This window comes from Balaenoptera physalus (genome assembly GCF_965194825.1).
Source record: "Balaenoptera physalus genome assembly, chromosome: 9".
NCBI lineage: Eukaryota > Metazoa > Chordata > Mammalia > Artiodactyla > Balaenopteridae > Balaenoptera > Balaenoptera physalus.
The window spans coordinates 92,007,820-92,079,908 of record NC_138888.1 but is presented as its reverse complement, the minus strand read 5'-3'; the positions used below and the strand labels follow the sequence as shown (position 1 = coordinate 92,079,908).

General features: G+C 37.0%; 1 long non-coding RNA gene across 1 annotated transcript; it reads right to left on the bottom strand.

Moving 5' to 3' along the window:
• Nucleotides 1-12,103: 12,103 nt before the first annotated feature.
• Nucleotides 12,104-53,436, bottom strand: LOC309666664. The gene is made up of 2 exons (XR_014267217.1): nt 43,300-53,436; nt 12,104-24,809 (listed from the first exon to the last, which is right to left on the bottom strand). It is a non-coding gene; the product is annotated as an uncharacterized lncRNA (long non-coding RNA).
• Between the last annotated feature and the right edge of the window lie 18,653 nt (nt 53,437-72,089).

Sequence of the window (72,089 nt, the reverse complement as noted above, 5' to 3'; positions counted from 1 at the left end):
TCCCTGGAGTGGCAGAGTGTGGTATGCTCAAATTAGGACACTATAAAGTGACAGGAGACTCCAGTAAAAATTGGATGAGACAACAGTATAAACTGGGCCTGTCCTGGAGAATCTGTGACATATGATCACCTTAATTTGTCTAATGGTGTATTCAAAACCTTTCACGATCTGCTCCTAACATCTCCTGAGGGCCACCGTCACTCAAGACAGACTACGTAAGTTGGAGGTCTCAAGGCAAGATAAAAATATGATGACCCTTGATCAAAGGTTAAGAATTTCAACTTGGCCACAGCAAAGCATTAAACCAAGCATGGGGCTCTTTGGAGCATAGGGCTATGTGTTAGTATGCAGGTCACATGTCAACGAAGTTTTCCTGTCCCCATCTGTAGAATTATCCATTTCTACTATTTAGAAATTCTCACTGCTTTGCAGGTATACAATACCCTTTCCTAACTACTTATCTCTTTACTCTCTATTACATCTTCTTAGAATGCCTTTCTATGTTTCTTCTGTTTCTAAACATAGCACAAGGCATAACTGAAATCATACCTCTTGAATCAAATCTTCCCTATGTTTCACTACCAATTCAGTGATTCTCTCCCATATGTTAATTACTTTACGTCTATTATAATACTTACCATTGTTAAGTATACTAGATTGCCTTTCATGATATCCTTTTCAACATATCTTTGAGCAATTTTATCCTAACTATTTTAAAGTCTCTGATAAATCCAAGATCTGGACCATCTTTGTGTCTACTTTTATTGACTTTTTCCTTTATTGAGCATGGGCCCCATTATCTTGTTTTTTAATGTCTCTCGATGTTTTATTATATGAAAGATATTTTGTATAAAAGAATAGTGGAGGCCTAAAATAATATTAAGTTCCAAAAAAAGTTATTTCCCCTTTTTTGCTTGGGTGCAAGAGTGGAAGACTGCATCAGTATGATATGCAGTTGAGCTAGGCTGACTTTGAGCACCGGCTTCATGTATTTTGAGGAAGGATCTAGACTTTCATCTCAGGATAGCTTAGGGTCTGAGCACTGGTGAGATTAGGGAGTTCTCTCTGTGCCTTAGAACTGAGCCACCATCTCTCTGTACCATGAATGATAACTCTCTGTTTCACAGCTCAGCTGCCACCTTTTTTGACTCACTGGGAAGAAGTCTTTTCTCTCTGCCATCATCCCTGGATTCCAACTCTGGAGATCTCTTTCCACCCTGACTCCCATTCTTCAGCCTTATTAGGCCAGCAATTTTACATTCCATGAAAGACGGGTCTCAAACCTTTCCTTCCTGTCCTGTCCCAGCCTATGTGGCTGAGAGACCTGTGTGTCTCAGCTCTCCTACCAATCGTCCTCTTCCCCTCCAGTGGGTGCTGTCTACTTAGAGGAGGCTCTGTGTACCTCAGGGCATATCTCTCTCAGCTCTCCTGACTTGTCCCCAGCTTTCTGGCATAGTACTCTCAAGCACTAGGTGAAGATTTGTGGGAAGTATTTGGTGGGTGGTTGCAGATTTGCTCTGTGGTTTAGGCTCCTTGGAAATCTAATCTCTCATGCCAGCCTATACACCATTTAAAAATTTATCAAAAGTTTAGCTGGTTTCTCCTTAACCCCTTCTATGGCTTGTACCTCCTCCTCCACTACTTCGCTTGAAAAGAGAACAGCTATGGAACTCTTCTTTCTTGTGAAGAGCTTGGCATTTTTCTGGAAATCAGTTTATTAAGGTTTCATTGCATCCTCAGCTTTCTGAAGGATTAAGAAAAGAACTATGTGTTTCTGAAGGTTATCCAGCTTCTTTTGGTTGTTAGGATGAAAACAATGACTTCCTGTGACTTTCTATATCATAACCAGAAGTAAAAGTCCCATGAATCTTTTTATATCCCCTTAGTAATACATTTAAGATTCTGAGATGTGAAATAATTGCCATTCAAAAAAAGAATTCTCTTATATATGAAATGCTTCCTTGTACAATCACTTTCTTAGATAGCAAATTGATTTTTTTTTTTTTTAGTTTAAAAGACTAATGGTGATAGAATATTAGATTAGGTGAAGTGAAATTTCAAATTTACTATTTCTTTGACCCATGGTTGACCTTCAAATGGATACCTACATCATTACTGTTTTCAGAGAATAGGATGACCTGTCCAATTTAAGATTTTTAAAGAAGAAAGTTCCAAATCTTTCCCTCCAAATCAGTACTTATTCTACTGCTTTTCTCACTGCACTGTCAGAAATTATAGGTATTTGACCTTATTACTTTCTGGCTTTTAGAAGTGGAACCTCAGGCTTAATAAGAGAACTAGGTGGAGAAAGAAACCGGTTTACATATTCTTTTCCCTTCTCCAAACATATCATGCTGTTTATTTCTGGAGAATGTAATCTCCCTCTGTATCTCTTACAGTCTTCTTAGAGTCATGGTACCCAGTCACTATGCAAAAAGACAAATTTACTCCAGTTAAGGTGTGAAATGGGTGGCAAATTGTTTCTTGAGCTTCATGGGCAGAGCATAAACATATACATTTAAGATTGTCCTGTGAGCTTCTTGATAACCCTCTGATCAAGCTTCCACGCTGTGTTCAGTGGATCCCTGTTACCTAATGAACAACGTCTCAACTAGTCAGCCTATCATTAAAGGATCTACATATTTTTATACTGCCTGCCTTTCTAGCCTTTTCATCTTCCACAAGCCCCTTATATTCTGGTCCTATCAATCCTTTTACTATTCGCTAAACATGAGGATGAACCTTGATGGGTGAAGAAACACCAGACTTAGAGTAGGAAAACAAAGTTGGGGAATTTATATAACCTTGACAAGTTTCTAAACCTGCTTAGACCTAATATTGCTATATCCTTGTTCATATTATGAAAAGGCTAGAATCGAGGTTATCAAAGTTCTCTTCAATTCTAACATTTTTTAGTTAAGTGGCTTTTTACTGTTCCAACTTTATTTTATTTATTTACATTTTGATATTGAAATAGTCCAAATAAGAGGTATTGGCATAATTAATTTTCCCATACTGTTACCTTAGGAAAGAATTGCCCAAGGTAAATAGTATCATGGGTAAATATGTCTTGAAATACTCAATGGTTCAACTTAGAAATCTAATTATTTAAATTTATTTTAATAAGAATGCAATACAAGATTTGTTTCTTATTGGTTTTGATGTTAATAAACTGCAACAAAACCATTTTTAAAACTTAAGTTCTCAACTTTAGTTATGCTTTTAAAGAAAAGACATGAAGAGAAACATTGACTTTGTTTATAATAACACTTGGTGCATGATTCCACCTGGATTAGAGGACTTTTCACCGTATTTCCATATTTAGGGAGTGCATACAAACTGTTTCCAGAAGTTTCTCATCCTCCAGTCTCGCTAAGAAAGTAGCTAGACCATTTGTCAACATAGGAGAGTGTTTTCTGCTGAGGTAATTTACTAACCAGATGCTGAAATGGTCATTTCATGCCAGGGTACATTCTGCAGCCAGAGACTACACTTCTATTTCAGATTTTATGACAAATCTTCCATGTTTTTTGAGCATCTCCAGACACTGAGAGTGGTGAGACACTGTTTTTAAACAGATAATATATCTGGATTGGTTCCCCTCAACGTAGGTCCAGGAGACACCTACCTACTTCACCCAGACACTAAATCTAACACAGGTTTCCTCTTTGGGCCCTTCTTTGCTTTCAGCATCACTCATGCCCACCAATAGCAAATGAATGTCTTCAGTTAATTTCTATAAGCCAATTTAGAAGAACTATTACTGGTAATTTAACTGGATATAGAGTGACTTCTTCTGAAGATGTTCAGAGCCAAGAATCTATGGGTTTTGCTTGAAAAGAAATTAAGCCCTTGATCCAAAATTTTGCTTGCATGGGATTCTTTTGGTGCTTTGTCTGTAGTAACAATTTCAGATCACTGAATATCTACTCCACTGAAGCAGTCACTGACTGATGACACCAAGGAGTCAAATAGTATTCCTTGAACATATGTTATTCATTAACATAACCACAGTCACTTAGAAGTATAGGCATTGACAAAATATTAAACGAAAATGATTTTAGCGTTTTCATTGGAAAGGGGTAAGTAAATGAAATAGGGAATTCCTATTTTTAAGGAGGGCCTACAATATACATACTCTGTATGTTCTCCAGTTAGATTTAATCTCATGATAGCCTTGTGAGAGGATCATTCACTTCTTAAGAACAATAGAAATGAGGTACAGAAATACCCAGCTCCTTCCCCAGGTCACTCAACCAGGTCTGACTCTAAAGCCCTGAGCTTTTTTTCAAGACAACTCGAGACTTCCACCTAAGTCATTTCTGTCCCTTAGGAAGTTCCCTTTTATTAAAACAATTAAAGACACCTCAGTTTTATCTGAGAGTTAGGAGAAGGGGTTAAGATGACTCAAAAGCATCAGGAGAGAAAAAAATTATTTTCTTCCAAGACTTCAAATGTCTCTCCTTGAAAATGGTTAACTTTAAACAATTTAAATCAAACACCTCAGTGTTTAAAAAAAAGTAAAAGGCAGTGGAAGAAAGAAAAACTTTTTTTAATTTAAATAAAACAACAAAGATACAAGAAAGTTACAAAAGTGAGGGATTTGTTCACCCATTTTCTGTGAGCCTCTATTTTTTTAAAAAATCTTTTCTTTTTAGTAAAGAAAGTTAAGGCAAGGTTAAAGATGCACATCTAAGCAAAGACGGTAGAGTATATGGATGGAATTTAAACTATCTTAGCTATCTAATTCATGGCATTGAGGTAAAAATGAATTGAGCTTTATTCTGTTTTGAGCTATGGATAAGTGTCCTAAATAAATTTTGGTGAATATATATTTATGTTTCTCTATTAAATTAGCTCTTATTTCTCTATCTTGGCATATAGAGAGATGGGTCCTAATAAAATTAAGAGCTTGACAGAGAAAATAAATAGTTTCATTCATTAACAATTAGGCAAACTCATGATTGACATATGGATTTGTTTATCTTATTAGAGTTATGGACAGAGTTGGACACGAGAAGAACAAGAAAAATCTTCTAGTTTTGTCTACCTGAAGGAATCAAAAATGCATCTCCTAAAAGTCAGAACCAAAAAGACCTAAAAACAATGAACAGAGAGGAGTGAATTAAACACAAATTAGAGAAATTCTTAAGCATCCCAGACTTATTTTTTGCCATAATGGAACGTAGCCGTGTAGGATATCAGTCCTTTCTACAATCTGGATGTACCCTAGTTTCAGGTTGTGCTATGAAACTGGAAACTCCCCAGAAGCTGTGGGCACATAGTTTCCCTGGGCAGTGAGGGAGGCATGAAGAGGGATCATTATTCTTTCAGGTGCCACTAATATTCACATCACTGGTGTCATTATTCACTGAGTGATGAGTAAGAAGAGTCACTTTTTCTCCAACTCATTCCACACAGTCTGGCATTGGGAACATTTCATTTTCAACAAGAAAGCAAAGGCCCAGGTGTTACTGAAAATGCAGACAGTGTAACTGTGGACATAAATCTAATTGTGCCTGTAAGTCTCTTCAATTACTCAATACCAAAAAGAAAAAAAAAAATAAGTGTCATTCTTTGAGCCACAGCTACTATAAACTGTAGATGAAACATACTATCCTCTAAGTTAGGTACAAATTACTGGGTATACTTTCTTTTACAGAAATGTTTTATATATATAATTTGTATGTGTGTGTCTGGTATACAACTCATTCTGTGTAAAGGATACAAAAATTGAAGTATTTGTGTAAAATTAATTCTATATCCTATATTTGCTCTACATGCATAGTAAATTGTAACTAACTGCTTAATTTCCTAGAGGCAAATGTAAATCACTATACATACAAGTGGGGCTATTTTATGTTAGTTAGGAAACCATGACCATAGATTCTTCACTGATCTTTTGGAAAGGAATAAGTGGTAGATGAAAAATCCTTTCTAATAGCATTTAATATCCAACCTTAAAACCTCATTGTAGCTCCTCTTAACTTGCCTAGTTTTAGATAATAAATTAATACATAGGACTTCAATTCACAGAGAGAAGCAAACCTTCCATAAGATTTAGTTTTATAAAGAAAAATGAAAATGGTAAATTTGTCAGTTTGGATGTCCATTTTTCTCCTTTATTCACACTTATATTTAACAGCTAAGGAAAAAAAGAGATGGCTTAAACATGATATGGCAGTAAGCTCATGAAAACAACGTTGAAAAGTATGAAGTAATCTATCATTTACCTCAGAAAAAAATCTAGACATTTTGCATTATCAAAAATAACTAAATATATGCCTTTCCTGATTTCTATTAAGTTTGCGTAAAATACTGTCCCAATTGTTTCAGTCGTGGTGAGAGTGAGGTGTTGTGTGATAGCCATTGAGACCTGACCACTTAGTCTAAGATACAACCATTTTTATTATTATTATTTTTTTTGTGTGAGATTCCAGATGTGTCTAAGCTGCTTTTTAAAAAATTTTTGTTGGAGTATAGTTGCTTTACAATATTGTGTTAGTTTCTACTGTACAGCAAAGTGAATCAGCTATACATACACATATATCCCCTCTTTTTTGGATTTCCTTCCTATTTAGGTCACCACAGAGCATTGAGTAGAGTTCCCTGTGCTATACAGTAGGTTCTCATTTCTATTTTATACATAGTATCAATAGTGTATGTATGTCAATCCCAATCTCCCAATTCACCCCACCACCCCGCCCCGGCATCCATAATACTTGTCCTCTATGTCTGTATCTCCACCTCTGCCTTGAAAATAAGATTGTCTATACCAATTTTTTCAGATTCCACATATATGCGTTAATATACGGTATTTGTTTTTCTCTTTCTGACTTACTTTGCTCTGTATGACAGTCTCTAGGTCCATCCATGTCTCTACAAATGACCCAATTTCATTCCTTTTTATGGCTGAATAATATTCCATTGTATATATGTACCACATCTTCTTTATCCATTCCTTTGCTGATGGACATTTAGGTTGTTTCCATGTCCTGGCTATTGTAAACAGTGCTGCAATGAAGAGATACAACCATTTTTAAACTGTGGCTCCTGATCTTGGTTCCTAATTCCCATTTCTCTGAGACTTTTATAAAAATGACCAATGATCAGGCTGCATCCCAACTAATTGAATAATAATTTCTGGTTCTGTATACCAGGCATCAGAATTTCCTATAATGCCCCAGTTTTCTACCTTAAAGCCAGAGCTGAAAAGTCACATTGTCTTTCAACATTGTAAGAGAACAGCAGCAACATGAATGGACCTAGAGATTGGCATACTGAGTGAAGTAAGTCAGACGGAGAAAGCCAAATGTCATATGATATCACTCATATGTTGAATCTGAAAAAAAGGTACAAGTGAACTTATTTACAAAACAGAAGGAGAGTCACAGATGTAGAAAACAAACTTATGGTTACCAGGAGGTAAGTGGGGAGAGGGATAAATTGGGAGATTGGGATTGACATATACATACTATTATATATAAAATAGACAACTAATAAGGACCTACTGTTTAGCACAGGGAACTCTACTCAATACTCTGTAATGGACTACTCAATACTCTCAATACTCTGTATGGGAGAAGAATCTAAAAAAGAGCGGATATATGTACATGTATAACTGATTCACTTTGCTGTACATCTGAAACTAATACAACATTGTAAATCAACTATACTCCAATAAAAATTTAAAAAAAAAAACAATGTAAGGGAACAAAGTTGTTAAAGGTTAAAATACAGAGGAACAACAACAAAAATCCCTCTGACTTGTACAGTGGATTGAGTTCCAATAGTCTTTCAGATAAATGAGGAACTTTTCCATCATTAGCCAATAATAACAGTTGACCATTTTTTCCCCTTAGATTGAGAAGCCATTTAAAGAACTATATTTAGATGGAGGAAATCCAGCAAATAAGATGTTGCATGTTTAAGTAGCTTCTCCTACACTGCATCCAAGGGTTGGCAAATATATTCATTTATTCATCAAAACTTTTGTGGGTTTAATAATTATGTGCCAGGAATCATTCCCAGATGGAATCATGGAATTGAGTCAAACATAATATCTCCATTCAAGTAATTTATAGCGTGAATTGGTGTGTTTATTCAACATATATAATTAAGTCTTGTTATATACCCAAAACTGTTCTAAGCTCTAGGAAACCTCAGAAAACTACGTAGAAAAAAAAAAAAAATTCCTACTCTGTGGAGCTTAGTTTCCAGGGGGAGCAATAAGAAGCAAAACAGAAAATATTAGTTGTGAAGAAAATGAAAGCAGTGAAGGAGGATAGGGAATAAGTGTAGGAAAAGAGTTACGTACAAGGTCAAATGGGATGGATCGTTGAGAATGGTCTCAGTGAGAATGTGACATTAACTAAACACCTGGAGGGGAGAAAGTGTAAGCCATGTGATTACAGTAAGTGCCATTCATACGAGAGAGTTCTTTTCAGAGAGCGCGTTTGTAAGTCCAATTTGTTCGTAAGTCCAACAAAGTTAGCCTAGGTACCCAACTAACACAGTCAGCTATATAGTACTGTACTGTAAGAGGTTTATAATACTTTTCACACAAATAATACATAAAATACAAACAAAAAAACAAAACATTTTAATCTTACAGTACAGTACCTTGAAAAGTACAGTGGTACCAGCTACATCACCGCTGGTTTTACACTTGTTTCCGAACACCCTGGGCTTGAAATAAAGATACTGTACTACTGTACTCTATACAGTACTGTACAGTAAAGTACATAAAAGCACAACTACTTGTAGAGGATGCACACACATGACAATGTACACCAGACATGTGAACTAACTTACATGATTGGACACGCGAACGCACGTTCACATCTTTGAAAGTTTGCAACTTGAAGGTTCATATGTGGGGGACTTACTGTATTTGGAGAAGAGAGTTTCAGGTAGAGAAAAAGATAACTGCAAATGCCCAGAGCCGGGAACTTGTCTGAGGAGTCCGATGAAGATCAAGGAGGCCAGTCGGTGAGGCTGGAGCAGAGGGAGAGGAAGATGAGTGTGAGGTCAGAGAAGAGAGAGGCCATAGGAGACAAGGCTTTGAGTCAGGACTGAATGAGCTGGGGAGCCCGGGAAGGGCTTTGAGGAGAGGATCGACAAGATCTGACATTCCACGCACGGTCACTGTGCTGAGAATTGAGTGAAGAGAGCAAACATGGAAGAAGGAGTCCAGGGAGGCTATAGTAAGATTCCAGGGGTGATATGCCCTCTGCAGAAGCGTTCTGGAAGTGTAAAGAAAGGGGTGTATGGCTCTACCAAAGAGTGAAGGGGTGCCTTCATATAGATTTTGTGTGTCCTGTGAACCTTCAAATAATGAGTAAGAATAGACCATCTGGAAAGGAGGAAAAAAACATTCCTCAAAAAGGGGAAATAAATAGAAGTATGAACCATTGCAGTGCATTTAGGTGCTTGCTGTGTATGAGGGTGCAGGAAGCACGGCGTGGGTAAGGAAATTGGGCTGGGAAGGGAGAGTGAAGAACCTGGTGTACCATGCTGAGCAGCTGGGCTTTATAATATAAGCAAGCAAGGAAGGTTGAATGTTTTTAGGTAATCTGGAAACAATGTGTAAGAAACACTAGAACGAGGAGCAGTTAGAGAGAGACACCAATGAGAAGGTTCTTGCCACAGGTACTGTCTAGTAGAGAACTCAAATAAGTATTTGCCACTACGGAAAAAGCTCTGACAATAGTGTGTACAGAATGCAAAGGGGTTGGGGGAAGAGGAAAAACATTAAGTTAAATAGAAGCATCAAGAATGGCTTCACTGGGCTTCCCTGGTGGTGCAGTGGTTGAGAATCTGCCTGCCAATGCAGGGGACACGGGTTCAAGCCCTGGTCTGGGAAGATCCCACATGCCGCGGAGCAACTAGGCCCGTGAGCCACAACTACTGAGCCTGCGCATCTGGAGCCTATGCTCCGCAACAAGAGAGGCCGCGATACTGAGAGGCCCGCGCACCGCGATGAAGAGTGGCCCCTGCTTGCCACAACTAGAGAAAGCCCTCGCACAGAAACGAAGACCCAACACAGCCATAAATAAATAAATAAATTAAAAAAAAAAAAAAAAAGAATGGCTTCATTGATACTATTTACAACAGCCAAGACGTGAAAGCAACTTAAATGTCCATAGACAGAGGAATGGATACAGAAGATGTGGTCACTTATATGTGGAATCTTAAAACAAAAAAAATGATACAAATGAACGTATTTACAAAACAGAAAGAGACTCACAGACATAGAAAACAGACGTATGGTTACCAAAGGGGAAAGTTTGGGGGGAGGGATAAATTCGGAGATTGGGATTAGCAGATACACACTACTGTGTGTAAAATAGATAATCAACAAGGACCTGCTGTATAGTCCAGGGAACTCTACTCAATATTCTGTAATAACCTATATGGGAAAAGAATCTGAAAAAGAATAGATGTATGTATATGTAAAAATGAATCACTTTGCTGTACACCTGAAACTAACACAACATTGTAAATCAACTATACTCCAATATAAAATAAAACTTTAAAAAAAAATAAATGAACAATAAACAAACAAATAAACTGAATTTAATAACTCTTTAAAAAAATGGTTTAATTGAGAAAGTAGTCCTTAAACTGGATCTTGAGAAATCAGTAGATTTTTTTCAGTCATACAGGATGAAAAGGAATTTCAGGCAGCGGGAGCATCAAAGGCACAGAGACCTGAAAGAACATGGTAGATTAGAGGATGGAAAAGGTGACTGGAGCACAGGGCTTAGGTATAGAAAGGGGGACGAGAGCTTGAGGCAAGGGCAATAATTCCATGGAATTTGGACCTGGTTCTAGTTTTATAGGCAATGGAGATCCAGTGAAAGATATTAAGCGTGGTTATAATGTGCTTAGATCTGTACTTCAGAAAGCTGCTCAATGTCAGTGCTTAGGGAGAAAAGAAATTTGGTGACACAAAGAGGAAGGAAAACTGGAGAGTAGATTATCGAAAGAGTCCAGGACAGAAAGAAAGGATTGCATTAGACCAGGAGTAGTTGTATTGAGAAGTAAGGGATGATTTCCAGAAGCATATCAGAGACTAAATCAATTGGATTTGGCAATAAATTCTATGTAGGAAAGTAAGGGAGAGGAAGGAATTTCAACGATACCCATGGCCTGTCTTGGGCCTCTAGTTTTATGGCTGGACATTTATTAATATAATAAGAAGAGAAAAAGAAGTATGAGGGTGGGAAAGAATCAGGTTGATTCTGGACCTACTAAATTCTATATGGATCTCTTAGATTTAACTATCTCATAAGCAACTTGAAATATGTGTAAGACCTCAGTACTTGGCAGAAAATAGGCATTCAATAAATATTTTTTGAGTTGCAATATTTTAAGTGAAATGAAATTAAGCCAGCCTAATTTGGCCACTTGCAATATGCTTTAACTCTTCAAAGAAAACTGTTCCAATTACACCACATATTATTTATGCATTGGATAATACATTCTGTCTCCTAGCCCAGCAGCCAGTGTTAAATTCTATGCTACATACCGTACTTGTTCCCGAGACTAAAATCAACAGTGCAAGGAAAGAGAAAAAGGCTCTGAATTGTCTTCTTGATAGAATCCCTTTTGGGTTTCTGCTTTCCTTTGGCATGATTCTGAAAAGCTTACTTTCACTTCATTTTGATAAATGTTTAACTGCTATGCTCAAATTAGAAAATCTTTCATTTGGATGTAATCATGAAAGACATCATATGTAAAAGAGAGAGATGTGGTGGTGAGAAACCATTCAACCATGGGCCTGGGACAAGGAGAGGCATATGTATCCAATATTTGAGTTAATACTTTGTTAGGGTTCTAATGATGCTGTGTAGCTCCTGTGTAAGGTGAATGGAAAGAGTACTTATATATAGCTTTTCATTAGGATAAAATATAATTCTGTTTAGTTCATTTAATAATCATTATATAATTAAATAATCCATACAAATTAAAGAACTGACTGTGCTTTATAAAGTCACAGTAAAAGAAACACCATGAAAATCTGTTTCATAAATGAAAGCAGTTTCTAGCAGTTCCCTACTCTCTGAGCTAAGAAAAAGATTTTGCTATTTCTTGTTCATTGTGAAAAGACTCATAACACACATGAATTTTGAAAATCTTTTTTGACTGATGAGAATTAGTGAAAGAATTTCATGAATTCTGTATGAGGTTACATTATAAATTAATAGAATATAAAGTGTGCGTTTCTTCCCATTTATATATTGATTCATTGCTTTGATACCAAATGTATCATTAAATAATGCAAACATAATTATAATACAAATAGTTCAATGATATTAGTTGCCTGTCAAAAGAAGGAAGTTATATTTGAGGATAGTTAATTCTTATGTATACAATTTATGCATCTCCCTTAGTGTGTATATCTAGAAAGAAATATTACATATTAAACTACATTATGTCTAAGATTCTTAGTCTGTTTCCTATTCTTATTACTAATAGCCATAAGAAACAGAGAGAAAAACTTCATTATTAATAGCAGGACAATTTACTAACATTTAAGGTGGACCATTTATTTCATGTATTCTGCAAATCCCACATAGTAATATATAACTGACCCTACTTTATAGTCAAGAAAAGTGAGAATTAGAAAAAAATAAATGCTTTGTCCCAACATCACATACCTATAATTGACAGAGTCATTATCTTGGCTCTAAGTGTATATATTAGTTCAGAGTTTAAATCTTAATATCTGATCCCTACCCCAAAATGTGCCAAACAAAGAAAAGGATGCTGATGCAGGATGGTCATACTTCTGCTCTTCCAACAGTTATGTCATGTTATGTCATGTCATGTCACATGAATGGAAATGACCTCTCCGTGACCATGCACGGTCTCAACTTAATTCCTGCTAGCCACTAGCCATCCAAAGGTCAGATTTGGAGGTGGTGTTGGCCACGTTGGAGCAGAATTACTTGTAACTTAGGGGAAAGAACAATGAGAAGTCAGAGTCTCCAAGTTCTACACCTGTTTCCATCACATGACCTTGATTCAAATTTGGACGAATCAGACCAGCTGGCCTCTCTGGATCTTCCTTTCCTCAGCTATGACGTGAAGGATGGATAGCTGGTCTCTAATGTCCCCTCCCAGCCACTGATGTTTCTGTTTGTACAAATCTAATTGGCCAGACCAGGATTCAGTGCACGTCCTTGGCCTCACCCTTGGAATGAATAAAGAATTTCTATACATTAAGTGGTTGGCACGGTAAAGGAAGACAATGGTATATTCCAAAGTTTATCATAGGTGTGAAATAATTAAAAGAAAAGAGGTTTGGTTTTAAAAGTTGGATCCTGGGTCAGGATATAGATGGTGAATATTTCCAAACAAATTTATTTTATTCATAATATCATTTTAGTTAGTCCCCATACATAGCCTCGTATCAACGGAGACCAAAGGGTCAAGGGTCATGCCCACCATCAAAACCAGTGCTCAAGACATCCGAACAGAGTTAGGCAAGACTCAAAGTAATATGTAGCTGGGGCTGTTTGTGAAACACAAATATTTGGTATTAGACTGTATCCTGGTAGAGAATCTAAGTGGAATGTTGAGGAAAAGGCCCGTTTCTTGGAAGTGTGGGTCGCTAGCTCAAAATCAGGAGACCAGAGCTCCTAATTCCATCTGTGACCTTTGACTCTAACTGAATGTCTTGGAAATGTTCTTATAGTTTCTTTAGTAGAAAATGGGCTTGCCATTCATGTAGTATCACAGGGAAATTTTTCTTCTGCAGTAGGCATAATAGTCACGTAATATAGGAAAATGTCAATAGCTGCAAAATATTTAATATCACTTATTTAGGACAGTTTATTTGAAACTTTAAAGAAAAATAAGACTTTCAGAGTTTCATTCATGTGAGCATATCAAGGCAACTGTAAGTGACAGGATTTCTTGAATATAGAGGAACAGAAATTAAAGTAATCTTTTCAAGAGGAATGTAAGAAGTGATATTCAAGAACCTGGCCAGGTCCAGTTTTCAAAGGACTTGCTCTATGTCTTATGAATTTATTCTTAGTAAATATTTAGGTAATGCTTTCCTATGTTCTCTGAGGTTTGTTTCTAATGGAATATACATACTCACCATGTAGATGGCTGCAAAGGTTCTGACCCTACCATTGTGATTTCCAGTTTAGTAGGAAAACTACCAGTTAACTGTTTTGCTCAAGGATCCTGGAAATAGGGTTGACCATCAAAAGACGAACAATAGTATCATACATAGCTGAGCAGAGAAAGCATATTTCAGAAATGCCACTGATTTGGGAAAAAATTGAAAAATCAATAAGTTTTAAGGACATTCTCAAGAGGACTTATTCTTGCTCATGAAATAGTAAATGCTAGAGCAATAAAGCAATTGGTTAATGCTTAGTTTTTGAGGACCTAAGGGCAAGGTATCATTCTACACTGCTCCCTAATAAATACAACCTGATTAAATTCTAGTGTTTTCACTGCCACTAGTATCCATTCTAAACTCCCAAATTGAAACAGTGATATGTATTCAATTATCAGACTAGTAAAAATTTGTCATCTAAAACCCTCCATACAACTTGTATTTTCCATTATTGTTCTTGTTAAAAAGGGTACCACAATAGGGATCCAAGCCAACATTCTTGTCTCACGTTCCCTTGACCCTGTGATTGCCAAAGATCTTAACTCCCCCTCCATTTCATCAACTCATACAGGGTTTCTTACAGGAGCGCTGTGGACACCTTACATGGGAGCACTCCATGGTCCCCACATTGCTCGACACAGTGGCTGGGAATCACGCTACCATATTTCTTGTGACCCTAGCAAGGCAGATCCAAAATTATTTTCTCTTCTGTAGGTTTTCCTTTCCTCCTTGTTCCTCTGTTAAATCCAATGGACGTATTGGCATCTTTCTTGCCACACTCCGTGGGGTGTTTGATTCATTCTTTCTCTCTCTTTCTTTTTCCCCTCTCTCTTCCTTCCTCCTTTTCTCTCTCTCTCCTTCCTTCCCTCTCACTCCCTCTCTCTGTTTCTCTCTCTCACTCCCTATTCTTCTCTCCCTAGTCTCTGTGCCAATTGAGGACGAGAACTGTATGTGTTCACCTTGGTGTCTGCAGCAAACACCGAAGTGTCTGACACAGAGTGGGTATCCAATAAGTATTGCGGAATTGAATTAAATTGCTTTGCTTTACAAAGGACCGCAGGATTTTCCAACCCAGAAGTATTTTAATCACACCAACTGGCATCCGTCTAATTGCAGCTCCTCAGCCAAACCTGACAGGCACCAGAATCACTTAGAGAACGTTTAGAAATATGGATTCAAAGGATCCGCTCCAGAACTACTGAATCAGGATCTGCTGCAGAGAAGCCTGAGGAACAGTATTTTGAAAAAGTTCTACAGCAATGCCAATCCTCTTCTCAACCACAGCTTTCAGTAGAACCCTTTTAATTTCCTTGTACTATTAAGAAAATGGGGAGATACTCCTTGGGAATATCTCAGATCCTTTTCTATTTCATAGGACAACCTGCAAGAAAGTGGGGTGACTTGAAAAGCATTCACAAAACAAATGCACTGAGTTATCATATATTTTTGACTGTATCAAATAACAAAGTATACTAAAAAGCTGCTATCGAGACAGAAGCCTTAAATTATCCAAAGATGTGGGGAAAATGCTTGATAAAGACACACGTTCTAAAATATATTTTCTCCTTTTTTGTGAAAGGGTTTAAAAGTAAACACACTTCTAACAATCCCAGTACTTGGCAATGATTTCCAGTTATATCTATGTTTGAAACACTCCTGTTGCGCAGCCATTTGTATATTGTTCTTTTTGCTGTGTCAAATAGATTTTCAAATGTCAATGCAGGTCATGGAATTTGCATTTGGGCTTGGACTGTTAGAAATCTGAGTCACTCTTTTCCTTCTCTTCCCCCTTGGATGCTCTCTCTATTCCTTCTGTTAAGATACCTCTAGAGTAAACATGTTTATGCACAGTAATGATCGGTGGGGAAAAGGGTGTGAGATTGGAAGGCTGTTGGGGGGACTCTAGTCTGGGAAAGCCAAGAGGGTCCAAACCCTCCCTTGGCCCAGCAACTTCTCCTCCAAGTGAGTTCCCCAAGGGAGACATACATACAGGGAAAGTGGTAGTAGATTAAAGCAAAACATCACTTGAGTTTTTTTGAGAAGTGACCCAAACTCAAAAATAGCTGTCATTAAAAACCTGGGACAGGGTACATGATGTTGGCTTAAGGAGGCCTCTCCATCCTTTCCTTCCAGCCAAGACCTAAATCTGACTATTTTACCACCTTGGGACCAGGACATATGGGACAGAACAGTGAAGGGATGAGAGTGATGGGCTTACAAATGAGAAATGACCTGGTCTTTCTCTGGGTGGAAGATATCATCCAGTAATAACCACAGTCATTAGAGGGAGGGGAAAGAAGTTAATTGGTGATTGTCTGGGCTTCTTTGTGACTAAATGAGAAGAGAGGATAAAGAAAAAGAAAAAAAGAAAAAGAAAAAAGACAAATAGACAAGCTCCTTCTAATTTAAGAGAAGATATTACCAAGGAAAGATGAACTAAGCAGCGTGTGTGTGAACTTTAATGAGGGCAGTAAACCACCTCTCTGGGGGACTGGAGGTAGAAAGCTGGAAGATGCAGACCTCCTCCAAGGTGAGGAGAGAAGCGTCTAGCTCTTCTGTCTTCTAAAGGTCTGAGGCTGCCATTCACTAAGCCCTCACTAAATAACAGGCACTTTTCATAAGCCACTTATGTAGAAATAAACAAAGGCCAACCAAAGAAGAACAAGCAAGGGCTTCCTACGCAGAGCTTGCTATAGCAAGGGAGCCAGCCACCGTCACTTGCATTTCGGCAGAGACTCAAAAGCAGGCAGAGGAGTGGAATAGCTTTTAGTGGAAAACAGGGACGGCTTTGGGTGTGCCCTGATTGGAGGCTCTTGGCATGGGGATGCAGGAGGCAGGCTAACTAGAAATGGAGCGCCCTATATGATTGGTTAGGGATACCTATTTGGCTTTGTCTAGTAGGTCCTAAATTGGAAAGCTAGACAAAAATTAGGGTAACTGTCGGTTACCAGTCAAGTCCTGATTTTGGTCTGATTGCTACAGAAGTTATTGCTTGGCTTCCTGAATTATTACGACAGATAGCAGTCTGACTTCCTGCAGGTCTAACTTATTGTTGGCTGGCTTCCTGGGCTACTTATTAAAGATAAGGGGTTGGCTTCCTGGGGAGGTTGCTGGAAGTTATGGGTCTAAGTTCTATTTTTACATATGGTTGGCCATTATCTATTTGTATATTCAGGCACCACTTACAATCTTCTACCACTCAGAGTGTGATCCACAAACCAGCTATGTTAGGGTTCGACTGCGAGCTTGTTAAAATCTACCAAGTGATTCTTATGCAAATTGACACTTGCAAAACACTGGGTCATAATTCACCTTCATCGTACCACAGACAGGCACTATCCTCATTTTAAAGACTAGGAAATGAAGGCTGGGAAGGGTTTAGTGACTCACCCAGGTATGTGTCTAGTAGGAGGCAGAACTAGGATGTGAATCTGGCTGACTTCCAAGCTCTGCTTTTTTGTCCTGAACGTAAATGTGAACACTAACTTTTCTCAACAGATGTCAGACTAATAAGGCCTTCTTCTTAACAGGAAGCGTTAGGCAATGAAATAAAGTGTCAGTGCAGACTTTGATGAAGTCTTATTCAGGGACATCAAGACTGCTGAGCATTAAGTCCCCAAGGCAAGGATGTTCCTGCGATTATGGGATATCTTAAGAGGGCCCTCATTGGAGCAGAGACTATTGAGCTTTGACATGGGACATTCCTTTCTTTCCACAGGAAACAAATGGGATTAATAATCTATGACCATTACTCTTAAGCAAGGCATATCCCTTCACAGAAAATATAATTACACAGATTGCAACAAAGGTAGAATCATGCAATGTACACCAAGTTCCTGAATTCCTTCTTTGTCCAGAAATAATGCTTTAGCTATTTTACTCTATGTTTTATGGTGTAAAGAAAGACTTGCCTACGATGTCCCAATGAGCAGGAAAGTTGTGATTATATGTCACCATTGAAACTGCTTCAAATACAATTAGGAAAATTATAAAAGTGTGTCATCAAGGATCCCCAGTTTGTGCATCCAGTAAGGCTATGGTAGGGATGAAACCATTTTCTTGCCTCTGAAACAAGAAGTTGTGCTCAAGAAGCTTGGCTGTGGATTGCAGGATTTCCAGGTTCTCAATGGTCAGGTGAATTACAGCAGCTCCTGGAAACAACACAGGTGAGTGTTAAAGACTAATTAACAAAGATTGATATCATTTGAAGTTTACAATGTAAGTAATGACCGTTGTACTTAGGTTTTATCCTTGCTTCTAATAACCTCTCTTTGCCTATGTTCTACCTACAGTGAGGCAAGGAATGCAATCAATCAATGCTTTTTTTTTGGATAAAGAGTTACATATTTTATAGAAAAAAGTGGGGAAAAAAAAAAGACTTTTTCTCTAAATTTTTGTGTAACCACATTTGGGGAAGAAATAAACATCTTTATCCATTCATTCTTTTTTCAACACATTAATAAGCAAGGCACCATCCTTCACCTGATGACAGCCCTCAGAACAGTAGGTATAAAGACTATAGAAATAAGTAATGCAAATAGGGAGTGGTCACAAAATCCATCTTCTGATGGCAGATGCCAATTTTTTATTCTCTTCTCTATGAAAAAATATAATCAAAGATATCTTAAATTTTTATTTAATCCCAGTAGAGAAAAAAAATCTGATTTTGAATAAATAAAGATCCCAATGAACTTAACTGAATTGTCTATTTAATAAAGAAACAAAAAACACAATCCATTGGGTGAAATGGAATGCAGCATAACTGATACACCAGTTTTAAGTAAGAATTCACCAGTAAGAGTTATAAAAGAAGAGAAGAGGAAAGTTCTAATATATATGTATATGTATATTTTTTATTTTATATATATATCTTTTCCTAAATACAGTTTTGGACTTTCATTTTTTCTGCATGGGATATGCAGTCTCATCCTTGACTTACAGGAAAAGACATTAAGAAAAAGGAAGCCATTTCACTTCCTTTTGAGACTTCAGACCTTCCCTAGGACATTGTGTTCAGGCTCATGTTTTATTTGTACAGAAGGCTCAATGCTATGTGGTCATGGAAACTTTGGGGGTTATTTCTCATGCATCAGAATACTAACCTATAGAGATAACAGACCTAGAAGTGAACAGAGTAGAAAAAATTCTGTTGGTTATGTCTTTCAAAGTCTACTAGAGATGTTTCATGGAATGCTGGGCCCAGAGGAGGCTTAGTTTAAAAGTGACAAATCAATGTAGTAGCTGAAAACAATGGAGTCCTTTAATTTATAAATTTTTGTCACACAAAAAAACCCTGCATGTATTCTTTAAAATTTGTAAATGCCTCCAAAACATTACAATCTATCTTTCTGATACACTTTTTCATAGTTCACATTTTTTCTAAAAATTAAACATATATATATATGAATAAGACTGTTGGTAAAATTATTTTCCCAAAGCAGACAGAACAGTAATGAAATTGTAATACGGGACACACAGAGAGCCAGGGAGAAAAGGCTTAGATCCTGGAATCCCAAATGAAACCAAGCAAAAGTTATGGCCACACTCATTCGCAACTGGAAACACTATTATTAATGGGGAGGAGAGTGAATATAAATATAGCACAGACATCATTCAGTATTTAGGGTCCTCAAACTGACAGAAAGTATTTTAATTATAAACTCAGTATACATTGCTTACATTCATTAAAGAAGCCAAATTGCAATGTTATTTTTACTTTATGAATTTTCCTTTTGGTATTCAAACCCAGAGAAGGCATCGTATTTCCACTTTGACTGCAAATTCAGTAGTGCTGAAGGATACTTAATAGGTGCTGTGGTGTTTTCGGGGTAAATTCAAAGAAAGTTAAAGTCTTGGGTGAGTCACAAAACAAACATCTTCAAGTACAATGGAAAATGCTTTACATATGGTGTGCATTTTTCCTATTAAGAGGAACGATATCTTATGGAACACAGAAAATAAATAGATATAATGTTGATTCATCTGTGTCTATAAAGCAATAATTCATCCATCCAACATTTTTTTTTGGCCACACTGTGCAGCTTGAGGGATCTCAGTTCCCTAACCAGGGATTGAACCTGGGCCATGGCAGTGAAAGCCTGGAATCCTTACCACTAGGCCATCAGGGAACTCTTGTTTGTCCAACATTTAAAATAATGTCTAGTCCTCTAAGCAACAGGTGTATAGTAAATCGGGCTAAAAAGTTATGATAAGAATTAGGTCCAATTTGGAGAATACATGTTTTGCAACGGTTGCATTCTTTTCTAATTCTCAAAATAAAGTGATAAGGATTTTTAAAAAGATTTTAAATCAAAACTTCTCATCGTTGCATTTAAAGCTTAACCAGATCCACAGACTATATGGTATCTCAATGGGATGAAATAATACTGACCACCAAAATATACTGCAATTGCTTCCCGTGATACAAGTTCTCTTCTTTCATCTATTTCTCAAAAACATTCTTGTTGAACTGAGAAGCAGCAAGACAAAGAGAAACACTGGAAAGAGTTAGAAATCTCAGGTCCCTCTACTAACAACTGATGTGATTTCAGGCAGGTCACTCACTTCACCTTACAACCTCAGGAAATGATGATGTTAGCATTTATCTCCAAAGCCTCTTGCAGTGCTAGTGTTTAATGATCATACTGTTTCTTGGATGTTTCATCTTTATCATAATAACAATATTAACAGCAACAATATCAATAATAACAACAATAATAAGATGAGAGAGGCATTGGGGAATAGTTGGGAGAACAAAACAATGGGAGTCAGGCAATGTACATTCTAATTACTTCTTTGTCGGTAGATTATGAAATAACCTAGAATAAGTAGCTCCTCTGAGTCTTAGCTTATTTTTCTTTTTCCTTTCTTTTTTTTTTTGGATCCGGAGGACACGAATGATGCTTTTCCAACGAAATTCTACATAACTCTAAGATTTCATGTAGGTGCTTCATGCAAAAACACACACACACACACACACACCTGCATATATAATGGTTGAAAAGAATAATAAAGCAACATGGCTGCCTAACTATGTATTTCTTTCTAATTATAATATGCTGGAGCCCATCAACCCATTGATTAGTGCTGTTACATTACCTTGTTTTATATATATTGACCCCCAAAGAAAACACATCCTGGCATTTCTATTTAATGGGAGAATATCCTGAGATTTCCAGGAATTTGGCTTTAAATATATGTTCCAACAAATACTTTTATGAGCCATGTGGAAATGAATTGTTTGATTTCAAATATTCATTTTATCAAAACTGGCTCTTTGTTTTTACTGACTTCACAAGAAATTACAGAAATTGAACTAGTAAAAAAAAAGTGCAACTAATAATATTGCTCTTTTTGTTTTATATATTAAAATTCCATGAAAAATTTCATGTGACTTAAGGATTCATATTTTTTAAGCTTGAATATCTTGAATAAATTATTCTGTAAGTTCTCTTCAATCTTGAATAACTTTAGACAATTGACCAGAGAAAATATCTAAAAGTTATCTTAGACACAGAAAAAGCAATGTTTGTATTACCTATCAAACGTGGCTGCCTGCTGAGTTTCTTTTAAGGCATCTTTGAATGTAGACAAATGTCATTCTAATCCTGGGAAAGTCCTGACAAGAATCCAAAGTCTTTATTGATAAAGAATACTTTTTAGTCCATAATGCAAATTCTGTCCATTCTAAATTGAGCTAGAAAAAGCGGAAGCAGGGAAGAGGTGAATGGAAATCAGCATTTCCTTGGGGAGGAAACATGACCATCAAGCCAAGGATATCAGTGGGACCAATTCCTTCACGGGAGCAAGGGGTGATAAATACCTTCCTATGCTGCTGTTTCACTGGGACAAAATGGCATGACTGCTGCTTCCTTTAGCTCAATAAAATCACCAAGTTCATTTGTCTGAGGTCTTGTATACTTTGTACTTGGTCATAATATATTAATAATTTTGTACTACCTCTATCTAGTAAGTAGACAAATTCTCACAAAATGGGAGACAAGGTTTAAGGTAGAATGGAAACAGAAGAGAAGGGATGGACAATAAAATTATTTTTTCTCTTTTTTAGAGAAATTGGGGAATAAAGTAAGAACAGTGTAAATGATAAGCTACCAGATCAACATTTAATTCTCCATTGGATGGGTCCAATCCTAGGAATTTGTAAATGAAAACACTTGTTTGCCTGGCCTTTCTTAAACCAGACAGTTTCTTCATTTGTTATTTCATTATTGCTAAGAGTTTGTCTTGCAAAGCCATTCAGGGTCCATCTCTGACTTTTGGGATGCTACCTCCTTTTTCAAAGCTCAAGTACCAACTCACCTGTTAAGGTTCTTTCCATCCCCCCAGTGGGCTCATTTCTATCTCTTTTACAAAACCAATCAAAGCTCTCGTAGTTATAGTAACATGTCTTTCATGTTTTATAACATTATTATTTTAGGACAAAATAGAGGAGCTTTTTCAAAGAAGCTAACTATTTTCTCATAAAAGATGAGAAACGATGACATATGGAGTGGAAACAAAAGAGCTAAAATAGCATTTATATATTCCAAAGGAAGGAATATTACAGACAGAAGGAAAGAAGCCAAGGAATATAATCGGATAAGCAAATTCAAGAAAGTTAAGATTCAAATAATTTGCAAAATGACTCCCATTTCTGAAACAGTACATGGTTAGGAGTATTTCAGCAGGTCTTTCCCAAGGAGCGGGCAGTGTGCGCTCTTATGGAAAAGTAGTGACTGCAGCTGGCAAGGAGTCTCCCTGTGACTACAGCTACCAGCATGCCCACTGCAGGGCACGGTGCATGGTTCTCCTCTACGCAGACTGAGAACTCCTCCCATGCAGTTGATATTATAGGAATCCTAGGTAATAAGGGAAAAGAAGAAATGAATGAATGAGGCAATGGTGAACATGTTCATTATTCTCAGTAGTTCACTTTAGAAAGAGTTCGTAAAACTTCCCATGCTCACGTTGAGTTGTTTCATGAAATATCTTATTTCAAAAAGTTGTTTGTTATGCTGTGTCCAATCCAAGACATACCTTCACATCTGCTACCCTGTCAATAGCTTTAGAAGAAGTTGTTTTTCTGATTTCCCTGGGATTAAAGCCTGAGGATGATTTCTGTCTCCAGTCTGTTCCGTTAATACGAAACTGCAGTCAGTCACTGCAAATTCACATCTCTCTGAGAGCAGGCAGAGGCAAAATAAACCCGATGAACTTCAGGCTGCTTTTATTCAGTCCATTTTGCTTGGTTCTTAGTATCCAGATTACCTGGAGTGACATGATTCAGGCTGAAGTTCTCATATGATTTTCTTCTCAGACTTGAAAGCAAAAAGCATAGCAACATGAAGCAAATAGTAGTTATTGACCATGATTCCATCAACAGCCTTCTCACTTACATGCAAATGAAAAAAAAAGAAAGGAGGCAACTCACCTTTGTGATCTTGCACTATTAAATGTGGCTATTCCAGGAAAGGTGGAGAGGAGGTGAGTAAACACTTCATCTAAATCTGTAGATGCAATCAGCGCAGAAAAGCTTTGTCAAATGTTATGTGATCACTTCCCTCTTAATATCTTCTACTTGCTAAGCTCGCTTGTAGCGTTTAGAGCGGTAAGTGGCTTGAATAGCAATGCATTCCCTTGTCGTGGTAAGGCTGGCAGTGCAATGGCAAGGATAATGGTCTGCCATTCCAGCTTATAGATGCTGTTATCCCCTAAGCAAATCATTCAGTCCGTCCTGCTGTGAGTTATTGCCTAGAACTTTGACACTCAACCCCTAAGCAAACTCTGTAACTATATCCTACTGTTATTTTTTACTGAAGTTCAGAATTCAACACTATGCTACCTTTTTTTTCTATTTTCCCAACGATTTCTCAGTGTCTAATACTTTCTTTTACCCATAGTAGTCCACAAAGCATATTTCAAATGTTTAAATGTTCATGTCCCCTGCAATGTGTGTGTGCACACACACACACACACAAACTCAAACACATTGACATTTGCTGTAGCCCCTTGCCCTATTGACTGCTTCTCAGTTCCAAGAGATACACCTGAAACATATAAAGAACAAGGTTGTCACTTTTGCCTAAACCAGTAGTTTGCAATGTGAGGTCTGTGGACTATGTGTCTTGGCTTCGCCTGGGGTGCTTACAAAAAGGTACATTCCCTAAGCCAGAGCCTTCAATTTCACAGTTGAAATTGCTGGAGGTGGTGCTAAGGAATCTGCAGTTTTTGATAAGTCAATTTCTTTGGGTGATTCTTCCATGAACTACATTTTGAGAGACACTGAAAAATATAAACAAAACATCTTAATTCTCTGTTTCCTCTCATGCCTCTTTATGAAACTAACCAAGGTGGCACACACGAGCAGCATCAAATTTCACACTCTCCTACTGCCTGAAGTCTGGTCCACAGATGTCTCCAGCAGCACTCACTAAGCCCTGACACACCATCTTGCTGCTAGTTGCTAAAGGTGCACATTTACTTGACTCCGTGGCCAGGGGCCACTGGGAGTGAAAGCCATTCCCTTGCGTAGTAAAGATAAGTGATCTCCACTGCCCCCCACAGTCACTGGAAGAATAGAGCATAGGTGTCTCACAAGCTTCATGACCAGGTGTTCATTCTATCACCCCACTTCACTCAGGCCATCGGCTTGCAGCGTGTATGACTCCTGTAAAGAGAGGCAGAGGTTGGAGGCTGGGAAGTCCTGGTGAATAACAGAGAGGGTCCACATCATCCCTTGGGTCAACATGTTACCCTTTTCATTAAAAGTCATGATTCTCCTCTTGTTTAATTACCGATCATTGAGATTATCGCTCATGCTTTCACTAAACTCAATAAAAGGAAAGATAAACTCACACGCTCTAGTGGGTGGGGAGAAAATTACTAAAATAATAAGATGAGTTGAGCAGAGGTTAAGGGAGAAAGCCCATGGTTTTTAATAGAAACCACTTATGGCTTAAAGGATTCATTATGTTAGCTGTTTATTCAATTTTAGAACATTATAGTTGAAAGAGTCTCCTAGGTAATTAACTGAATTTCTTCACTGACTTCTACCCCTCTCTTTGAAGATCTCAGGATTCATGAAGCTCATATTAAAAAGTACCGCATTCCAAAACTTTAATTATTTTGCCAGTAAGTTCTTCCTTCGGTTGAACCAAATTCTTCCACTTTCTAATTTCCACAGAGGGTTCTGGATCCACTCTCAGGTGCCCCATTATCAATCCCAGTCCTAGACCTGTAGGATAAGCCCTTTATATAATGAAGACAATGCTCATGACCACGTCCTTGAACACAGCAATCATTCCTTCCCGGGGACGTTTTCAAGTTCCCTGGATCCTCACTGCGTTTGCCTGTGGAGAAATGCATGTTTACCCACGTCTCTTAGAATGCAGTTCTCTGAACTGAACAGGATACCCTAGGTGTGGCTGGGCAGCTAGTTTATCATATAATTTGTTCTGGACGCTGTGTTTTTATAGTACAACTTAAAATTTCATTCTTTATTTATTTATTTATTTTTGCAACTATCACAATAATATATTCACATAGAGCTTAGAATCAGCTAAAACTTTTAAGTCTCTTCTTCACTACATGCCACCTCCATGCTGGTATTTAGCCAAACCTCCCAAATTTGATACTTGTTTCTATTTTTTAATGTTTAATGCAGAACCAAATGCATTTTCTGATAAAATTTTATCTTTTTTTCTTGAATAATTCAGCTCACAGAATGAACACAGATTCTTTGTCCAGTATTTAAACTCTTCTTCCAAGCACCATGTCATCCTCAAGTGTAACAGACTTGTTCATTTGGAGGAAAATGTTATGTAAAGTAATGTTATTGGCAAATTTCTAGATTTTAAAAATATTTTCAAGATCTATTTATTACTAAAAAATAAATAGACCAAGGTATTATTTATCAAATCACCTGTGCATGTTCAGATATATATATGAATCATAGAATGTCTATGTTATGTATAAGGACAAGTAGAAACTACATATTATATATGTTATTATATTAATATATTATTATTATTAATATAATTATATATTATTTTATATATAATATTATATATTATATATAGGTATTTATATATAATATATAAATAATATATATACATTACATATATTACATATAATTACATATATTATATAATTACATAATATTATATATAATTACATATCATATATATTATTTTACATATTATATATATTAAATTTATATGGTGTATATATATTCAATTAGCTATATCTGTCATATCTAGAGAGCAAGTTTATATAATCCAATTTAAGTCTATCACAATTAAATACTTATGAATGTTTGTAGTTAATGTACTTAACAAATACTTACTCAGCACCTAACACAGTGACAGGCATAGGTGTTGAGCACATACTGGTGATTAAATAGTCTTGGGATCTGGTCTCAGGGAGCACATAAGTTACAAAATAGTGGTGAAGACAGAAAATCAGCATATATGCAAACGAATATACGTATAATTACAATGTGTGATAAATGTAATAATGGAAAGGAACAGATAGAAAAAAGCAGGATGGATGACCTATTTAAGTAGGGTGGTCTCTACAACTTTTTTAACCAATTCCGTACCAAGTATTCATTACCAATAAAAAAAATCAACTCCATTTCTGTCATAGTTTATAAAGGCTATTTGGAACTATGTATCTGTTCAAAGGTTTTTGTGGCAATTTGAGTAAGCTTTAAAACACCGTTATTATACAGTTTTGAGCCACACAATGTATTTGGTTTGAAAAATGGGAAAAAATGATGGTTGAAATTATTCTACTGCCTTAAGTTGGATTCCGAATTTTCAGTTTTTGTGTGGAATTCTTAGGAACAAACCTATAATTGTAATCCTTTTTGGTTTGTCAAAAATGTAGAGCTATTGCCAAATGATATCCATTTAGGAAATGCATTACAAAGTCTTGAAAAGAGAGCTGTGCAATTATGTGTTCATAGTTACATCCCTTGATAGTATTAGGTTTGCTAGGAATTTCCAGGCTGTAAGCAATAGCAGTTTTCTGAAACTTTGTAAAGCCATCATTTGGCTGTCTCATGTAGAGCTTGTTCCCAGTAAAATAAGATGAAAAAAATAGTATTAAGTAATTTCATCTATTTTCATTAATGTTCTCATTGTGTCTGTTATGGTGGAGGAGCAATCCCTTACTCTGAGTTTAATTTCACCTGATCAATAGCAGTGAACCAAGGGTCATGCCGTAAAGATGAACCATAAAATCACCTTTATACGTCAGTTCTGTTTTATTCCTCTTCAACATATCCCCTAAACCAAACTCCCATTTCAATCTGTTACTCATCCTCTAGAAATTATTAGTTTAATTTCCAATGGAATTTGTTATTGATTTTTTATACATTACTATGATTCTTCTTAATCACAATTTGTGTTGAATAATATATTTCCATGTAAATCTAACTTTAAACAAAAACCTTAAACTAGGAAATGTCATTTTAAGTGGTAAATTAATCCATGTCCAATTAAGAAACTGAAGCATATGGGCTATTATGCTTCATTGGTTCTATATATGGTTTCAATATTAACACTGTGTTCTCCAGCCTTTCTAAAGTGTGTTCAAGATAATGGCATAAGTCCATTTTTAAACTTCCCTTTTATTAAAAAAAATAGGAACAACCAAAAAGTCTGTAGTTTTCTTCTATTGAGCTGCATAAAGATCAAGGTTGGGCTTCCCTGGTGGCGCAGTGGTTAAGAATCCGCCTGCCAATGCAGGGGACACGGGTTCGAGCACTGGTCCGGGAAGATCCCACGTGCCACGGAGCAACTAAGCCCGTGAGCCACAACTACTGAGCCTGCGCTCTAGAGCCCGCGAGCCACAACTACTGAGCCTGTGCACCGAAAGCCTGTGCTCCGCAATAAGAGAAGCCACCACAATGAGAAGCCTGCGCACCACAGCGAAGAGTGGCCCCCGTTCACGGCAGCTAGAGAAAGCCTGCATGAAGCAACGAAGACCTAACGCAGCCAAAAATAAAATAAATTAATTAAAAAAAAAAGATCAAGGCTGTGACTATGAGAGTTTGTATAATGATTGACCTCTACATCAATCCATTTTCTAAATAAAATATTGGAATGTGTATATTTGTAGACTTTTAAATACTTGAAGAATGCTGAAAAGAATTCCTGGTGTTTGTGGACCACCCTTTTAGGAAAACTGAGTCTGTTCCCAACAGCTGGTTATCAGAACACGTCACACCTCAATCATTTTGGCAAGAAGAAATCTCCTCACATTTTGATTATATTTAATAGGATTTATTCTTGCAATGCCCTCAAAGAAAGCAAGTATTGCCAGAATAGCGTCCCAGCTTCTCCAGAGGAATACATTTCAAGAAATATAATCAAGGTGTCATAAAAATTTATTTTCTTCTCCATTTTTCTTTTCAACATTCATTTTCTTCTTTAGAATCATGAGTTCATAATGGCCAGAGGTCATGCTAATCATTAGAAATACAAAAGAAAAACAGATCTATCTGAATTCAACTGTAGCACTTTATCTGTCTTTGTCTTATCCACCTTCTTTCTCTGTGTTTTCACCTATTACCCGCTGGCCTTTTGTTTTTTTTTCCTTTTCTGATATGATGTGATCTTCATGGGGTTAGGTCCCTGAGTAAACTTTGGTGTTAAGGTAGACGTTTCTACAAAAAGGGCAAAATGACTCACAACAGTGTAATTATAGGGCGTGGGGAGCAATTTTCCAGTCTTCTAATATTTCCTTTCATATGAAGGGAATTCCAGTAGAGGAGGAGGAAGAACCTAATCAGAAGCTGTACCTTTAGACGAAGAAACAGCACTTGGAGACTTTCTGGGCTTTTTCCAGGAAGCCAGGCTGCCAATAGAGAACTGGGCTCCTCCGAGATATGTGGTCTCCCAGCTGGACACCAGGGGGCGCACCGCCTGATCCAGGGAATGCGTCATCAGGGGCAGAGTGGATGGTAAGGACCTAATGCTATCATGAGCTAAGTCACATTCTCCCATGTCACCTTTATCAGTATGAAGTTAATTTTTGGCCTCATGTATCAATTGGTGGAAAAGCTGTGTGGGCAAAAAGCAGTGGAATTTATTGAGCCTCCTCAAATTCAATATGTTTTTCCCTCATGCGTTTCTCCCTGACCTTCAACCCTACCTCACCCCACCCCTCTTCAGGAGTTTAGAACTAGGAGTCCGAAAACTAGCTTCATTTGCATTTGGGGAATACCCAATTAAAAATGCAGTCTTTCAAAGTGAGATTATGTTACAATTCAGTACCAAATTCTCACCCACTGCCCTTTCCCTCCCAAGATTCATAAATATCCCAATTACTCTTTTTCAGGCATGAAATCAGTCGAACTCTAGCCAGCCATGGTATCTCATGAAAGAAAGATATGGTACAAAAGATTACTATTGATTGACACACTTACTAAATATTTACTTCACAGCATTGACCCAGCTAGCATACATTTAGGTGACCTTCTGAGCTCTGGAGTTGTACCAATTGTAGTTTTCTACTGAAATAGCAAGACACACATGCAAGCAAGTTAATCTTTATTCTTTTTTGTGCTGTTTCTTTTCTGTTTCCTATTCTATTGAAACAATGTCCTACTCCAGAATTAGCACCCAGAATCTATTAACACAACTATTAGATCAAATAGACCACAACCAAAATTGGAAGTGTGAGGCAGAATCATCACTTTATAGTCACCAACCTATGGAAACTGGAAGCAATGAGAGGGGTTGATTACAGTTATAGATAGTACTGATAGGTCTGCTTATTGATAAGCAAAGCTCTTTCTCTCCTCACTGTCATTAAAGTGTACCAATGACTCTTTAGTCAAGAGGGTAGAACTACCATGGAGGTGACAAGAGAAGTAAAAGAAAATCCCATCCCTCTGGGTTAGGGAGATTATGGGAGAAGAAGCTAAAAGGGAAAAGAGAGTCAGGGATGAGACATTTCTTACTGGATCACCTGATTACCCCTCCAGTAGCTATGTTTAGAGGAGCAGAGCAGGGGTGGGGGAGAGTGGGAAGGAGGAGGACTTTGGTCTGCTGTAAATGTGTGACACTGGCAGGAGATGGCCTCACGGGCTGCCTCTTCACCAGCTACAGTTCAGGCAGGAGGAAGAATATTAAAGCGCACTCAGAGATATGGTTAGGTAGGTAGTTGTAAAATCTGAACTAACTTTCCCAGGCTCTCTTCAACTCCCTTGTGGCATGCGTGGGACACCGAAATTCTGTTTCTTACATAGATATACCATGCCACAAGTTGTATTTTGTATTTATTTGTTGTTATTTATCTATCATGTGTTGGTTTGATTTTTATTGACCTGCTAGCTCAGGGTCAAAGAATTTCAACCCGAACGGGCAAATCTGGGCTCGGTGATGGTGCAACATCTCCTGTCTCATCACCTCACTCTCTCTGCCAACCAGATGTTTATCCTTATCTCAGCAATACTGAAGAGGAAGGGGTGTCCAATCTAGAGTCCTCCTGGGTCACTCTCTGGTGATTTCTGCACTCAAAGCCAACTCTTTCTGGGCAGGGATCCTTCTGTTGTCTCGAAAGAACACACGCCCTCATGTGCCTTGAGATTGTTAGTCAGAGGCATAATGAGAAATGGCGTTCAGAGCCGGTAGTCCCTTGAATTCACTAGGATGTATACAAGCACCTGTAGTTCATCAGCTACCCTCTCAAACCTGACGACTCAGTGAACGCCCCGGGAGGGCGGGAGTCACATCACTTTACATCTGGATGTTAGGGACCTAGGAGAAACCCTTGCCAGCAACAGCCCTGGGAGGGATGTACAAACTGAAGTTTACCAAGAAGAGAATAAGAGCTCCTTAACTTCCTAGAGGCAAAGGCCACGCTCCCAAGCACTCAAAAATGCTACATCTCCCTTTGTAGTGTTATTTCTTGACAAGGTTCTTTTTTTTAATTTAAATCTTTATTGGAGTATAATTGCTTTACAATGGTGTGTTAGTTTCTGCTGTATAACAAAGTGAATCAGCTATATGTATGCATATATCCCCATATCTCCTCCCTCTTGCGTCTCCCTCCCACCCTCCCTATCCCACCCCTCTAGGTGGTCACAAAGCACCGAGCTGATCTCCCTGTGCTATGCGGCTGCTTCCCTCCAGCTATCTATTTTACATTTGGTTGTGTATATCAGTCCATGCCACTCTCTCACTTTGTTCTTTAACATGTATAAATAAATGCCACCATCCTCACAGCACTTGGTACTTTGAAAATTCATTGTGAAACCTCACTTTAAGCTCTTTAATACATTCTTCCCTGTTCTGAGTAAAATATACAGAGATTTAAAAGCAAAAAAATAAAACAAAAAAAACTGAGGAATTTCAAAATTTTACATACTGTTAAGAAAGGATTTGGATGATTTAAAACACTAGTTTCCACACGATGAGTGTTTCAGTGGGGGCAGGTGGAAGTTCTTGTAATACCTTGACGATTCCAACAGTGTCCTGGCTGGTTTCCCCACGTGTCCCCCTCCTGACTGTTTTCGACTAGCCGGAGTGTAATTTTTAAACATATATCTCAGATTAAGTGGTTTTCCTACTCAAAACCTTGCCATAGTTTCCCATCACACAAATTCATCTCCTACAACATTCCTTCTTACTCACTCTGTTCCAGTTGCATTTGCTGTGCCTTTGACACACAAAGCAGACTCCCCTGGGGCATTTGCACCTGTCATTCTCTCTGCCTGGTATTCGCTTCCTCCAGATATGGACATGATTACCCCATCACTTTTTTAGGGTATTTGCCAAAAATCAACTTCTTAAAGAGGGAGACTGACCAATGGCCTTATAAGAACACCCTATAGTCATTGTATCTTCCTATTTTGCTTTATTTCTTTCAAACCACTGTCTGATATTACATTACTTATCTGTTTAGTTGCTGTCTCCCCAAAATAGAATAACTGTTCTGTAAGATCAAGGAATGTATTTGGTTTCCAGGGTATAGAATAATGCAGTATTAGCCACTCAATAAATATTTATTGATTAAGTGAATTTTATTTTAGACATTGTTATAAATAAAATCAGTATGTTTATGTGATGTGATCTTGTTTGTTACTTGGTTTTTACATTTTCAGGCAGGTGTGTAATTGGCAGACATAAAACCCTAACATCTACACCTCATCAAATTAATTTTGTGTGTCATAAGTGGCAAGCCCATTTGCTGACTGTTTTCCAAAATTCAAACCATGCTGGTCTTTTTGATGCGATCAATAAAGAACTGAAAAAGTATATTTACATAGATTTTCCATGAAGAGAGAATCTAATTATGTCATTTGTTATAAAAACCATGAATTGGAGGCTGCACTTAATACTTACTGGTAAAATCCAAACCAGAGAGTACTTGGAAAGAATCATTCCTCTTGGACTTTAACATAAATCATTTAATATCTTTTGGTGGAAGAGTTCCTTCTTATTTAAATTTTTCCTCAATTAATATAAACAAAATATATTTTCCCCAAAACATGATAGTGTATATAGAGCAAAGACTTTGGAGATAGTCTGATATTGTATTAGGGCACCCATCCCAGCATTAATGGGTTGTATGTTTCCATTTTCAACTTCAGTCTGTTTTTTATCTGTCCGATGGGGGTTTAAATACCTACATTGCAGAGAAGGTGGGAGGAGTTATTGTTTTAATAACCTATAAAGGACCTAGCCTAGTACCTGAAACATGGCTAAACAATTTCCTTTCCCTTCCTTTTCATATCCCTCACTTTTATCTGTGTTGAGAAAGTAAGGCCAGACTCACCCAGATTCTTTTCAAAGAATCTAGAAAAGTTACTGCATTTGTTTGAATGATATGAGAGGCATGTATTCCTCAATTGGTCGAATCATCTGTTCTCATATGTATGTGTTTGTAGAGTGAGAAAATTGGCAGGTCAACATCAATTGTTTTTTCCTCCTCCATCCTTGCAAATGCAGCATTTTCTGTGGCTTTAGAGTCATCTGCTGATGTTACAGTAAGAGTTGATATATTGGACACATTTGACCATAGCCAGCCAAATCTAATTCTGATGAATTTATCCTGGCTAGTCCCTCATCTCTGTTTACTGCTTAGAACTTGAAATCCAAGCACATGCCATTCCATTGCATGCCTCCAAGAGATTCAAGGGATTATATTTAACTACAGAGAACATAAATTATCAGTGTTGTTGTGGTTGTCTTAATCTGTTGAAGTTTTGTCACATATCTTGGATCAATTGCTTTGAATATGGATTTGGACATATCCAAACTTGATCTTAGTTAATAAAAATGAAGTCTGTTAAGTATTAATCAGTTATCTTCCTTGTTCTACAAAAACAATATCTGCTTGTAGAGCATTAAAATTGAACTAGGATAGTTGGATGCACATCAACAAAAAATGTTATAACATTTCCCCTGGCTTGTCTCTATTGGACTACATTACTTTAACCTAGAGACACAAAAAAATTGAGTTTGAAAGACATTTTTGATGAGAAAAGGGATATTCCTATAGGAATTTCCAAGCATGGTTTAAAATGGCTCTAAAATCTATTCTAAAATTTAGCTGATGTTTCTTATAGGCTCTTTCAAGGCCACAAGATTGCTCCACTCCAAACAGCAATCACAATAATACTGAATTCATGACACTTGATATAGGAATTGGTTTTTCTAAATTATCAATATTTTGAAATAAACATGCAAATATAATTGCTTCTTTCAAATTCAGTATAATTTTAAACATCTTAAATCACATCACGAGTTTTTTAAAAAAATTTTTCATAGCTAGTCAACAATCTATACTTTAGTGACACATCTAAACTGAAACAATTCTTCCAACTGTTAAGTCATAAAATCACAAGAGAGAAGTATACTATTAAATTAGTCTCTGGGGAAAATGATATTGAAGTTATTACTAAATATAATCAGTGTCTTCACCGACCCTTCATGTAGAAGGTGCTATATATGATCTTCTTAAAATTTTTAATTTAATCTAATTTATTTATTTTTTATACAGCAGGTTCTTATTAGTTATCCATTTTATACATATTAGTGTATATATGTCAATTCCAATCTCCCAATTCATCCCACCACCACCAACCCCCTGCCCATTTTTCCCCCTTGGTGTCCATACGTTTGTCCTCTACATCTGTGTCTCTATTTCTGACTTGCAAACCGGTTCATCTGTACCATTTTTCTAGATTCCACATATATACGTTAATATATGATATTTGTTTTTCTCTTTCTGACTTACTTCACTCTGTATGACAGTCTCTAGGTCCATCCACGTCTCTACAAATGACCCCATTTCATTCCTTTTTATGGCTGACTAATATCCCATTGTATATATGTACCACATCTTCTTTATCCATTCATCTGTTGTTGAGCATTTAGGTTGCTTCCATGACCTGGCTATGGTACATAGAGCTGCAATGAACATTGGGGTGCATGTGTCTTTTTGAATTATGGTTTTCTCTGGGTATATGCCCAGTAGTGGGATTGCTGGGTCATATAGTAATTCTATTTTTAGTTTTTAAGGAACTTCTATACTGTTCTCCATAGTGGCTGTATCAATTTACATTCCCACCAACAGTGCAAGAGGGTTCCCTTTTCTCCACACCCTCTCCAACATTTGTTGTTTGTAGATTTTCTGATGATTCCCATTCTAACCTGTGGGAGGTGATACCTCACTGTAGTTTTGATTTGCATTTCTCCAATAATTAGTGATGTTGAGCAGCTTTTCATGTGCTTCTTGGCCATCTGTATGTCTTCTTTGGAGAGATGTCTATTTAGGTTCTTCTGCCCGTTTTTTGATTGGGTTGTTTGCTTTTTAATATTGAGCTGCATGGGCTGTTTATATATTTTGGAGATTAATCCTTTGTCTTTGTTCATTGGCAAACATTTCCTCCCATTCTGAGGGTTGTCTTTTTGTCTTGTTTATAGTTTACTTTGCTGTGAAAAAGTTTTAAGTTTCATTAGGTCTTATTTGTTTTTATTCCATTAATCTAGGAGGTGGGTCAGAAAAGATCATGCTGTGATTTATGTCAAAGAGTGTTCTTCCTATGTTTTCCTCTAAGAGTTTTATAGTGTCCGGTCTTACATTTAGGTCTTTAATCCATTTGGAGTGTATTTCTGTGTATGGTGTTAGGGAGTGTTCTAATTTCATTCTTTTATGTATAGCTGTCCAATTATCTCAGCACCACTTATTGAAGAGACTGTATTTTCTCCATTGTATATTCTTGCCTCCTTTGTCACAGATTAGTTGACCATAGGTGCGTGGGTTTATCTCTCGGCTTTCTATTCTGTTCCATTGATCTATATTTCTGTCTTTGTGCCAGTACCATATTGTCTTGATGACTGTAGCTTTCTAGTATAGTGTGAAGTCAGGGAGCCTGATTCCTCCGGCTCCGTTTTTTTCCCTCAAGATTGCTTTGGCTATTAGGGGTCTTTTGTGTCTCCATACAAATTTTAAGATTTTTTTGTTCTAGTTCTGTAAAAAATGCCATCGGTAACTTGATAGGGATTTCATTGGATCTGTAGATTGCTTTGGGTAGTATAGTCATTTTCACAATACTGATTCTTACAATCCTAGAACATGGTATATCTCTCCATTTGTTTGTGTCATCTTTGATTTCTTTCATCAGGGTATTATAGTTTTCTGAGTACAGGTATTTTACTTACTTAAGTAGGTTTATTCCTAGGTATTTTATTCTTTTTGTTGTAATGGTGAATAGGATTGTTTCCTTAATTTCTCTATCTGATCTTTCATTGTTAGTGTATAGAAATGCCAGAGATTTCTGTGCATTAATTTTGTATCCTGCAACTTTACCAAGTTCATTGATTAGCTCTAGTAGTTTTCTGGTGGCATCTTCAGGATTCTCTATGTGTAGTATCATGTCATCTGCTAACAGTGCAGTTTTACTTCTTTTCCAATTTGTATTCCTTTTATTTCTTTTTCTCCTCTGATTGCCATGGCTAGGACTACCAATACTATGTTGAATAATAGTGGCAAGAGCGGACATCCTTGACTTGTTCCTGACCTTAGAGGAAATGCTTTCAGTTTTTCACCACTGAGAATGATGTGGGTTTGTTGTATATGGCCTTTATGATATTGAGGTAAGTTCCCTCTCTGCCCACTTTCTGGAGAGTTTTTATCATAAATGGGTGTTGAATTTTGTCAAAAGCTGTTTTTTTATCTATTGAGATGATCATATGGTTTTTATTCTTCAATTTGTTAATATGGTGTATCACACTGATTGATTTCTGTATATTGAAGAATCCTTGCATCCCTGCGATAAATGCCACTTGATCATGGCGTATGATCCTTTTAATGTGTTGTTGGATTCTCTTTGCTAGTATTTTGTTGAGGATTTTTGCATCTATATTCATCAGTGATATTGGTCTGTAATTTTCTTTTTTTGTATTATCTCTGTCTGGTTTTGGTATCAGGGTGATGTGGCCTCATAGAATGAGTTTGGGAGTGTTCCTTCCTCCACAATTTTTTGGAAAAGTTTGAGAAGGATGGGTGTTAGCTCATCTCTAAATGTTTGATAGAATTCACCTGTGAAGTTGTCTGGTCCTGAATTTTTGTTTGTTGGAAGATTTTTAATCACAGTTTCAATTTCATTACTTGTCATTTGTCTGTTCATATTTTCTATTTCTTCCTGGTTCAGTCTTGGAAGGTTATACATTTCTAAGAATTTGTCCATTTCTTCCAGGCTGTTCATTTTATTGGCATAGAGTTGCTTGTAGTAGTCTCTTAGGATGCTTTGTATTTCTGTGGTGTCCGTTGTCACTCCTCCTTTTTCATTTCGAATTTTATTGATTTGAGTCCTCTCTCTCTTTTTCCTGATGAGTCTGGCTAATGGTTTATCCATTTTGTTTACCTTCTCAAACAACCAGCTTTTAATTTTATTGATCTTTGCTATTGTTTCCTTTGTTTCTATTTCATTTATTTCTGCTCTGATCTTTATGATTTCTTTCCTTCTACTAACTTTGGGTTTTGTTTGTTCTTCTTTCTCTAGTTCCTTTCGGTGTAAGGTTAGATTATTTATTTGAGATTTTTCTTATTTCTTGAGGTAGGATTGTATTTCTATAAATTTCCCTCTTAGAACTGCTTTTGCTGCATTCCATAGGTTTTGGATCGTCGTGTTTTCATTGTCATTTGTCTCTCGGTATTTTTTGATTTCCTCTTTGATTTCTTCAGTGATGTCCTGGTTAATTAGTAACGTATTGTTTCGCCTCCATATGTTTGTGTTTTTTATGGTTTTTTCCCTGTAATTGATTTGTAATCTCATAGCATTGTGGTCAGAAAAGATGCTTCATATGATTTCAATTTTCTTAAATTTACCAAGGCTTGATTTGTGACCCAAGATGTGATCTATCCTGGAGAATGTTCTGTGTGCACTTGAGAAGAAAGTGTAATCTGCTGTTTTCAGATGGACAGTCCTATAAATATCAATGAAATCTATCTGGTGTATTGTGTCATTTAAAGCTTGTATTTCCTTATTAATTTTCTGTCTGGATGTTCTGTCCATTGGTGTAAGTGAGGTGTTAAAGTCCCCCACTATTATTGTGTTCCTGTCGATTTCCCCTTTTAGAGCTGTTAGCATTTGCCTTATGTATTGAGGTGCTCCTATGTTGGGTGCCTATATATTTATAATTGTTATATCTTCTTCTTGGATTGATCCCTTGATCATTATGTAGTGTCCTTCCTTGTCTCTTGTAGCATTCTTTATTTTAAAGTCTATTTTATCTGATATGAGTATTGCTACTCCAGCTTTCTTTTGATTTCCATTTGGAACATCTTTTTCTATCTCCTCACTTTCAGTTTGTATGTATCCCTAGGTCTGAAGTGGGTCTCTTGTAGACAGCAGATATATGGGTCTTGTTTTTGTATCCATTCAGCAAGCCTGTGTCTTTTGGTGGGAGCATTTAATCCAATCACATTTAAGGTAATTATTGATATGTATGTTTCTATGACCATTTTCTTAATTGTTTTGGGTTTGTTTTTGTAGGTCCTTTTCTTCTCTTGTGTTTCCCACTTAGAGAAGTTCCTTTAGCATTTGTGGTAGAGCTGGTTTGGTGGTGCTGAATTCTCTTAGCTTTTGCTTGTCTGTAAAGCTTTTGATTCCTCTGTCGAATCTGAATGTGATCCTTGCCGGGTAGAGTAATCTTGGCTGTAGGTTCTTCCCTTTCATCACTTTAAATATATTGTGTCACTCCCTTCTGGCTTGTAGAGTTTCTGCTGAGAAATCAGCTGTTAACCTTATGGGAGTTCCCTTGTATGTTATTTGTCATTTTTCCCTGGTTGCTTTTAATAATTTTTCTTTGTCTTTAATTTTTGTCCATTTGATTAATATGTGTCTCAGTGTGTTTCTCCTTGGGTTTATCCTGCTCTGTGCTTCCTGAACTTGGGTAGCTATTTCCTTTCCCATGTTAGGGAAGCTTTCAACTATAATCTCTTCAAATATTTTCTTGAGTCCTTTCTCTCTCTCTTCTCCTTCTGGGACCCCTATAATGCAACTGTTGTTGTGTTTAATGTTGTCCCAGAGGCCTCTTAGGCTGTCTTCATTCTTTAGGCTGTCTTCATTCTTTTCATTCTTTTTTCTTTATTCTGTTCCACGGCAGTGAATTCCACCATTCTGTCTTCCAGGTCAGTTATCCATTCTTCTGCCTCAGTTATTCTGCTATTGATTCCTTCTAGTGTATTTTTCATTTCAGTTATTGTATTCTTCATCTCTGTTTGTTTGTTCTTTAATTCTTCTAGGTCTTTCTTAAAAATTTATTGCATCTTCTCGATCTTTGCCTCCATTCTTATTCCGAGGTCCTGGATCATCTTCACTACCATTATTCTGAATTCTTTTTCTGGAAGGTTGCCTATCTCCACTTCATTTAGTTGTTTTTCTGGGGTCTTATCTTGTTCCTTCATCTGATACATAGGCCTATGCCTTTTCATTTTGTTTATCTTTCTGTGAATGTGGTTTTCATTCCACAGGCTGCAGAATTGTAGTTCTTATTGCTTCTGCTGTCTTCCCTCTTTTGATCTTTTAAACTATACTAAATCTGGCCATTTTCTTGCTGTAATAAGAAGGACCAGATCAAGAACCTAAGTAGGTACAGGGAACCCCCTATAGACTAAGAAATGGTAGTAAGTAGATGTCGCTGACACTTATTCAAATTTATTTACAATGATCGTGTGCAATTTTAAAAGAATAAAAAAAAAGAGCAAATAACAATTTTTAGGAGTACTGTATTATCAGGCCCAATAAAAATCTCACCTTTCTCTTCATCTCTCTGTCTTTTCTTCTCAAATGAGATCTTCAAATAGCAAGAGAAGTACAAAATGGAAAGTAATCTTATGATGCCACCTATTATAAGCCTCTTGAAGAAATGAAGGATTGACAGATGTCCCCAAAAGACCAATACATATATATCAGCCTGGTCAGACTGGCGGTTTACTTCAACTCTCATTTATACCCCTGAGAGTTTGGCATTTCTTCAGTTCTTTACCTGAATCTATGTCATTTCATATTCTATCTTTTCAATTACTTTTGCCTTAAATTATCCGGAGTCCCCTGATACAAGCAACTTGGAAAAATGGTGTTTTGACTGAATACTGAAAGGATAAAGACAAAAAGAACTATACATAAACATTGTGCTCTGGTTGGTAAATTTCATTCTCACAGGGTACAAATTAGTAATTCTGAAACTACTTTATATGCATACTAGTGTTGAATAACTAAATAAATTGTTTTTAAGGGGAGCCAGGTTTCTTACAGACAGTCAAAAAAGTTACAAATAAAGAAGGGGGGAACCTGGAATGAATTAGAGTCAGAGATACCAGTAGGAACTTATGTTTATTTAAACATGCATACAAATAGATATAAAAATAAATATATATATATGTGTGTGTGTGTACATGGGTTACTATATATATATGTGTATGTATATATATATAAACATATATATATATATATACACACACTTATATTTTTTAGTTCTGTTCACTAATAGAACCTAGAAGCAGTGACGTCCCAGGAGCACATCTATACTCAGATCTTGGTTTCTAAATACTAGTCTCCAGTAAAAGGAACCAGTGCTTCTTGGGAAATGGCTGATCCTAGAACTAAGGTAGGGAAAGTACAAGATGTCTCTGGAGCACCTTACAACTCCAGAAATTAAGGATGTGGAAAAAAAAAAAGGTGGATTCAAAAGACACAGGAATCCACCCAAGTTTCCAGTGGCCAGAGGTGGAACAATTTGAGCAACAAAATAAATAACCATGGTATTGAATTACTATTACCCAAAGAATGAAACAAATATCCATGAGTCCACATTAATGTAAAAAAAGATGGAAGAGAAAGAATAAATGATCCTTACAGAGGAATCCCAAATAGCATATATTCCCTGCCTGTAGGAAGTGGAGCCTAATTCCAATCCTCTTGAATGTGGACTGGACTTAGTGACTTGTTCCCAAAAGATGAAAATGTAAGAAATAGTAACTTGAGGGTGGAGAAACATGGAAGACACTGCTTTAATTAAGTGGTTAAGGTTAACCTCACTAGTGATAAGTCATGTCGATATCATAAATCCCTTGATATGATGCAATGAGAAAGGCACCTCACCTCTGTGTTATTCTACCCTAAAACCCACAATTCCAGCTTAGTCATGAAATTGATCAAACAGATCGAGGGAAATTATACAAAACACCTGATCATTACTCATCAAAAATCAAGATCATAGAAAAATAAGGGAAAGACTGAGAAACTGTCACATATTGTAGGAGCTCAAGAAGATATAAAGACTAAATGCAATGTGCTACCTTGGATTTGGGTTAAATCCTAGATAAACAGTGGACTTCAGTGGAAAAAATGGTGAAATCTAAGTCTGCAGTTTAGTCAATAATGCACTAATGTTAAATTCTTAGTTTCGACAAACGCAGTGTGGTTATATAAAATGTAACCACATTAGGGGAAGCTGGATGAAGGGCATATGGGAACTCTCTGTACTATCTTTACAATTTTGCTATAAATATAACATTTTTCCAAAATAAAAAGTTAAAAGTATCCAGTTCTTTTTCTTGCTGATTTCTCCTTAAATGATGCCTGGTGCTAATGAACAAATTTTTCACAATCTCATTTTAACAGTGGAACTAAGATTGTACTCACAATTTGTACTCAGAATTGGAGAATTTTTTAGTAACTGCTGCACTAAAAATAACATCTCAAATATTCTGAGTGTTTACTCTGATGCTGGTATATGGATAAAAATAAAACATAGGTTGTTCCCTGAATGCTTTGTAGACTAAGTGTCTATGCAAATTCAAAACAGGTATTGAAGCCCCCCTAAGACACACCATGATGAAGAGGACCTCATTGTAATAGTACATAAAATAAAGGGCAGACATGTTGTAAATACTTGAATTTCTCATACAACTAATATTTATTAAGCATTTGTAATGTTTCAGCTACTCTGCTAGGTAGTATGGATACAGTGTTGAATGGAGGTTTACTGTTTGATGGACTGGCCATGAAGATATTCATCCGTTTAGATTCTAAGGCCAAAAAGTAGTTTTCTTCATGACTTTCACAGTCTTACTAGCTTTCATCAGGAACATCTATTTGAGATTAATCACTTTCAAACCAGAACTAGAAATATGAGGAAACTGCTTTTTCATTAAGCCTATTCAGAGGGCTCAGAGTCAATCTTTTCTTCATCTCCTTTCCCAAAATATGCTGATAAATAGAATATTTATTCATACCCATCCAGCTTATTTCAATAGAAAGGCTACTTTGGGTGCTGCTTCAAAAGTATAGGGAACCAAGTGAATGATCTAGATAGTAGAAAAAATTTGCATGTTAAAGTCAGCTTTTACTTTTAAGGAGAAAGATCAATAAGAGAAATATTTGATGCCAAGCACAGTATTTCTTTACATGAACAGTTTTCTTTACAATGAACAAGGTTTCATTTCGACTACATCATTTTTCTCTAGCGGAAGAGTTTCCATAATTACTAAACATATATAATTGGCTTAATTCTAAAGGCTTTAGACTGTGCTGCTATGCTAGTATTTGTATACCATTATATGTTACCTTTACAGTTTTCAGGGAGAAAGTCAAGAAAAGCAGGGCTGACTAAAATTCCCAACCTCCTCTTAAAGACCAAGATTGAGTTACAATATTTCAGTATAAAAACCAAACAATAATTACTCTGTGTTTATATGTAGTATTTTATAACAAATATCAAAGAGCTTATTCTGGAATTGATTATTAGAAAAAAAATTACACTCTTAAAAGCATTTCATCTTTTTTCTATGACTTGTGTATTAGCTTGGACTTTTAGCTGCCAGTACTAAGAACATAGGTCAGACTTCCTACAAGTTTAAAAAAAGAAGGCGGGGCAGAGAGATTTATCATATCTGAGTGTCTCAAACAATCCAAGGACAATTTCGGTCTGGTCCTGAGGATCTCTGCTTCTTTCTGCATGTCTGTTTCCTCTCTGTCTTCTCTAATCATGGTTTTCAATGGCATCAAGCTTGCCATTGAACTTGGTGCTGCCAATTACTAGCTTTTTTTTTCCCCCTTGGAGAAATTATTTAATCTTTCTGTGTCTGTTTGTTAATATATGAAATGGGGATGAAAATAGTACCTACTTCACTGAGTTGCTCCAAAGATTGAATGAATTGCTTTGTGTAAAACACAGAACAGTGCCTGGCCTGGTAAACATTCTCCAAGTGTTAGGTATTATTTGTATTGTAAGGTCACCCCGAAAGCTTTCTCCATAGCCATTAATTAAGAAAATAAGGCAAATGAAGAAGATTTTCCCAAAATAGTCCATTAAAAAATGAAGGTACCAAAACCACAATAACTTTTACCACCTAATTAAATTAGAAATATTAAAGCGCCATTTTGTAAAAAAAGATTCTATGAAGGTCCTGTGCTCTAGAATTTTTACAGAGCCATTCCAGATTGTTAGGCCACTGTTTTGCAGATAGCAAATGCCTTGCATATAGCTCTCAGAGTCATAGCAACCTTGAGACACCCCTGAGAGCCTATGAAAGTCTGGGTGCTAAAGTGTCCACTGGAAGTTAACTGAAAGAATAAGAAGGGGAAGTAGACAATAAGGATGTGAAATAGATGTCTCGTTTGCTCTCACCTCTGCCCAGAATGAGAAACTGGGGAGTAAGAATAAACAGAAGCTGATATTTGTTCTGTTTTGTTTTTCTCCTTGTATTCCTCCCAGTTTTCTCTCTTACTGGTTCCGGTTCTTAATTTCTCCCATTTGAATAACCCTGCAGGAGAGACAAATAGGGCCTTAGGTTATCTCATTTCCAGTCTCCTAGCCATTGTCAAATCTTGCATTTGACCATATTGTTTGACCCTTAGTTTTGAAACTAAACATATTTGAAGTATAGCAGAAAGATTGAACAAGTGAAAGAAAGAGGCTGCATGAACAAGTGAAAGAAAAAAGAATTTCAGTACAAGGTACTCTTAGGGAATAGCATGGTTAAGAGAATAATTTTAGCTGAGAAAAGGGGGTGAAAAGAGGATAGTATGGTTGTTGCAGGCTATTTCAGATGTTTCATAAGATTTGACATGCCTAGGTTTTGAAGGGAAAGTTATAAAATTAACCACACTTACAATAGCAAGGTACTGTTCAATCAACCTCATATGTATTAATTTATTTCACTCACAGTAACCTTATACATAGTATCCTATTCCTATTTCTTATAAGGAAGCTGAGCCCAGAACAGTTAAGTAAGTTTTCTAAAGTCACACAGCTTGTAAGAGGCAGAGCCAGGACTTGAAAATCAGATAATCTAGTGAGCCCAAGACCTTTAACCCTACCCCTTACTATTCTGCTTTGAAAAATAACTGAATTAGAAGCTTAATTCTACAAAGCAAAACTCAAGAATTAAAATAAACACATTAACGTAAATGTCATTAAGAATTTTTACAAAGTTCTATATCAGAATGAGGACATGATCTGTATAACTATATTTGCCAATATAAAAAGGGAAATAATTTGATATCACTACTGTACTTTACTGCAAGTTCTGAGATTAAAAGAGTGCTTGTGAAAAGAATAATTAGGGATTGTTCTTCTCTTATTTAAAGAAATAATACAGAATATTTTAGCCTTTGAGAATGAAAATATTCAACTAAACTAAAGATTCAGAGAAAATTTAACAAATGAAGACAAGATATTTGCATGATTCAATTCAAAGTTCAGCCTTAAAGAAAAAGACTAAATACTTGAGGAAAAATAACTCTCCATCATGACTAAGTAGGATTTATCTCAGATACGGAAGTCTGGATTAAAATTCAGAAATCTTTTACTGTGATATTTTATTGCTAAGAATCTATAGTGAAAACCAAAAACCAGTCTCATTGCTACCAGTGAAAATACCAGAAGTGTGATGAACACTTGAGATTGTATTAAAATTAGGAACTAAATAAAGATGCCCATCGTGATATGAAACAGAAACTAGTCATATAACTTTTGAAAACTATAGATATAAAGGTGCTAGAACCTCACCATCACCCACCAAATCAAGTAAAAGCTTTTAGAATTAATAAGATAATTTAGTAAATTTGTTGGTTATATAATACAGAAACATCAACAGCTAACTTCTATTTCAGCAGGAATCAGTAAGACCCATCTCACAATAGCGACCATAAATCTAAAATATATAAGATAATCTTTCTTCAGAGGCCTGTAGGGGAAAAACTATAAAACTCTAAGAGAAAAATTTAATAATTGGAAGAATATGCCAAATTTCTAGAAAATAAGGTTGAATATTTTGAAGATATCATCTAAGCAAATTAATTTTAGGTTTCATGAGTCTAATAAAAATTCCAATGAGACTGTTTTTGGAACTTGATGAAATTATTTTAAAGTTCATATGCCTGATAATAGATAAAATGTTCTAAAGCATTTTTAAAAAGATGATAGTTAAGGGGGAACTTGTGCACAGGTATTAAAAGATACTGGGCAGTCATATTGCTTTTTATGGCTGCTCGAATTTTGATATTTAGTAATAATTCATATATTTTATACTTTTGTTTATTAAAAACATATTATCGATGAAAGTTTATCTAAATGATTCAAAAATATTAAAACAAAGTGACCAAAGATATAGCATGTAGAAAATGAGAATTTCAGGCATTATTGACTCACTAGATTATAAGTACATTGCACTTAGGGATAGTAAATAGGGACGGGTCATGGCTGTTATTGCTGCTGCCATAGCTGAGGCATCCACCATCTCTCAGCTGACTTTTTTTTTTCCATGGAAAGGCATTTTATTTTAAATACAGCAGTGTGTACATGTCAATCCCAAACTCCCAATATATTCCTCCCCTCCACCCTTCCCCCAGGTAACCATAAATTCGTTCTCTGAGTCTGTTTCTGTTTTGTAAATAAATTCATTTGTATCTTTTTTTTTTTTTTTTTAGATTCTGCATATAAGTGATATCATATGCTATTCGTCTTTGTCTGGCTTACTTCACTTAGTATGATAATCTCTGGGTCCATCCATGTTGCTGCAAATGGAATTATTTCATTCTATTTAATGGCTGAGTAATATTCCATTGTATATATGTACCACATCTTCTTTATCCGCTCCTCTGTCGATGGACATTTAGGTTGCTTCCATGTCTTGGCTATTGCAAACAGCTCTGCAATGAACACTGGGGTGCATGTATCCTTTCGAACCATGTTTTCCTCCAGATATAGGCCCAAGAGTGGGATTGATGGATCATATAGTTTACTATAACACCTTTCTAACTGGTCTCCTCAGTCCCTCCAATACATCGACCCCATAGGTGAGAAAGTCATCTGCACAAAAATAAAAATAAATCCTGTTGCTTGCAGGCTTAACAACCATCGTTGGTCCCTACTGGCTACCCCACTTCAATTTATCACGATGGCTCACTTTGTGGCTCTAACCTCCTTCTTCACACTCCAGCTGCACAGAATATCTCATCCACATTCTCCTCTTTATGTCTGAGCAGTAATATCACTGTTCTGTGCACAGGATTTTTCTTCTGCCCAGAATGTGATTTGCAATATGCTATTTAAACACATCCCTTCAGGATGTGCTTCAGGTCTTCATTTAAAGCTCTAATTTTTTGATATTTCATGGGAGGAGGTCCACGAAGGCAGAGTCCTGATGACCACTGTATGCCCAATACCTAGACCAGTACTTGTCACATGGTAGGAGCTCAATAAAATATTTGTTACGTGAATAAATAAATGAACATCTCCCATAGGTGTATAACATTGTATTATAATCACTTGCTTATCTCCTTTTATCCTGATTTACAGCAGGAATGTGGAGGTTTTTTCTTTTTTTTGGTGGGGCGATATTTGTTTCCTTGTTTGTTTATTTTAAATTTTCCATCAATGCCTGGACATATGGTCAAGGCTCAAAAAATATTTGTTAAATGAGTGAATAAATAAATAAATAATATAATGTTACAGCAAAAGGACAAGCATTATTTACCTAACACAACACTACGTATAGTAATTGCTTGCTAAAAGACCAGAAACATATTTACATATTGTTTTAGAATTAATTTATATTTATTTTCTACTGCAAGTAATTGTGTTTAGTCAATTATTTCACAGTCACCATTCTTTTTACATATTACCTTCGTAATGACAATTTTGACTTTTTAGCAGTCATTTTATACGGTAATGCAGATGTTGTAGGCACTGGTACCACATGACTTATTGTTTCATCTCTTGGGTTATCATTTTGAATTAATAAGGACCTTCTGGAGAACAGCCTTTCCTAAGAGCCCATTTACTGGACAGAATCTTGCATGAATTTTGATACTGCAATCATTTGTCAGGCACTTAGTATTACTTGTATACCTCCCCTCCCACCTTGGAATGTGTTTTCTGAGTAAACAAATCTATAAAGGAGAAATTGGGGAAACTCCTAAAAATAGCATTTTGTGAAAACTCTCCATCATTTAACATATCTATAAGTATAGACAGTGTAGTTACAAATCCCACATATGTCCTTTATAGCAATTTTCCTAAAATCTCCTCTACAGAAAGAATGTATATGTTTGCTTCCTTTCTGTACAGTTACTTGAAAATAATATGATTGGATGTTTTTCAAAGGACTCTGCAATTAAAATTTGTCCTGAATTCAGACTACTCAAATTGTTCCAAATTACTGACATTTACTGTATTTACAGGACTTGTGTAGCTTAATCATACTCTGATACAGATTGCTTTTTTATGTAGCAAGCTGTACTTTAAATGAGCAGCTTCAAAGATTTAGATGTTTTTGTTTTGAAAAGTTCTTTTAAAGATAGGCACAACCATAATACGAGTTTAAATTTGAGATTAAGTTTGCTCAGTGAAGTAGAAAGAAAGCAAATAAACTTAGGAAATTTTACATGGGCAGACAGGAGTGTCTGCATTCTTTTATCTCAGATGAATGTGAATTCTCACTTAACACTTCCATGATGATAAAATTAATCAGTAAATGCCCTCAAATCATTACCACTGACATATACCACTTTCTCACCTAAAGTCTAAGAATCTGGTGCCTATTAAAAACGAGAGGGAAAAAGACCTTCTGGAAGTAGCTCATGTTCTAAGGACAAATATAATGGAATGTAGCATATTATCCAGCAAAATCCTTTGAGGACACTAACACTTGGTATTGATTTTATTTATTTAACGACCTATTTCTTAATTTTTCCCTCAGTTTTATTAATTTTTTGAAAAATACTTATTTTCCTATGCATGTGCCTTAAACAGCTAGAGGACTTGGGCTCCCTATGTCTATTACTTTACAACAAACCCATTTTTGCCCTTTTTCTAGTCATATAACTGGATTTAGCATAGAAATACACACAGAATACACAAGCCCAGTCACTACAGAACATGCTTACACTAACAAGAATTGAACTAAAGGCATCTATTTACTTTTTTAAAATGCAAAATGTCATAGGAATTATTAACTATTTCAAATGTTGCTAACAGCATACATACAACTACTATACCCTTTAAGAAAATGAGAAGTACTAGGCTTCTTATCTTCTGAAATTATGAAATACCATTCTCACCCTTCCTTGGTGTCTATGTCTGGCCTCTTATTTTTGCAGCCCTGAAGGATTGCTACCCCTCAAGCACTGAGTCAGTTGAACTGAGAATTTCTTTGAACTGAATTTATTTATATTGGCTTTTGTCACCTTAGCATACGGGAAAAGCAAAAACTACCAGCAGCTATCGACACCAGAAGCCTTGATGACAAATCAGAAAAAAATGTATCTGTTAATGATCAAAGAGCAACTTCTACCAATATACCAAAAATGCCTCAAAGTACGACAAAGGTTTCTTTTGCTTTATGTCCCTATTTATCTGTACATGGTAGCCACATCCCCTAAATGGATTATCTGTGTGGAATGAGTTAAATCCTGCAGTGTTCCTATTTGCCTTGACTCTGATTCTCTTGATAATTTCTCAGATTCATACCAATTAAGAATCAAACATGTGAACGCAAGGATAATGCAACACAATTCTGTTGCACTGATGAATTACATTGATTTCAAATGTCACCAAAGGGGCCAAAAACAAGACAGTATGTGACAACATTCAGATTAATCCAATAGGGTTGATGAACCTGCCCCTGGGACCAGGTGACATATTCAGGACTCGTCTGTGCTGAAACCAGGTGTCCTGCCTCATTTCTGTTACAGAAAAGCCAAGACGAAGAGCTTGGCATTGTGTTCTGCTGGAGCCTACGTACCTCAGCACGGTGGCCACAAACCCGTAGAGCAATTTCAAATAGTGACAAATCAGCAGATCTCAGAACGGGGCTTAGGACCAAGTCATCAGCACCAGCTGATTCAACAGATTCACATCTGAACTCAAACTGATGGAAAAATCCGATTTAACCCCTTGTGAAGGAGCTTCTAAGATTTCATAACAGCACCTTCTTCTAAAAGCTAGAGAAAAAAAAAGTGCCTGGACAAAGCTTTTGCAGTAAGCAGTGAACATCAATATTGCTAACAGTCAAACCCCGGCAACTTGAACTTAGCAAAAAACTTTGTTGAGAAAGTGAGCATTGCTGAAAAGGGGTTTTGGCTGCTGTACAAATTTCTTTTTTCTTTTTGCACTTGATACACTTAAAATAGACATAGAAAACCCTTGGCTGGACCAAATAAACCCTGTATATATCAGATTATTAGTCTCCTGTGTGCCTTCCGGGTGCATTTTTGAGGGTAGCATCCGTCTTAAGGCATTTGAAAATTAGGACTTTCTCATGAATGTGGTAAAAATGGAATTTATAACAAGGTCACTAATGGAATGTATTTGCATGATTCATTTATCCTTTTATAGGATAGGCATGGCCAGACACAGGGTGTTATCTAGAGCGTTTCTAAAATTACTTCTCTGGGGCTTTTGTCCAGCTTTAAGGAACTTCAAAGAAAAAGTAAGTAAAACATATTTCTTCTGGGTGACTTTAAAAACAGGTAAATGATTTTTAAATGAAAGAAAGATAATCTCTTGGGGATTGTGTTTATGAATCTGCACTTTAACAAGTATTTCAGATGGCAGTAACAGAAAAATTAGGGGAAAAAAAACAAATTTACATGAAGACTTTAAACTTATAAATCTCCAGAAAGATGTTTTATGTATTAGGGAAACATAAGGAACTGTTCCTTTAAATAGTCTATGTTTGAATGGTAACTATAACTGGAAAATAAAACAAACTAAAACCTTGTTTCAATTTTAGGAAGCAATTTGAGCTGGCAATGCCTTCTTCCTTATAATGAAGTCAGTTTCTACCCCTCACCCCTTGCAGTTAGTGAGTTTCAAGGAAAGCCTTGAGCCAAATATATAAAACTTCGACAGGCTACTTAAACATTTTATAATCTCTTAAAGAATTTATAACTCTAGATTTATAATGAACAAAAGATAGCCTGTTGGTGCTGTAACTCTCTAGGTGTAAGACCATTCTCCCTCTGCATTTTAATGTTTTATTTGCAGCTGGACAGTCAGTCATCACCAACACTGACCCTACCTATCATCATTCACATGGAGAAAATGAATTCATGGCACAAATGATAGGAGAGCTCAGGCAAACTGCTGATTTTCTTTATCAAATTCAGGATCATATTTTATTTCCTTCTTAGTATGAAAGTTTGGTTGCTTTCTCGTGATACGAAGCTTGAGAGAGGAGGTCACAAAAAAATAAAAAAGAAATGAAGGTGACGGTCAAGCTCGAGTTCAACTATACTTCAAAATGAGTTGGGCGTGTGCCTCAGGCTCTCCGGCATCTGATAAACCCGGAATAAGGAACATCGGTCCTCCCAGTTCCTCGGTGCTACTGGGAGCAAGTCTCAGTAGGGAACAACCTTTGACAGATGAAAGTCACAGGGAGGGAAGGGGCTGCATTTAGCCTCACCTCCACAGCCTACTAGGACATCATCAGAGCCCTGGGGCATATGTCTTCAAAAATAACTGCAAATAGGATAAGGGCAGATAGAGCTACAAAATGGAGATGGCAGATGGTAGGTGTCTTTTTCTGGGGGTGGGGGGGGGTCGGTGCTTTCTAGACCCAAAGTCGACCTTCAAATATTCATGATGTCAACTTTGCCATGTGTACTTCTGGGACCCAAGATGTGTGGTACCTACTTTTACCCACGACAAAGAATTTTGGTGCCGTTGGCCCTGGGAAGAGAGTTTAAACACTGTTTGGTATTCGGTCTTTGCCTAAAACTTGGTTGAAACATTTGATGTCTGAAAGCGTTGGTTGAAAGGATAGTTAAATATCCATTTCTCCAGCTTCACCTCTGTTTCAAGTTATATCATAAGAGAGCAATGTTCCTGGATTACCTTAGCTTCTTGCAGAAACGTCTTCTAGAGGTTGAGATTTAACGTGATGCCCTCGGCTATTGTAGAGGTGAAATTAAAACCTCGGGTATTTAACTGCTTACTCATTGTCCCTTTTGAAAGAATCCCCAGGATAAATTCCTCCTAGGCTTCAGTCAGGAATTATTTTTCTTCAGATAGATTTTAATACTATTTTTATGGGGCAGAGAGAAATTAAATAAACCAATCTGCTTCTCTTTCGAAACTGGCTTCCAAATTCACTGTGCAGCCACTGTAACAAAGCCATTTAAAATTCCTGTTATAAGGGACTAGCTCTCTCTCCTTCTCCCTTTCCAGGGTTACTCGTACCTGAGATCTATAGATTATCTGTCTCAAGGTTACCTAGAAGGCCTTGGAAAAACACAGGCCCCTGAACCACACCCCAGAGATTCTGATATAGTAGTTCTCAAAAGGGAAATAGTAATGTGCATTTTATTCAAACAGGCCTCATGCCTTAAGATGTAATGCCATTCTCCCTTTGCATCTTGATGTTTCATAAAAACTCCGGTTATTATGTACTCCTGAGTTTGAACCATTTCTAAGTGGTTCTGATTGGTCTTTTAGTGATATTAGGGGATTCAGTTCTTTATTTTTTCCTAATCAAACAATATGACTGATTTGAAATATTCATGCACACATATAGAGTCTTTTTTGTGTGTGTGTGCAAACAGGTAAGATGATGAGGTAACAGATGACCAGGGGGAAGGAATAAACACACAAAAAGAACTGCTGTGGAAATGTGTAAAACTCGCACAAAAATGTGTTGCTTATCAGTAAATCCAAATTAAGAAAAATACATACATAGAAAACCAAGGAATTCTGCAAAGAAATCTAGCATGTCTTTTGCAGAAAGGGATAAGACTTCAGACCTCTAGTTTTCAGGTACTGAAGGCCAGGATCTCTAATTATTTTAGTTTTTTTTTTTTCTTTAAAACTTTTTCATGCAAATGGTTTTGTTTGGGTTGTAAACTAATTGCAGGGGTTTGATTACCAGATACTTTCTAGCTTGCCTCTGCAAATGGTTTTTACAAACATGAAAACCAGGGTATAGCTGATTTAGTGAACCCCATTAGTAAAAACCTGAGATATCTATACGACAGCGTATTTTTTTCTAGCACAATTAATGATTCTGCCCAGTTTGAACACAATCTAAACATATAGAAAGTTAGTATATAATTCACTTGGCCAAACAAATCTTTAAAATTTGTTAACTTTTAAACAAATTTTCAAAATCAACCAAGGGATTGTGTTAAAGAAATGAAGGATTCTTTATAGCATTGTCAAAAGTATAAAATAGGTACTATAGACTAAATTTATTTTTTAAAATATGCAAATGCAATCTGATATATTCTTTATCAAACTAACCTTTCTTTTTTGTAGACTTCACATACCAAAATATCTCACAGGTCCGTAGAGAATTACATAAAAACAAACAGCCCTAACTTGTGGTCACAACTTGCCAATTGAATTTGAAAATGCATACAAAATAAAAAGGTGGCAGTTAATTGGTTTTTAAATCTCTATTTAGGCTTTTGAAAAATACGGTAGATGAGCACAAATATTCAACTTCCTTTGATGATAACTTACAGAAATAACCAAAATGGTAAAAGCATACTATAATTATAATTTTTAAAACTCCAGTGGCACTGAAAACTAGGGAAGGTGCCACCTATAGGCCACAGAATTCAAGAAATTTCTGCTTTATATAGTGTAAGTGGAACCAGGTGGAATGAAGATATTTAGAAGCAACTCAAAACTCACTTTCCTACGAAAGCAGTATAGCCTCACAAGCAAACAGCAGGCAGATCAGGAGAAGCCCAATTAATTTTCCTATTTTTAAGAGGCAAAGGTCAGGGAGCCCTTAGAGAAGGAAGAATTCCTGTCACTGCTGTAAATCAGCATCAGCTGAGTGAGGAAATGCCCAGGCAAGCCCAGCTATGCCTCAAGGAAAGCCAGCTCCTTGCTGGTTTGTCAATGGATTTTACTGTTGGATGAAGCCACTTCCTAAAACAGAAAGAGCTAAAACTTATAATCAGAGAATATTTAGAAAACAACAACAATGAAAAATGTTCCACATAAAAATGTTGAGAGGCAGCCAAACTTTCTCTCAGAAAAGAAATACTAACACACACTATTTTCATGGTTAAACAGGGAGGAATAAAAATAAATTAACTAAATATCCAACTCAATAAATTAGGACTGGAACAAGAAAATAAACCCAGGATATGTAGGAGAAATAAATAGCAGCTAATATTTGAGTTTATTCTTCTAGTTTTTGTATATAGGATTTTACTTAATCTTCCCTACCACCCAAGAAAATAGATACTAATAACATTATGTTAAAGATGAGGAAACTGAGATGCTCAGAGCCGAATTTTAAAAATGCAGAAGTGGAATAATCAATAAATAAAAATACTTAGTTATTAGTAAAAATAAACACAGAAATAGAAATTATAGATACCCATTATTAGAAATACAAAAGATGATACAATTACAGATATAAAGCTATTCATAAAATTTTAAAGATGTGGTACACATGTACAATAGAATACTACTCAGCCATAAAAAAGAATGAAATAATGCCATTTGCAGCAACATGGATGGATGTAGAGATTATCATACTAAGTGACATAAGTCAGAAAGAGAAAGACAAATACATATGATATCACTTATATGTGGAATCTAAAATATGACACAAATGAACTTATCTACAAAACAGAAACAGACTCACAGACATAGAGAACAGACTTGTTGTTGCCAAGGGGGAGAGGGGTCGGGGAGGGATGGATTGGGAGTTTGGGATTAGCAGATGCAAACTATTATGTATAGAATGGATAAATAACAAGGTCCTACTGTAGAGCACAGAGAACTATATTCAATATCCTGTGATAAACCATAATGGAAAAGAATATGACAAACTACGCATATATATATATATGTATAACTGAATCACTTTGCTGTACAACAGAAATTAACACAGCATTGTAAATCAACTATACTTCAATAAAATAAAGTTTTAAAAGATATCTATAAATTTTAAGAGGATATTATGTTTAGAGGGCATAGTCAAGATGGTGGTGTGGGAAGACACCGAGTTAGTGTCTCCCCACAACTAGGGCGCCTGTCACCCACTGGTGGGGGACCCTAATGCCCAAGGAGATGGGAGGACCCCCAAGTGAACTGGTAGGATGTGGGGAGATAGAGGGGGGAGGTGAAGTGGAGGCCAGACAGGATTGGTTCCCTTGAGGCCAGGGAGATCAGGAGAGGTAGATGGAAGGGGCCCTCTGGGAGGAGCAGGAGAGGAGCGGAGGGCGTTTACCCCACCCACTTGGCCCCGGGATCCTGCTGAGCTTCCAGGCCAGTCACCTGCCTTCAAGGCTCCACCCTCCCCCGCCAGCCACATTTGCCCTAGGGGCAGAGAAAGGAGGTCGAGGGGAGTTCAGGATAGGCAGGCAGGAGGGATCCTATGGGAGGAGTGGGAGAGGAGGAGAGGGTGATTGCTCCACCCACTCGAGCTCTCAATACATAAGGCAAATGCTAACAACCATGAAAGGAGAAATCGACAGTAACACAATAACAGTAGGAGACTTTAACATGCCATGTACAACAATGGACAGATCATCTGAACAGAAAATAAATAAGGAAACACAAACTTTAAATGACCCAATAGACCAGATAGATTTAATTGATATTTATAGGACTTTCCACCCAAAAGTGGCAGAATACACTTTCTTCTCAAGTGCACATGGAACATTCTCCTGGATAGATCACATCTTGGGTGACAAATCAAGCCTTGGAAAATTTAAGAAAATTGAAATCATATTAAGAATCTTTTCTGACCACAACAATATGAGATTGGAAATCAATTACAGGAAAAAAACACAAATACATGGAGGCTAAACAGTGCACTACTAAATGACCAAGAGGTCACTGAAGAAATCAAAGAAGAAATAAAAAAATACACAGAAACAAATGACAACAAAAACATGATGACCCAAAACCTATGGGATGCAGCAAAAGCAGTTCTAAGAGGGAAGTTTATAGCAATTCAATCTCACCTCAAGAAACAAGAAAAATCTCAAATAAACAATCTAACCCTACATTTAAAACAACTCGAGAAGGAAGAACAAAGAAAACCCAAAGTCAGTAGAAGGAAAGAAATCATAAAAATCACAGCAGAAATAAATGAAATAGAAATGAAGAAAACAACAGCAAAGATCAATAAAACGAAAAACTGGTTCTTTGAGAAGATGAACATTGATAAACCCTTACCCAGACTCATCAAGAAAAAAAAGGAGAGTATGCAAATCAATAAAACAAAATGAAATGAAATGAAATTAGAAATCAGAAATGAAAATTAGAATGAAATTAAAATTAGAAATGAAATGAAATTAGAAATGAAAATGGAGAAATCACAACTGAAACCACAGAAATATAAAGGATTATAAGAGACCTCTACAAACAACTATATGCCAATAAAATGGACAGCCACAAAGAAATGGACAAATTCTTGGAAAGCTACAATTTTCCGAGACTGAACCAGGAAGAATCAGAAAATATAAACAAACCTATCACAAGCAATGAAATTGAAAGCGTAATTAAGAATCTTCCCCTGAGAAAACCATAATTCAAAAAGAGTCATGTACCAAAATGTTCATTGCAGCTCTATTTACAATAGCCAGGACATGGAAGCAACCTAAGTGTCCATCATCAGATGAATGGATAAAGAAAATGTGGCACATATATACAATGGAATATTACTCAGCCATAAAAAGAAATGAAATGGAGGTATTTGTAGTGAGGTGGATGGACCTAGAGTCTGTCATACAGAGTGAAGTAAGTCAGAAAGAGAAAAACAAATACAGTATGCTAACACATATATATGGAATCTAAGGAAAAAAAAAAAAGTCATGAAGAACCTAGTGGCAAGACGGGAATAAAGACACAGACCTACTAGAGAATGGACTTGAGGATATGGGGAGGGGGAGGGGTGAGATGTGACAGGGTGAGAGAGTGGCATGGACATATATATACTACCAAAGGTAAAATAGATAGCTAGTGGGAAGCAGCCGCATAGCACAGGGAGATCAGCTCAGTGCTTTGTGACCAGCTAGAGGGGTGGGATAGGGAGGGTGGGAGGGAGGGAGACGCAAGAGGGAAGGGATACGGGAACATATGTATATGTATAACTGATTCACTTTGTTATAAAGCAGAAACTAACACACCATTGTAAAGCAATTATACTCCAATAAAGATGTTAAAAAAAAAAAATCTTTCAACAAACAAAAGTCAAGGACCAGATGGCTTCACAGGAGAATTCTATCGAACATTTAGAGAAGAGCTAACGGCGATCCTTCTCAAACTCTTCCAAAAAATTGCAGAGGGAGAAACACTGCCAAATTAATTCTACGAAGCCACCATCACCCTGATACCAAAACCAGAAAAAGATATCACAAAAAAAGAAAATTATAGACCAATGTCACTGATTAATATAGATGCAAAAATCCTCAACAAAATACTAGCAAACAGAATCCAACAGCACATTAAAAGGATCATACACCATGATCAAGTGGGATTTATCCCAGGAATGCAAGGATTCTTCAATATACGCAAATCAATCAATGTGATACACCATATTAACAAATTAAGGAATAAAAACCATATGATCATCTCAATAGATGCAGAAAAAGCTTTTGACAAAATTCAACACCCATTTATGATAAAAACTCTCTAGAAAATGGGCATAGAGGGAACCTACCTCAACATAATAAAGGCCATATATGACAAACTCACAGCAAGCACCATACTCAATGGTGAAAAACTGAAAGCATTTCCACTAAGATCAGGAACAAGACAAGGACGTCCAATCTTGCCACTATTATTCAACATAGTTTTGGAAGTCCCAGCCACAGCAATCAGAGAAGAAAAAGAAATAAATGGAATACAAATTAGAAAAGAAGAAGTAAAACTGTCACTGTTTGCAGATGACACGATACTATACATAGAGAATCCTAAAGATGCCACCAGAAAACTACTAGAGCTAATAAGTGAATTTGGTAATGTTGCAGGATACAAAATTAATGCCAAGAAATCTCTGGCATTCCTATACACCAACAACAAAAAATCAGAAAGAGAAATTAAGGAAACAATCCCATTTACCATCTCAACAAAAAGAATAAAATACCTAGGAATAAACCTGCCTAAGGAGGCTAAAGATGTGTACTCAGAAAACTATAAAACACTGATGAAAGAAATCAAAGATGATACCAACAGATGGAGAAATATACCATGTTCTTGGATTAGAAGAATTAATATTGTGAAAATGACTGTACTATCCAAAGCAATCTACAGATTCAATGAAATCCCTATCAAACTACCAATGGCATTCTTCACAGAATTAGAACAAAAAATTTTTACAGTTTGTTTGGAAACACAAAAGACCCCGAATAGCCAAAGCAATGTTGAGAAAGAAAAACAGAGCTGGAGGAATCAGGCTCCCCGGCTTCAAATTAGACCACAAAGCTACAGTAATCATGACAGTATGGTACTGGCACAAAAACAGAAATATAGATCAATGGTACAAGATAGAATGCCCAGGGATAAACCCACACACATATGGGCACCTAATTTATGACAAGGGAGTCAAGAACATACAATGGAGAAAGAACAGCCTCTTCAATAAGTGGTGCTGGGAAAACTGGACAGCTACATGTAAAAGAATGAAATTAGAACACTCCCTAACACCATACACAAAAATAAACTTCAAATGGTTTAAAGACCTACATGTAAGACCAGACACTATAAAACTCTTAGAAGAAAACATAGGAAAAACACTCTTTGACATAAACCACAGCAAAATCTTTTTTGACCCACCTCCTAGAGGAACAGAAATAAAAACAAAAATAAACAAATGGGACTTAATTAAACTTAAATTCTTTTGCACAACAAAGGAAACCATAAACAATACAAAAAGACAACCCTCAGAATGGGAGAAAATATTGGCAAATGAAACAACAAAGGATTAATCTCCAAAATATACAAACGGCTCATGGAGCTCAATATCAAAAAAACAAACAATCCAATTAAAAAATGGGCAGAAGACCTAAATAGACATTTCACCAAGGAAGACATACAGATGGCCAAGAGGCACATGAAAAGATGCTCAACATCACTAATTTTTAGAGAAATGCAAATCAAAACTACAATGAGGTATCACCTTACACCGGTCTGAATGGCTATTATCAAAAAATCTAGAAACAATAAATGCTGGAGAGGGTGTGGTGAAATGGAACACTCCTGCACTGTTGGTGGGAATGTCAATTGATACAGCCACTATGGAGAACAGTATGGAGGTTCCTTAAAAGCCTAAAAATAGAACTACCATATGACCCAGCAATCCCACTACTGGGCATATACCCTGAGAAAACCATAATTCAAAAAGAGACATGTACCACAATGTTCACTGCAGCTCTATTTACAATAGCCAGGACATGGAAGCAACCTAACTGTCCATCGACAGATGAATGGATAAAGAAGATGTGGCACATATATACCATGGAATATTACTCAGCCATAAAAAGAAATGAAATTGAGTTATTTGTAGTGAGGTGGATGGACCTAGAGTCTGTCATACAGAGTGAAGCAAGTCAGAAAGAGAAAAACAAATACCATATGCTAACACATATATATGGAATCTAAAAAAAAAAAAAAAATGGTACTGATGAACCTAGTTGCAGGGCAGGAATAAACAGATAGACATAGAGAATGGACTTGAGGACACAGGGTGGGAGGGGGAAGCTGGGGCAAAGTGAGAAGAGCATCGACACATATACACTACTGCTACCTAGGACAGGGAGATCAGCTCGGTGCTTTAAGACGACCTAGAGGGGTGGGATAGGGAGGGTGGGAGGGAGGCTCAAGAGGGAGGGGATATGGGGACATGTGTGTGCATATGGCTGATTCACTTTGGTGTACCACAGAAACCAACACAGTTTTGTGAAGCAATTATACTCCAATAAAGATGTATTAAAATAAATAAATAAATAAATAAACAAATCAATCAATAAATAAAATGTTTGAGATCAGCAATATTCAGAGGAAGCATATTACAGTTGACCAAGCAGAAAGGACTTCGGAAATCTCTTTGCTCTGCTCTGTGATCCCATTGTCCAATTCTTCTCTCATGAAGAAAGAACTTAACCTTCAGGAACAATGGTCCGGAAATTTTCTCTGCACCATATCAGTGATTTCACAGATGCAGTCTTGCCTCTCTTACTTGCTAAACGGCAGGATATACAGTTTTTAAGTGTATCTGAAGGCTCCAAGGAGGGTCCTGAATACTCTCAATGTAAATAAAGAGTAGACAGGGATGGCCCCCTCATTCTGGGTGGGGAGAGCTGCCCCAAGATGCTCTCATCACTGATCTCATTTGCATGGCTGCCTCCTGCCCTGTTAGGAGAAGTACCTGAAGGCCTCCTGGGCTGTCAGGGAGCGAATTTCATCACAAACTCTCTGGTGACTTGAGAGATTGAACTGTTGGTATACTTATTGGCTAATGGCACATTATCTTCTACGTAGTGCCTGTTCAGATCTTGCCTATTTTTTGTCTGATTTGTGTTTTTCAGAGAGTGTCTCTTGAACAAGGGTCAGAAAACTACAGCCTGCTGACCGGCTGCCTGTTTTGGTAAATAATGTTGAATCAAAAGATGCCTGTTAAGAACTTTCCTACACTGTTGGTGGGAATGAAAATTGGTGCAGCCACTATGGAAAACAGTATGGAGGTTCCTTAAAAACCTAAAAATAGAGTTGCCATATGATCCAGCAATCCCCTTCCCAGGCATATATGTGGACAAAACTACAATTCAAAAAGATACATGCACCCCAATGTTCACAGCAGCACTATTCACAATAGCTAAGACATAGGAACAACCTAAATGTCCATTGACGGATGAATGGATAAAGAAGATGTGGTATATATATATACAATGGAATATTACTCATCCATAAAAAGAATGAAATAATGCCATTTGCAGCAACATAGATGGGTCTCAAGACTTTCATACTAAGTGAAGTAAGCCAGACAGAGAAAGACAAATACCATACAATATCACTTATCTGTGGAATCTAAAATATGACACAAATGAACTTATCTATGAAACAGAAACAGACTTACAGCATAGAGAACAGACTTGTGGTTCCAAGGGGTAGGGGACATGGGGGAGGGATGGATTGGGAGTTTGGGATTAGCAGATGCAAACTGTTATATATAGAATAGATAAACAACAAGGTCCTACTGTATAGCATAGGGAACTATATTCAATATCCTGTGATAAATCATGGTGAAAAAGAATATGAAAAAAGAATGTGTATATATATATATGTATGTATGTATATGTATAACTGAATCACGTTGCTGTACAGTAGAAATTAACACATTGTAAATCAGCTATACTTCAATAAAATAAATTTTAAAAAGAGGCTATTATGCTTAACTCTTAATCTTGAAAATAGTGAAGAAATTGATGAACTTTCTAGTAAAATGTAAATCACCAACTTTGGCTCAAGAAAACGTAAATAAAAGCAACTATACTCCAATAAAAGATCTGAAGATCAAAGAATTGAAAACATTGTGAATAAATGCTTCAAAATAATGGTACAGTCCTGGATGGGTTTTAAGGATGGATGGGTGAAGAATCAATTCTTATAGGCTCACTTCTCACTGCTACACTCTCTTACCCCTTCCAAATTTCTTTCAAATTTGAGAGAACAAATAATTTCCAGGCTAAAATGGTTCCATTTCTAAGCCAAGTCATGGGACTGAATATATACATATATATATTATATATATATTTCCTTATAAGCTTACTCCTTATCCAGGTACTACATTAAATGGTAATAAAGGAATGCAGAAGGTATATACCTAAAACTACACACTAAATAGTAGGAAAGCTAAAAGCAGATGAGGGTTTTCAACACATTTCTAGAAGAATTAAAGTGAATTATGTGTTTACCAGCAGGGCAAAGCTGAATTAAACTGGCCTGAGGCAGTTAGTGCAAGGAAAGAGGCCAACCTGCCTGGGAGAACAGAGAGGGTACAAGCTCATGGTTGGCAGGGGCAACAGAGAGTAGCAGGCACACGTGGGGTAGTTATAGCCAGACTGATTGAAATTCAGAATATGAACAAATGGACTCCTCTACTCAGTTATCCTTCCTCCATCCCCATCACCTGGACACACAGAAGAGTTGGGAGTCAGGTATCACTATGAGTAAAGCTTCTGAAAAAAGAATGAGAAGAGAGAAAGGGAAAAACAAAGAGGAGAAGAAAGGAGAGAGAAGGGGAGACAGAGAAAAAGGAAAAATGATAGCACAGTTCTCTGGGGAAAAATAAGGCAGGTTTAGGGTAGATATTCTTGCCCTCAAGCCCTCTTTTTTCGGCCCTTGGGGATCACCCCGTTTCGCTGAGGGAGCCCTGCCCACCTTTTCTGAGGCCGTTGCTGTCAGTTGAGAAACTCTCCAGATCCACGAGCCCTCATTCAGCTCTCAGTTGCTTTATTCCTAAAGTACGAATGGATAATCCACAATCATCAGAATCTGAAAAAAGAGATGCTTCAACAACATGAAAGAGAAAGACCGAGAGACACAAACTGAAAAATTATAGCAGAGGAAAGAGCAGTAGTTTGGAGAACGGGAGAGAAAAAAACTTCTCAGAATCAAGTTCTTCTGTACATTCCCTATAGAAGGTCATGTAAGTGCAAAGTCCTCAGCAGTCAATAGATAATGTCTACGTGAATGAATGAAGGAATATTATTCAGCAATATGGAGGAAACTTTGAGAAACTGAAACAGAAATGGATAAAAGAGGTTGCCTCTGGGAAAGAAGACTCAGGAAGAGGAGGAATGAAAAAGGAAATGGGCCAATTTTATTAAAAGCCCTAAATTTGTGTCTGTGCACTTGTGTTAGTTGGATAAAAATACAATTTTTGAAAACCTATTGAAGAAACATTAAACAAGGTAGGAAGTTTTGCAATACCTTTTTGAAGCTAGAATAACCCTGACATTGATAAAGATGAAGTAATATTTAAATTGCCAACCAGTACACTTATGGATATAGATGAGGAAATCCTAAATAAAATATAGTATTGCTAAATTGGGGCTCAAAATAGTATTTTAAAAATTAATACAGTGTGACCAAACATGGTTTCTTCTTGAAATGCATGGTTGATTTAATATTTGAGAATATATTAACACAGTGTATCATATAAAGAGGGTGAAAGAGAAAAAAGAGCAGGTCATCATGCAAGATTACAAAATGGTATTCGATAATATTAAATAAACTTTTTGATAAACAAAAAGAACTCTTAGGATAATAGAGCAACTATAATATCACCTAGCTCAGGTTAATCATGTGCCCTTTCATTTCCTTATTCAAAAAATACAATTTTGTGTTAGTTCCCGCCCCCTTGGACCTCCCTCCCATCCCCCTCCCCCCCAATCCCTCAACCCCACCCATCTAGATCACAGAGCCCCGAGCTGAGCTCCCTGTGCTATACAGTGGGTTCCCCCTAGCTATCTATTTACACATGGTAGTGTATATGTGTCAATCTTAACCTCCCAATTCTTCCCACCCTCCCCTTTTCCCCCACCCTGTGTCCACGTCTGTTCTCTACATCTGCGTCTCTATTCCTGCCCTGCAAATAGGCTCACAACATTGTAAAGTAAGTATACTCCAATAATAATTTTTAAAAAAATCCAATTTCTAATTGTTTAAAAATAAATAAATAAATAAAATGTCACATTATGAAAAAAAAAATACAATTGAGTATAGTACCATCCTGTGGTGGTGATTTAAAAGTGAAGGAAACAGACTAAATCCTTGAACTTGGGGAATTTACCTTCTAGTGAGTAAGGTGGCAAACCATTAAGTAACATAACTGCTGGTTGCGCTAAATTTAAAATAAAATACCTAAAACAGAGTGAGAGAGAGGCACTGAGGTTTCTATTTTAGATGAATTGATGAGGGTCTGATTTGCTGATGCAGTGACACTTGCGGAGCGGGAGGGCCATGTGATTACCTGGGGGACAAACATTTCAGGCAACTGCACAGCACGGGCTCTTTTGGGATGAATGAGGGGAAGAGTGGCAGTGAAGAGATTTGAGAGAGATCCCGGTGCCAGATCACGTACGGTCCTAATACCACACTGAGGGGAACTCCCTGGTGGTCCAGTGGTTAGGACTCGGCGCTCTCACTGCCAGGGCCCGGGTTCAATCCCTGGGTCAGGGAATTAAGATCCCGCTAGCCACGCACTGCACCAAAAACCAAAACCAAAACCAAAACACCACACTGAGGACTTGCTGGATCAATTACTCCACATTCCAAATGGCAGCACAGCAGCCCTGCCCTTCTTACGAGAGGTCTCTTGATCTCCAAAGAGTTTCTCTTTAAAAAAAAAAAAAATTAACTAATGCTTTTGCCCATATTTCTGCCTTCTTTCTGTTCCAGATGTCTCTCTCACTTGTTTCTCCCAAACTATGCCTAATGCCACCTGTCTACTGCTTTAAAGTCACCTGTGCTGTCCCCCCAACTCCCCATTGCCAGGCTGCCCAGTGTGCACATAGCTACACTGACCCACACATCACCTCCAGTCCCGTCACCGTCACCCTCTCCTCTGCATGGGCATCGCTTTGCTGTTGTCTGCAGTGGTCCTGCTTCCCAGGGGCTACATAAACCCTGGTGTCTTAACTGATGATATGTGTAGGTTAAGACTTTTGCTACATGGAAAACCTACGAAAATCAAGCAAAAACTGTGAGGATTCTTTGGGAAGCTCTGCAATGTGGATGATTTAAAAACTCAACGTTCGTAATCAGTGGGTTTTCTAATGCTGGTAACAAACCATAAAAAAAAAAAAATTCCATAGCCATAAACAACTACAAAAAACTTAGGTATCAATTCAGTGATAACTATGCAGGGTATATGTACTTACTGTCTGCAACATTTTACTGAGGTGAAATAGAAGGTAGGTGTGAGTAAAGGAAACACATGTTTTCCTCGATAGAGAAAGCAAAAGCTCAAAAGTCTTTCTGAATTTGATTGAGTGAGTCTAAATGTTATTTGGAGGGAAAATAGGCAACGTAGGGAAATATTCATAAAGAACTTGCTTCAGACTGAGTTTCTCTTTCTCTTTCTTTCTCTCTGAATATATACACATATACACATACATATTCATACATAGATGGTATATATATATATATTCTTATATGCTATGCTAACTTCCTAATTAATTAATTAGTAATTTAAACTGTAAAACCAGCAAAAGAGCACATTAATAGATCAGTGCCATTGAATTAAAAACCAAGGAGGAGACATGTCTCCTGACTTGTTAGGAGTCATTTCTAACTAAGGATGTGGAAATAGTTAACTGGTAAACCAGAGTATTGGTTGCACTCTCTGGGAAGCAGACACTGAGATGGATTTTTAGAAGCACAAAAGTTTCTTGGGGACTAACACTTGAGAAGGTAAAAGGGAGGAAGCAGGTTGGGCTGGGTGAGCTGTCAGAGCTTGAAGCAGACCTGACCTGATGGCAGTCCAAAGGGGAGGGATGGAGCTCGACAGCACTGAGGGAGTCCCTCATTGACTGGAAAAAACCAGGCCTTCTACAGCTGCCTGGCCTGGTCACTGGACAGGGGCCAGCCCAAGAAAACTCTGACCTTGGCTTGAAAGCAGAGGTGGACTCTGGAGGGCCTAACAGCTGGAGGCCGGCAGCTAACCACAGCCCTCACAGCAGAGCAGCAAGTTTCCTTTTCAAGGTGGGTGCTCATGCTGTGTCTCCGTGTCTGTCACAACCAGTGAAAAGAAAAGGTTACACTTCTACCTCACTCTCCAGGCTGAAATCAGTTCCAAAGGATTCAAGTATTAAGTGTGAAATACAAAACAAGAAAAGAAACAATCTTTTTCTAGCGTTGTATAATCTTCAGCTGGGAAAAGGTATAACATAAAAGACAGAAGTAAAAAGGGAAAAATAATAAATTAATTACATAAAACCCACAACCCCATATATCTTAAAACAACATAAAAACTTAAAGGCAAATGATAAGTTTGACCGAGATAATCGAAACAGAGTTTAAAGATAATGGTCATTTATTTTGCATAAGGAGTTGTTACAACTCAGTGCGGGGGGGCGGGGGGGGGGGAGATAAACACTGCAATAAAAATGGCTAAGAAGATGAATATGCTGTGAAAGTAGAAAGCCAAAGGTGATCAACATGGAAATATGATAAACATTATCATAATAAGAGAATGCAAATTAGACTAAGAAGGCACCTTTCTCCTACCAGACTGGCATCCTAACACCCAGAGCTGGCAAACATGGCAAAAATGAAAACTTGTATAAATCATTTAGAAATTGTTTTGGGTGATAATGTGCCCAAACTAAAACTCCACTCTTTGTTCATAACAAAATGTGTTTATGGAGAGTCACGCTAATAGCCTGAGTGAGAGCTAATGACCTCTCCTTGACTAAGACATTTTTTAAAATAATAAATAATTATAAAAAGCTAACATAATAATAAATAGGAGACTTCCCTGGCGGTCCAGTGGTTAAGACTCTGCGCTTCCACTGCAGGGGGTGAGGGTTCGATCCCTGGTCCCTAAGATCCCGCGTGCCACGTGGTGCAGCCGAAAAAAAAAAAAAAGAAACCATAATAATAAATAATACTCATTTGAAAAATAAATAAACTTGAAGTTTAGAGTATGTTTTTGGACAATGAGGGAGATCCTAGTGACCTAAAAAAGAAAAATGATCAACTGATCCCAAGAGGCTTTATATAAGTGATAGACAGAAAATAGTCGTTCTCATTGCAACCTCGAAGGACCAAAAAGAATCTGTGGAAATTAGTTGAGGAAAAAAAAAGAAAAACTATATATATATAGAGAGAGAACATATATATATATACATATATATGTATATATAATACTTCATTAGGAAGAACTGGGGCTGACATAAAGGGAAAAGCAATGGAAGAGGCAGTGTGGTGAATTGGAAAGAACACTGGGGTGGGCGTCTGGCCCCCATTCTAGGACTAGGAAATTTCCTGGGAAAATCTCTGGAGCTCAGTTAGTTCCCTCAGCTGCCGCTGCCTAATGTCCCCTTGGTCGGTCTTCCCTGCTTTTGTTCTTGTCTTCCCACCACTCACCCTTCATTCTGCTGTTAAAAGGATTTCTCCAACTTCACCAAAGAAGAAACTTGCTCAGAATCTGGCTTCTTTGTAGCTACATCCTCTTGCCACCGAGAACTACTTCAAGTTTCCTCAGTGCACCAGAAACTGTCTTTCATGATCTTGCTCATGCTATTTGCTGCCTGGAATTTCCACATTTGCAAGCTATTGAATTGCTACTTATCTTTCAAAGTGCAGGTCAAGCATCCCCTCTGATTAAGAAGCTTCCTAGATTATCCACTCTGAGTTTCCACTGGACAGCGCCTCATGCGTGTATTTAATGCATCCACATTCTGTTACGTGCATTCAATCAAATGAGAAAGTTGAGATAATGCAAGTAAGTGAAGCACCAACCATTCTGTCTACGGGTATAATCCGCACAGCGACAGTGGCACAGAAGACTTGAATCCGCTCTCCTTTGTTGGTCTGCTCCTATGTGTCTGTCACAGGAAGGGCCACCTGCATTGCTTATGCAACTTTTAAAACAGGCTTATTTCATAAAACCTAGTGGCTGATGCAAGCCAACTGCTTCATCTGATACCCAACTGATAAAAGACAACAATCTTTTCTAAATGCTTGAAGAAAAGCGGGCTGGTGTAGAGCCATTGAGAAATAGTATGTAAGCCTCCAAGCTGATAGCTTCTTTTGGGATTTTCAAGGATAATTCTGACTATGTTAAATGTTTTGCCTTAAATGTTTACTTTATATTCTGACCCCATATAAAATGTGACTTCTCTTTACCCATCTTGTAATTTTGTTTTCTCATACTGCAAGATTTTATTTATATGGTTATAAGCTCATTGAGGAATATGTCCAGAATATACCAGGTGTTCAATAAATGTTTGTAAAATGAACAAACTGTGTGGCTCATGAGCTCAAGGATCGGCCCTCTGCTTGAAAACAGCTACCAAATCTGACAAGTGACTACGTCAAGATGTGAAGTGATGCCGCCAAGCAAGGTTCTTTAGAAAGCTCAGAGATAACAGAAGCTTTCAAAAGACATGACCCCATAATTGACATGATGTCAAATGTTTAGGCCCCGGTGAAAATATTTAGAGTATGTGACGGTTTGAGTCCTCCTTAAGCCAATCAGACAAAACATTCCCCTATTTTTCCTGGATTTAGACAGCGTTTACATATAATATATTTGCTTGGTTCTGTAAGCTGCTTATAGATGATGACAATGATCTTTCAAAGTATTTAACCCATCATCTAATGAAAAGTTTACTTGCAACTGTACTGACAGCTCTGTGTATATGGCAGGATGAGTTTTTGGAATTTTCCAAAAAAAGAAATGAAAATTTTATTTATTTTCTACTAGTTTTATATATGTAACAGCAAGTCCAACTGGGATTTATGACTATGTACGTCTATGATGAAGCACCTTTAAAATACACACATATACTACATACAAAGGCGTGTGTTTTTTTATGCTAGAAAAAGAAAATGATCAAGAAATTAGGTTATAAAAAACAATCTAATTCACAAAGAAATGTTAGATGAACCTTGTTTCTGGAAAAGTAACAGTTACCTCTTACGGTTATTGTAAGAGACTAGTTAACCAATATTTGTGTATATTATTACTTCTTAATAATTACTTAGAGCATTGAGTAGCATAAGTGATCAAATATTGAATATTTTATTAACATTATTAGCATTATACAATAAAAACAATTCTCTGCTCGTCACATATGGAGAGGACTGAAAGTCTGAGCCTTTTTTTTTTGGCTCATGTCAATAAAAGTTATTTGCTTTTTGTCTGACAAGATTTAGAGGTGTCCACACGACATGTGAGACTTTAAATGCCAAATCACATACTAGCCTTTATGATGTTTCTCTTAATGTAGAAGAGAGACATGTCTTCCAAAAGTCCTGTTTATTTGTTCCATTTAAACTTCATTAAAACACTCATGCCTCATTATATCACCATTTATTCAAAATTGTGGCAGGTAATGTCACGAACACCAGGTTGAAGTAAAGCTAGCGACCATGTACCTTTTCTAGGATGTCAAATGTGTATTGTAAGCAGCCAGCAGAAAAGTCAGATGCAAAAGAGGATGTTGAACTGTGTGGGAGAGGCACATTTCACAATGGACAAAATGGAACTGAAAGTAAGGTCGAGGGTCGTTCTTGTCGAGGGACACTAGTCCAGAGTGAGGGGTTCACTTTCTTAGTCCCACAGGAGTGACTCCTGTACCCAGAATGTAAATGCTGGCGTTCCTCATGTGCCACCCTGGCCTGCTCTGCCCCGTGACATGCTCTCCCAGGTCATTAAGGCCCTGAGTGATTTTGGTTGTTCAAAGAATTACTTGTAAAGTTAGAAATAGCTTTAAAGCTATTCCTTATTCTTGGAACAGTTGCAATGGTGTCTGTTGCCCCTGTTCTTCTATAATTAAGGAACACCACTTCTGTGAACCTTCCCAGCACTAGACAAACATGTTTTTTCTGTCCCCAAGGCATCTGCTAAATCTCTTACTGAAGAAAAGAAAATCACTCATTGAATTTCTTAAGGCCACCCCTATACTACTACATTTGTATGGTGCAAGTTCTACTCATAGCTTATCTAAAGATCCTTGAATCTTGTGGCTGTGAGAACCAGAAGGATATTGTAACAAAAATGGGGGTGGGAGTGGAAGATGGTCATTTAAAGTAGATGGGAGCGGGGGGCTGGTGTCCACAGCTATGACATGGCATTCACAGTTCTTTCTATTTTTTAAAATTTTCTCCCTTAAGGAGAAAAATACCATTTTTACTCAATCACCAAACAAACTAAGCCAAAAAATTATTCTAGTTATACAGATAGTTTAATGTACTATCATTTTTCTTGAGTTGTGTGAATTATTCAATACCTCCTAAAACATCATGATGTGCTATTACAACAAGACCAGGACAGAGTGTGGTGTGTGTGTGTGTGTGTGTGTGTGCACGCACATATTTGTGTAGGGGTAGCATTCTGATAAAAGGGGGAAGGCAGAAAACATACTTCCCAGAACACCTAAAACTATTAATTTAATGACAACTCTATTTCTCTCCCTCCTTTGGATACTGGCCCAATAAGCAAGATATTAATTGAAGGAAGAAAACGTCCAGTTTTTTTTCTCTAAAGCATCTGGTCCTAACTGCTACTCACAATAAAGAATAATTCCTGTTTCTTCTCTTGCTCACGCACTAATAAAAAATAATTCTCCGATGACTAGCTTATTTATCTTTGTACCAATCCAATCATAGTAGCACATTGTTTATGTTTATAAAAGCTGGACAAAATTAAAAACAGCTATTTAAAGGCAGTGAAAAGCATCCCAAAGCAGACAGAACCAGGGGATGAGTTCACTCTTAAGAAACTGCTATTGTGACAGGTAAGAATTGTGTGTGGCCTTTTTTCTCAAAGGTGCTCCTCATGGAAAACTGCAACCTTACTAGCTCAACGTGGCAGGAGGCAAAGTTCAAAGACTTCACAGATAGAACAAAGAAAGCATGAACTAAAAAAGAAATATTTGATAACTGGAGTCATTAGCAAATGAAAAGATGCACATTATTATTCATCAGGAAAATAAAAGTTAAAACACAAGGCAATGAAAGACTTGCAATGCCAAATGTGACCAAGGATTTGGACCCACTGGAACAAAGTGGGTCACTGGAAGCACAGAGCTCAGGGGTGGGATGGAGGGACATTGATGACCAAGGCTCACATGAGAGTTTTGGGGGTGAGACATCTGTATCTTGACTGTGATGGTGGTTACTTGGTTACCTTTGTCAAGGCTCATTGGACCACACACTTAAAATGGGTGCAGGTTATTGTACATAAGTTGTACCTCAGTGGAGTTTCTTTTTAAAACAGTGAGGAGGTGGGAAACATAAAACTCAGATCGATTTTGAATACATATAAAAATGGACCAACAGAGCCTCCTAAACCTCCCAATGAATATTTTATACAATCCCTCGAGCTGGGATTTAGAGCCCAGGGGATAACTTGCAGAGCTACATCCATAAACGCAGCTCTGCCTGGCACCCTGCTTGGGTCTTGTTTGGCAAAATTCAGGTGACAATTCTGTCTTCTGCTGGCCAGGTGAGTGTGCTCTTTAGTCTGTCCCCTCATTCGTGGAAGATTTAGACTTAGGGTTGAGTATAAGAATCCTGATTTTGGCCTCAGACCTAAGCTAATTTCCCCAGCCCAGCTTTACCAGTTTAAAAGATAAATGTATAATGCTGGTGCCTAAGTGAAGCCTGAGTCCATTTAAACTGTTTAAAAGTCCTGAGTGTGATGGTTAATTCTGTGTGTTAACTTGACCGGACCATGATATTTGGTTAAACACTATTCAGGGTGTGTCCATGAGTGTGTTTCTGGATGAGATTAGCATTTGAATCCACAGACAGAGAGTAAACCAGATTGCCCTCCCCAACGTGGGTGGGCATCACCAATCTATTAACATCCTGACTAGAACAGAAGGCTGAGTAAGAAGAATTCTCTCTCTCTCTCTCTCTGCCTGACTGTCTTTGAGCAGCGACACTGGTCTTCTCCTGCCTTTGGATTTGGACTTGAACTGGAACTAAACCATTGGCTGTCCTGGCTCTTGAGTTTGCCTGCTTATCTGGGAGGATCTTCTCAGTCTCCATAACTGCATGAGTTAATTCCTTATAGTAAATTTCCGTAAGTACATATGTATGTATACAATATGCATATGTGTTATCTCTATATCTTTATACAAATGTACATCTTCTAGATATTCATATATATGTATATATAAAATTGTTTCTGTTTCTTTGGAGAATGCTAATATGTGGACCAGGCCCTCTGGAGAGGTCTTGAGAGCCTATTAGCGTATGACACATTACACCAATTGAAAATCAGTGGCTAGAATGTTCTGAGGCCTCCATCCACAAGAATTTTTCGTATTCTGCATTTGATATTCTTTGGTACAAACACTGAGAAAATAGAACCTTGAATAATATGAACAGAAAGCTCTAAAACCAAAAGAAAGAGCAACCTTCATTCATCTGCATGTTAGACCTGGTCTATTCCTTGGAAATAAGCCATAAATTTAGGATAATTTAAATTCAGAAATGTAAGTATTTTGGACAGAACAGATTTGCATTTAGCAGAGTCAGTAAAAAGAATTTCAGGGTCACAATTTTAGGCTCTACAATACGCTGATAAACTGGCTGATGTTTTCTGTTTCCTGTACCCCCATCTCTATCCACCTACTTCACACACATTCTGTGAGGGAAAATTCCCAATCTCAAATAAGTTTGTATATTGTTCCCTTTCTCCCTTTATGAGTGGCTTTATCCTGAAATAGGCTCTAGAAAAGAAGTAAGAGTCATAACAAAATACATCATAAAATAGTCCACACAAAAGAATCAGCATTAGTTGTGAGGCATATGTATATTTAGCTCAAAATGTGTAAAATAAACAAGGAAGCCTTTGGATTTGTCTAATCTGTTCTAAAAATGCCTTACCATACATAAAAAGTTACATAACTCTAAATTAGACATATATTTCAAATTTTCCAAGAACCTTGGGTAATACATTCTTTTATAATATTTAAATCATGCACAAACTTTATTAAGAATTGTAAGCAATTTCTCTATTATTCAATATGCCCTTTCTACAGGGCAATAGGAACAATAACCTTTCTGATGGCTGACAGTCAACTGTAAGGGACCATGTGTGTTAAGATGCCGGGCCTCTGAAGGACCCTCTCAGGCGTTAAGTCTCATCTGTTAACATTCATGGAACTGCATAATAGCTCCTTCTAAAGTCCCGTCTTGGTGGCCAAGGTCACTGTTTTTATTGGTAAATTCAGAAATAGTAATAAAATAGAAGATTTGAA